Below are 72,089 nucleotides of genomic sequence, written 5' to 3'. Positions count from 1 at the left end.
GCTTTGTCAAATTTGCATACTCATTTCTATCCAAGTATGTCTTCTGCAATGCTGCTAGTTGCACCTTATATTTCTTGATATATTTCACTATTCTTTCTTTTTGTCTATACCTGTAAGGCCACTTTCATTCCATGATAATATGGACAGAATAGCCATTATGATAGAAACTTGTTACTCCCACTTGTACATGACAGTTGTTTTGCATGTATATTTCCATCTTTTAGTTTACATGTTTATTAATGTTTGGCAGGCTGAACTCATTGTCGCTTCTTATTATCTCTTTCCATCTGTGTCACATTTTCAAAACTTTTTACTCAATGAAAACACTTGAGCAAGAAAGTAAATAGTTTTTGAGGGTCCTCATCCCCCTTTAACTTACAACATACAGACAAAGCTATGTACACTTTCAAAAAATGAAGTCCACCCCTCCAGATAGGAGCATTGCCCCACATTGCCAACTGCACTCACAGGATTACCTGTTTTAAATGTAAGGTTACCCATGCTAAAGTGCATGCTAGAGCCTATGTTCCTAATTGCACTGAATGATGTCTTCTTTTCTAATCTATATTCCCCTCCCATATGTGAAAAATAGTTTATATGCTTTCAGTAAACATGAACTTTTAGCCCTAAGAAAAGGTGCACTGGCTGCTTTTAAATAAACTGTGTGATGTATTAATGCATTAAAGTGTTAAGGCTGTTGGGGAGGCAAATATTTGCTCATCTTACTCAGTTCCCACAATTTCAAACTTTCATTATTTTTCAATTAATTGTTTACCAATGTACTTTTAAATGTTAACTACACTGTGCTGAAGTTCAGAATTTTCAGAGGTCTAATGATGATACTTAGAGACAGCTCACCTTCAAATAAAAGCAGCTGGTAATGAGAAAAAAACAGCTAGTAATTCTGCAGATGTGTGAAAGTCATTGCAAATATTAATCAGAATATACACATTTGTCATGGTTAAATTCTGTGAACCCATAGATCTCTTGTCTCCAACTGAAAGCATTTGCTTATAATGCAAAATAACAAATTACTTGGCAAATACAAGAAAATTTACCATTTTCTTTGGTTTTCATCATTTTGTTTTAGTTTTCAAACTATTTACTTAAAAAAACTTGTGTAATGCTTATGCCAAGGATATTACTGTAGATATCCACAGCTGTAAAAACAGTGGAGATTATGATCTTATTTCTGTGTAATATGATCAGTGTACTTCCACATCCCCCACACCAGCAGCCCATCACATTTATATTAAATTTAACTTGCTTATCTCCATCCTATTTCACCCTACCAAAATACATTGCAACTAAGAAGAACTACTTTCTCGCTTTTATAAATTTAACATATATAGCAGTCACTGGTAAGACTTATCCAACCATATGCAAAACTGCTTTACAATATATGTATTTTATATCATAAGATTTGTTGAGTATAAGAACAAAAACTATTTTACGTACAGTTACTTCTGAACTCCTGTAAATGTCCTTCTAATGTTTTAGAAGATTAATGTTGATACTTTTCAGGTCCATTGATATTTTAATTGTACAGCCTCTTTTGTTGTTTTTGCCACTGTGTTCCTATAAATTATTTTACCTTTACAAATTGGGGCTGTGCGTTTTAAAGTACAAACACCTTCGACGTTTTAAAAATAAGAATATAGATAATGGTGTGGCATATCATTTTCATCAAGTTCAGCAAAATCTTCCTTCTAGATTTTTTCCTATGAGAAGTTTTATCTTCTCTAATATTTACCCAAGAACAAAAGTATTTTCTTTTTAAAAAGCTGAAAGATGCAGATATATTGAAATACAACACTTTCCCCCCTTTAGGGTTAAATAGAAAACATATTTGGCACCCTTTAATCTTATTGCTAGATTAGTTGATATTAAGCAACTTGAACTATACATGTATTACTCTCCAAAGCCTTTGTATGGAATAAAGAAATGTTCTGGCTTGGAATATCTGCCAGCTGTAGTGTTTTATAGTTTTTTTCATTTCTTTTTATCTTTGTGATTTAGTGGTTGATCTCTCAGTTAAAATATAACTGAAATTGTGTTCTGGTATTAGGAAATGTCTTGCTTTGATCTTTTTGCATCCTTGGATAATTCCAACTGCAGCAACTGCTTTGCTGCTGTTCCTGTTTTTGGAGAGCATCCTGGAGATGCTGTTATCCAGGAATGGCATCTGATTCTCAATTACATTTTCTTCCATCTTCCCTTATTTTGAGATTTCTGGAAAAATCCACAGTGCACAAGCATTTCTGCCCAAACGAGTATGGTTCTCCTGCTATGGGCATCATTTTATGGGCAGACATAACTGGCTGAGGGCATCTAGGAGACTCTTGGCATACCTGTTTGGCATGCCAAGAGTCTGCATGGCCTTAGCAAGGAGACTCTTGTCATACCTATTTGGTATGACACACCTGGACCTTCACTCCCTTCACCTAACCACATGATTTCATCAGTTCTGTTGATAGCTAGGGACAGGTCATCACCAGAAAATGTGGTCTAGATCCTTTCTTCAGTTCAGAGAGCCATGTAAGTGGATTCACATTTCCATTTGGTCAATGGACAGTGGTTTAGATCTTTTCACTTTACCAGTTCCACTGATTCTGAAATACTTATCCCACATTTTTTACTATGATCTAATTTCTGCCTCAGTTGAAGTGCATCGCTCACTTTAGATTTTCATCATGCAGCCAACTCCTTATTTCTAACTTCATTAAAGGTCTTCAGTACTTTCCACAGTAGCCCCTTAATTTTTCCTTCACCAGTTATGTAACTGTTTCCTCCTTGGGATCCATACTTCATGCAGGAAAACATTGCTACTGCTGATCTCGGATTTGTTTATTGGAAGGTCTTATTTCTGTTAGTTAATTCCTCTGCCAGGAGAATATCGGAACTACAGGGTTTATCTGTTCATCCTCCTTATCTAGTGTTTCATAAGACAGAATGTCCATGAGAACAAAGCCATGTTGTATACTTAAGCTAACATTAGAGACAATTTTAAATCAAGCAGTTAATATTCCAGTATTCTTTCCAAATTACATGAACAAATGAAAATATCTCTTGAACTGCATGGGAGTCCACATCCACAAGTAGCTCATATTTTATGTGGACAGAATTAAAGCATTAAAACATCTCTCAGCTATTTGTATCATATTCAGACAAGAATTTAAAATCTAAAGTATCAAGTCTAATTTTCAAATTTCTTTTGAATTGCATTAAATGTATTATGAAAAACAATGACTGAACCCATGTCCCACTCTGCAAGGTCCATGATTGCTTCTCAAGCTTGCATTAAGAATGCATTGTTGATTGATATTTGTTTGGAGGGCTATGTGAGCATCAATAAATATTTTTTCAAGTTATTATCTCTAGATCCAGATCTTCCTGGCATTCTTCTATGAGTGTCTACTGAAGTTTGCTTGGGACTCATCCCTACAAGTTATAGAGACAAAACTACAATAATTTATACAAAGTTTATGTATGTATGTGTGTATGTACTCTAGCAATAGGTCTGGATTGGTAATTCCATCCCATAGCATGAAGTTGGTGGGCATTACCAGACCATCTCTTTTTTTTTTTTTTTTTTGCCTTTGGTTGGTTATTTTAATAGTTAGGCTTCCAACTTCCATGGAATTACAACGTCTACAGAAGGATCCTTCTTCCAAAAAAATGGAGTAAATGGAAAGGGCCAGGGAAAATACAAATGGCTGTGTAAGTCCTGATGCTTTAAGTTGTAGTAATAACAAAGATGTAACTACCAGTCTATATATCCTTACAAGTACATAACCTTTTCCAGCTAACCATAGAAAGAGTTTGAAGGATATTTTAAGTGGATATTTGAAAGAGTTTAGTGCTGCATCATTGTGTGGTCTTATCCTTTCTGCTTCAGAAGAACTTAATCTGGCTATCCCAATGACTCACCATGTCTTAGATACTCCAGCAGTGCACCTTCTTCCAGATAAAAAACAAACTCACCAGAAGAGAAAGAAAAGTAATGTAGACTCATGGTAAATCTTCCAAATCTAGACAAATTTAGAAAAACAAAAAAGTTAAATATATTGACTGTGTAATCTTGTGTACCCCTATTTCTGCAAGATTCATAACTAGTGGCATTGGGATAGCAAAATGATTATGTACTCATTCCTGTCTGAAGCCACAGTTTTATCAGATTCTATTTCAAGAATTCCAATTTTCAGTTTACTGCCTTGCCTTTTGACCTTTGCCATTCCCAGAATATATTGCCAGGTTTTAGCATTTGCACATCTGAATTTGAAAGGAATTCATATTTAACCTTACCTGGATGATTGCCTGAATTAGGCTACTGGAACATGTTATCGGCTCTGCTTTGAAACAGACTTTTTTTTTTCTTTTTTTTTTTATACAGAGCTTAGCCATTTTTCACAGTCTCCATATATCAGATCTACAACCCTCTGAGGCAAACAGATTGGACATATCATGAATACCAAACCAACAATGATATCTGTCCCCGAGGACATGGTTCAAGTGACAATAGACTTTTTCAAACAAATAATAAAGCAAACTTGTGTCTTCCAGGATGCCCCATGAACACTAGGATTTAATCTGTACTGATAATTCACCAAAGTTTTCTCAGAATGTGTCATGCTTTCAAAAAAGGGTTATAAAGGACAACAGAACAAATGTCTTCCATATCTGTGTTCTCAGGATTTCATCTCTTATAAGAACTGCTAGTAAAGGAACATGCCTAACCATCCATGTTCCCCTGTAAAGATAATTGTAAATTATTTTCCATGTGTCCTGTAATATTACTACTGATGAACTGTCAGGCAGAATAGTTAGGAACACCTCAAAACTCTTTCAGCCTTATATATATGGATGGCCATTCTGGCATTTTCCAGAATATATGATTGAATCATGAAATTCTGCCACATTCAAGGGACGCTAGTTTATGATGGTGAGATATTTAAAAAAACACTTGATTGCTAAACACGGGTGAGTCATATATGGTTTATGTTGTTACTGGGTTCTATACACTGAGCAAACAATCTGACAAGTTTGTGGTTGAGTCCAAAAATTCATTCAGGACATTTTGAGTTGCCCAGGACCAAATCAGCATGTGTTCCATGTATTTGTTGCAACCTGTGACTGGGGATCTTTAATGCCAAACTAAATATGTTGATCCATGGAAATGACAGTATAACAGCCAGGGATGAAGTAGAGCAAAAAGTAAGACTCTTCATATAGAGAATCAGGGAATACTTTGTACATTATTTGCTATCTGACATTATACAGCAAAGCATACTTATAACTTACTAATCAAGATCACCAGTATAATGAAATCTGTGCACAGAAATGATGCATAGATGAACAGTGGAGACCAAAGGGAGAAGAGCAATAAGAAAACATTTACAGATGCAGGAAGAAAATGCAACGGACTTGTTTCATAACATACCTACCATGTTTATAAGAAATAAAAAAAAAATGCAATCACAACTCTTTATTCAACTTGTAATCCTACCAAATAAATAAGTGCAATGAAAGGAACAATGTCTATTGTTTCAAAAATACCTTTCAACGGTACCACATTCCACAGAAAATAACAGTTTGGGACTCAAAATTACAAGGTTCCATGAAATCTCTTGTGGTCCATTTAAATTTTTTTATTTTTGTTTACATATCGGTTGTCTATTGTAAAATGCATGTATTTTTCTCGTGATGATTGCACAGCACTGTATAAATTGTTATTATTAATCTGTTTTTATTGTTATCTTTTCTGTTATTTTCCTTTTCTTATTCCTTATTATGTTGTTGAACTAAAGCTGGAGCTTTTCTCCCCGGGCCTCCGCTGTAAATGGACCTGGTCCAGTTGGAATTTCCCGGTTAACAAACGTAAAATAAAATAAAAATAAATAAAATAAATAAATATCCTGTGTGCTTGCCAATATCATTAATCACTGCTGGCATGCTCTTTGGCAGCATTGATGTACGAAGATGGACATGATAACATCAGAACCAGATTCTGGATGATCTTGTGAGGAAGTAAACACTGTAATAATGTTAATTAACTTAAATAAGTGCAACAGTAAGTAACTATGCACAGTGGCCCAAAACCATCTGAAGGCTTCTGAAGGCAGGCATTGGACTAGGTCCAGGAGGAAAGCAAAGTGAAACTCTGACTCCCAAGACATGAATCAGACCAAGGCTAAGAATTAAGAAGAACAGAAGCAGGAATAACAACAGATTAAGAAGAGCCAGCCAGGCACAAGGAAAGGATTGGAATCATCCAATTTGTTAGTGAAATGACAGTAACCCCTGCACTTTACAGGTGACAAAAAACTTTATTAGGGATGTAAAGGGTGAGGTGTACAAGATAATGAAAAATGTTAGGGTGTGTATTTCATTTTAAATATGCTATCATTTCAGGATGGATTCCTGAGTGTTTTTCAGTATATTTCTGATGATTTACTTCCTAACAACTATGAGAAAAGGCTAGCAAGGTCAAGTGCAGAAAATTCTGTTCTATGTATTCTCTTTTATGGAATTCAAAATTCATGCCTAATATGGAAAGTTAGAAACAGAGAGTCAGGAGATCTTAGCAGAATTAATGCTGTAGTGTTCATATTTAATTGGTTAGTGGCTGCTCTAAGATTGTGGTAATAATGTTGCTTTTAATTAGAAATTATTCTGTTGTTTGGGAAACAGGACCTTGATCCTAGTTTCCCATGTATGTGCCTTTCTTTGCAATAATGATTATTCTTCTCTGCTAACTATCATGTGAATGTTATTAGTACCCTAATAGTTTGGTGCAGTGACTCAGATTTCTGGGGCTTTTGTGTGTTGTTACATTAGAAATTAGCACCGGGCCCAATGTGACAGGTTTTCTGTCAGGCAAACTTCTGGTGTACCAATACATAACTTCTCTTTTTTTAACTTTAAGCAGAGTTTAAAGTCTCTACTGGTATACTTTACAAATCTCTCCATTTAATTTAATGTTATGTTATGTGAGTGGGTAAATTGTATGCAGGTGTGATCAACCACTCTAACAACATAACATTTATCTTGTTGTATACTAGTGGGGTCCAATCAATAAAATACAAGGACAGAGTGCCCTTCTGAAGTGTGAGAGTGGGTTTTTACTCACATGCAAATAAAAGGAAGAGAATATACCTTCTTGGAGAATGAAAGTTATTTTGTAATTGTAACTGGATTTTCCCTTTGGTATGAGAGTGAGTTTTTATAATAGTACCCAGTATAAGTGGTTTAAAAGAGCTGGAGTATGGGACTCCAGGCAGGTTTATGTTAATAAATATGGAGGAGACAGCTGTAGTTATTCGGTAAAATGGTCTGAGCTCATTAAAAATGATAGTGCTTTACAGTTTCCTGAAAAGGGTACTTTTGATAACATTTAAAAATCTAAATCTAAAAAATAAACCGAAGCAAAAAAAGTTATAAGATACCATACCAGTTTCTTGTCGGTTGGCTTTTAATTACCGGCAAGAAGAAGCTAAAAATAAGGAAAAGGAATCTGTAGTTAGAAGTCTAAAATATAACACAGCTAGATTAAAGTCACAGCTGCAGGCAGCTAATAGAACAGTAAATTTATTTCAAAAATGTGCAGATTAGAAATCCCATTCCTGAGGTGTGTATCCATTAAGACAATTAGAGAAGTTATCAATTACACAGCCGGAGTCATCAGATGATGACTGGCTTCCATTGCCTTCAACCCCCCCCCCATATTATGACCCCCCCCCATATTATGACCCACCTGCTCCTCTAGAAGCTAAAAGTTCTCCCTCACTTAGAGGATGGGTGGAGGTAAATGTGGCAGAAATAAGTGCCACTTCCCCAGATATAGTCCAAGTTACTTCCAGCACTAATAATCATCCCTCTGGATTGGTTTAGAAACTGGATTCCATCAACAGTGACACTCAGTACCCACTACAACACCATCAGATCAAATGTTAATGCATGTAGCTAATAGAGAAAAACAAATATATGACAAACATGAACATGGAGCTAGTGTTAAGCATGTGGCTAAAATTAAAAAGGTTTCCTAAAAGTTCTTCACCAAAAGCTTGTTGTTTGTCTTTTCGGCTTTTCCCGGTTAGGGGTCGCCACAGCGGAACTCCGGTCCGCTAATGATTGGCAGTAGATTTTTATGGTGCCGAGTTGCCAGCCCAACCTTCAGCAAAGGTATGCCCATTCACGCATGTCTGTTGAATGCCACTCAACTGCAGGGAGGACATGCAGACTCCACACAGAAGGCACTCCAGCCGAGAATCGAACAGGAGAACCTCTTGATGTGAGGCAACAACACTACCGCTGCACCACCATGACTTAAAAGCTAACACTCTGAAAAAGATTAGGCAAATCATTACTCAGTTCCAATTTGTCATAGATGGGGCAGAATATCAGTGGACATCCCTCTACCAAACAAAATACAGAGGAAGAAACAGATTCTGACTCTTTCACTGCTTTTGATATGCCTCCTACACAAATGCACCCATTGTGAGAAGTACAAAATCCTGCAGTAGCTAGAGATAGTGAGGCTTAACCTACCATAAGGGTATTATGCTCATGGACTGCAATACATTTTCAAACCGTTGTAGATTTTCACCCTTCTATTAGAACAAATTCAGCTAAATATGCAGATTTTAGGAGGACATGTACAATTCCAGAATCAAACTATTGAAGCCTTGAGAGCAGTATTAAAAGCCTCTACATCCCCTGACATTTTCAGAAAAATATGAGAAAAATCAAATATAGGCGAAAACATTCCAAAATCTGTTGATGTGTATTTGCCATGTATGACAGATGCATTTCAAGCCTTCTCTGGACATCCAGAGCCTACAGAAGGTGCAATAACCAGTGTGTTGTCAGCAGCTTTTGTAGAGGGTTTATTACCAACCATACAAGAGCAAATTAAACCAGTTTGTTTAAACTGGCCAAGTTTGGACATCCATGAAATTGTGAAGCAAGCACAATATGTAGCAGACTGTATGCTTAGGGAAGAAAAACAACAAAAGAAGTTAGTTGGTATTCAGCCCCAGCAGTTTTGATACTGACACAACAGGAATGGGAAGAAGAAATTGTGGAGGAAGAGGTAGATTCTGTTTTTCCCAAACACAGTTCCCTAACAATATCTGCAAATTATTATCCCTTTCACCACCACAGTCACTTCAAGGTGTACCAAGTTTAAGTACTGGTTTTAATTGTGGTCAAACTGGACATTGGAGAAATGAGTGTCCATTGTCTGTACAGCAAACAAATTCACTGAATGTTCAAGCACCACATTAATCTGAAAGAAGTCCTGTATGGAACACTGCTTGGCAGCCACAAGTGTGGCAGCAAAACCACAAAGACAGCCATGAACAAGGAACCACAGTTATTTGCCTTGGTACCGATTGACCAAGACTGTCCTTCATCTGTCTCATTTCTCTCTGATACAGGAGCTACTAGATCTATGATTATTTCAACAAATGCTGAACACCTTCCACTTTCTGAACAAACAATTTTTGGGTGTGGGGGTGCCCAGTGTCCTTTTAGACTATCCAGAAATAAAACCTGTTCCCGGTCAAATTAGTTAAAACAAGAGCATGCTTTTATTGTAAGAAATTCTGCCCCTTTAAATCTGTTAGGTAGAAATGTATCATGTAAATTAAGATGTACCATTTACTGTACAACAGATTGTGTATTTCTAGATATCCCCAGTAGACCTTTAGGGTTATATTCAAATATCTTTACAGATGAAGATGCCCTTTTCACTATTTTAACATTTGAATGAGTTATAGAAAATGATGACCTGGAGTAATTAAAAGCTCAGGACAACCCATGAAGATGAGGTAGGGCTCATAAAAGATACAGAACCTGTGTATATAACACTGAAACATTCTGAGTGCTGCCTGTGGTAGATCAGTATCCTTTGTAAGTTGAAGCAGACAAAGGAATCAAACCTGTTACAACAAGCTATTATTGTCCCAACTCATAGTCCCTGTAATAGTCTTAAACTACCAGTTAAGAAAACAGGGAAAATACATATAGATTTGTACAAGATTTGTGAGCAATGATTACAGAAGTAGTAACAACATATCCAGTGGTCACTAATTCTGCAACAATACTCTTTTATATTCCATCAGACATTACAACCTTCTCAGTGATAGATATTTTGTCTACTTTCTTTTCTATCCCTATACATCCAGATAGCCAATATCTGTTTGTATTTATATATAGAGAGCAACAGTACACCAGGACCTGATTACCACAGGGATATGTGGAATCACATTTTTGCTCTAGAGAAATGAAAAACAAACAGCTGTACATAATTAAATGTCATTTTGGTTCTACTCTGACTTAATGTGCAGATGATTAGCTTCTGGCTTCAGAAACCCTAAGTGACTATAAACACTATACTATTTTCATTCTGACAAAGTAATACAGTTAGGATTTAAGGTTAACAAAGACAAATTGCAGTTATGGAAATCACATGTTCAGTATTTGGGACATATTATTTTAGAAGGTACTAGATAGATTTTGTCCTCACACATTGCTGCAATACAAATTGCACCATGTCCTGATATATTAAAACAGTTGTTAGCCTTAATGGGACTAACAGATTACAGTTGACAAGATTGCTATTATGCAAAAGATGTAAGACTTTTATTGGAATTACTAAAGAAAGATACCCCTGAACCATTACCCTTGCAGGACCATCATGAACAAGCTTGAGTACAATTGAAACATTACTCTTAAGCCTTCCTGCAATTGGCTTACTAGAGTATTCTAAAAGATTTTTCTTGTTCTGTAGTGAAAGGAATAAAGTAGCATTAGCATTATTAGCACAATGTAGAAATGATGATTATAGACCTGTCATTTATTTTACTATGAATCTTGATCCTGTAGCAGCAGCCATCCCTCACTGCCTTACAGCGGTGTGCTTAGTGAAAATGGTAGCTGCTCTAACTCCTGGGCAACAGACCTACGAGGTAGTTCCACATTCTGTCAAGACAATGTTATTAAATACTAAAACACAATATTATCTGCAGGACGATTGTCTAAATAGGAGATATCTTTACATAATAGCCCTTCTTTATAGATTTTTTTTTATGTCCACCACTTAAATCCCTACAGCGGACAATGAGAACCTCACAACTGTGACTGTGCTTCCTCCTAGGTTAGATTTAAAAGATGTTCCATTACTGAATCCAGATCTAATTCTTTTTGTGGATTGCTCATGTATTCATAGAGACACTTGTGAACATGTAGCAGCATTTTCTGTTTGTACACAAGACTGAATTTTTCAAGTAAGTAGAACAGTAGTCAGGATACACCACGAGAAGTCCAAGATAATCAATAAAATTCTTTTATTCCATAAAACTGCAGAAGATAAGCGCTTTCACGTGCTGGAACGCACGCTTCATCAGATCTACTAACACAAGTCACTGAGACCATTTTATACCATTTAGATAATTCTTAATCGTATCAATTAACAAGACTGAATTTTGTTAACTGGACAATTAAATGGAAATGCATCTGCTCAACTAGTCAAACTTGTAGCTATTAATGAAGCCTGCTAGTTTGGCAAAAATCAGTTAGTAACAATGTTCTAAAACTCATGTTATGCTTATGAGTAGCCCATGATTTTGGGGCACTTTTAAGAGACCTAGGTTATTGGACTTCAGCAGGAACTCTTTTTAAAAATGCTGTCTTTGGTAATGATTTATTAGATGTCTTACTATTACCAAGGAAAATTGCTGTGGTTAAATGTGCCTCACTTAGGAATGATAATTCCTTTATAAGAAAGGGAAATCGTTTTGCCGACATGGTAGCAAGGAAGCTGTTGTCTTATCTTGTTCAGGCTTTATTTTTGCAGCAGTTAAAATTAACAATATTTCTTTGCAGGCATTATCTTTTCAGAATCAGACAGAGGACTCTGAAAGAATGATGTGGTGCTGTCTGTCTCTAGACCTTTTGTGGCACCACCTGGATAGATGACTAGTAGCCCCACAAAATGTCTTAACTCATTTGGTCAAAGTCTACCATTTATTTTTCCATTTGGGTAAAAATGCTTTAAATAAAACAGATTTCCTATGACTGGTATGCCCCTCATGTTTCAGAAGTTGCTCTACATTTATTAAATACTTGTGCAGTTTGCTTAGAACACAATGTTTCCACATCTGTACCTGCACCTCTTCAAACAATGAACAAGCCTTGGGGGCTGTTTTGCTCTATACAATGGGACTTTATTGAACCTCTTCAAGTGTAGAAATGTAAATATATATCGGTAGTTGTTGACAGTTTTTCTGGATGGGTGGAGACATATCCCTGTGTAAAAAAAATGACACAAGGACAGAATGAGAAGTTCATGATTTACTGCCCATAGATTTTGTCTACATTGACACATTTCTTGAGAGACAAACAGCCATGGATGGAAGGGAACTTACTTTGTTTTGGTCACAACTGCTACTGCCATCTGTTGTAAAGGCCTCTCCACCTGGACCCATATGTCACATGTCAAGACCCTCCCTCATAAGATCATAGGAGATTACTAGGCTAATGGCCATGGAGCCCTTACAAGCCTAGCCAATCATTTTTCCCCAAAAAAGAAACCTCAGTCATCACCTGTCAATGAGGGACACAGGTGGAACCCCTGGGACAGATTTGTGGTTTCCTATCCACTCATCAAGGTTGCACTTGAAGGGGGTCAGCGAGATACTCTGTTTGACATGTATGGGAAGTTTATTCCAGAGATAGGGCAGCCTCTAGGAGACAAACCTGTCTCTCCAGCAGGTTTTGTTTATGTCACATATTAGATTCAGGCCTTTCTAGTGGGTAATGTGCGAGGAGTTATACTTACAGATATGGAGCATCTCTAGTAGGGCAGGATCCAAGATTGCCTTGTAGGTGAGACACAGATCACCTCTGAGCAATCTGTATGATACCAAGTAGAGTGATAGTGATTTGAGCCTGTCCACATAGGACAGGTGTTGGAGGCCATGGATTCTCCTTGTGAGGTATTTATGTGGCCTTTCCAGTTGGTACAGGTGTTTGGAGAGGTAAATACCAAACAGAGTGTTATATTCAATTATTGGTCTAATGAGGGAGGAGTATAGTTGGGTAATAACCTCCTTTTTTCTGGATGCAATCTCTTTACTTATGAGATGAACCAAGTAAAAGACTTTTCTGACCACTGCCACTACATGATGGTCGAATGTGAGCTTGTTAACCTGAGTACTCAGGTTTCTCTCCACAGGTTGTGTGCATAGAGGGGTGCTGTTAATGTAGTAATCAGTAGGGGCCGTGTTTTTGCTGAATGGTATGATAGTTTTTTTGCATTTAGCTTGAGGCCATGACTTTGGCACCAGTCATTAGTTACTGTGAGACCCTCTTATAGTATGTTAACATCATCTGGGGAGTCAGTGATAGCACCCAACTTACAGTCGTCCACAAACTTGGTAAGCCACAGGCCTTTTATCTTTGCCTGGACCTCTGAGAAGTAAATGCCAAACAATAGGGTTCCCAGGACAGATCCCTGGGGAACTCCACTAGTGACAGATCTGGTATGGTAGGGGGTGGCACCCATTTTGACCTTGAGGGTCCTGTCACTGAGCCAGTTGGCCACCCATCTGATGAGATAGGGATATACGCCAAGTTGTGTTAGCTTTTCAATGATGCACAAGTGGGGGAGTTTGTCAAAGGCCTTGGCCAAGTCAAGGTAACCTGTATGTACTGACTTTCCCTCACCCAGGGCCTTGGTGACAGTCTCAAGGAAGTCAACCAAATTCAACAGGCAAAATCTGCCCTTGACGAATCTGAACTGGGTGGGGTCAAGTGCTCAGAGATTGCCAATATCCTTGTTTATGAGATCCATAATAATACGCTCCATAGCTCCATAGATCAGACTTGTCAAGCTAATGTGGTGATAGTTTCCAGAGTCAGTAGTGGCATCACCTTTGTGCAAGGGGATGCCAGTGGCAGTTCTCCACTCTGCTGGAATGAAGCCTGTACTTAGGCTGTGGTGGAATAGGGTGCACAATGGCAAAGCCATTTAAGGAATGCACTCAAGAGTCCATTGAAGTCATTCCATGTAAACCACAGAACCTGTCATAAACAGAACCAGATGAAAAAAACAGGGATACAATTATATCTGGAAGTGACAGCCAATGACATTTTGCCATCCAGATCAAATTCAGAAGTGGATTTTAGCTGAGTTACCCTTTGTGCTAGTCCAGTTAGTGAAATCATATTACTTTATTACATCATCCCAGTCTAAAGTGAACTTTAGTGATTCTTCTTCGGCACAGACCGTGTTTTTTCTTGCTTCTGAATCCAACATCAGAGATTCATCATGAATTTTTGACAGTGAGATAGACAATGCATTATCTAAACAGAGTTCATTTATGAAGCCATCTGCAAGCAATGCTTTTTGTCAAAGATAATTTGGTAGTCAATTCTGTAGGCACTATGATCAAGCAACAGAACACACATGTTTGCAGTTTCTTCAAAACCCTCTCCAGCCACAGTATGCTTATTTTTCTTATGGCAAAAGCAAACTCAATTCCATGCACGTACTTGATACTTGATAGGTGCAAAGGCCAAAACAGCCAATAATCCAAGTATACAAAACAGCCAGCACTCAAAGTCAGCTTCCAAGCAACCTTTTAATATCAGGTCAAAACATAAGTGGTCCGTTATATTTTGACCTTATATTAAAAGGTCGGTTGGAAGCTGACTTTGAGTCCTGGCTGTTTTGTATATTTATTTTTCTTATGGACCTGTTATTGGGACAACTACTGTGATTCTCATTGTTATCTTTGCCGGGTTATTTTTACTGAACCATTTCTTGATAGACATATATGCATTGCTAAAAACAGAGACAAGCATTTGGTTAGAAGTGAATTGAAAACATCTGAACGGCAGCCTAGATTTAATTCTTTTTCTGCTGCTTTGCACACCTATGAACAGACTCTCAGTGACTGTTAGGTTTGTGTGCATATACCTACTGCACATTGGTTCATAGGTGTATACTAGGCTAATGGCCCTGGAACCTTTACAAGCCTAGCCCATAGACGTGCCCTGGCACTTGATGGGGATATTCCATTGAACTCTATACAAGTCATTGATGTAGAGCTTCATACTATTTTTCTCACTAAAAATCAAAAAGCTAAACATGATTCTACCCCCTTTAAATTAATGCAGCTTCAACTATCAATGACTACTAAAGGATGTGCTTGCTATGGTAAAAATGGAACACTTTTTGTTGACAATAGTGCTTGCAAGTTCTCTTAGAAAATGTATGATGGGGCTGGAGGGCAGAGTGTGGCAGCACTGCATAAGTATTATATTTGTGGAAATTAAGCTCATCTCTGATTACCCACAGACTAGTCTGATCATTGTTCTACAGGTCATCTTATACCAGCTACACAGCTTACAGTGGTTTTGCTTGAAAGAAAGATTCATAATGATCATCACAGGAGGGATACTAAAGACATTCCAAACCCAATTCAGAAAATAGATGCCTCTTGGGTTTATCATAATACTGTTAAAAAAAATTGTTTAAAGGACTTGTTCACATGGGTCTTGGTGATGATGAGGGGATCATCTCTGGAGCAGGAATTATACCTGCTTATGGGGCAGAAAAAATCAATCTGGGAGCTGAGTAATCTCTCAGTTTTTAATAATTTTAAGTAACTCCACCTTTGAGTCCATTAATTTGATTACTCAAGAAATGACTTCAATGAGCAGTAAGAAATACCTGTAATGCACAGTATGGTAATACAGAACTGAATGCCCTCATACCTCTCAATCTCTTAGTGCAAGAAATCTGGACAAAGCCTGACATAATGGGGGATAAAGGCCCAAAAAAGAGAGGCACGTTTCAAATATTACATAAACTTAGAAAGTTACTAGAATAACAGAATTTGTGTTAGCATGCATTTTCTGAAGGATATGAAGTCTGATACTCAAATGCATGTCATTATTTAGTTACTTTAATCCTTAGATCATCCCAGTGATTTGTCAAAAATGCAATTTTTATGAGAAACAGACCAAAAATATGTGGCAAAAATCTGGACATTATATGAAAATCAGTACAATTAAGAGGTATGCTGGATGGCACTTGATTTCACCCTCACTTCTATAGTGGTTACAAGTGTACTCATCAAAATGAAGTGTTGCTTGTTTGTTGTTGATAATACTGATGTTATTCACAGTCATGAAATAATTCAAAATGCTGCTCAACCTCCATAATATAAAAAAGCTAATGGTTCCCAGTGGGCATGGTTAACTAATCTTTTCTCCAGGTGGGTAGAAAGTGTTTTGAAGTTCGTAATACTTATAGCTATTAAAATCTTATTATTAGGCATTATTTTATGTCTCTTAAAAGCTTGTATTCTAAAGCTATTAGAATCCAGACGGACTATCAATTTAAATGAATCAGGTTAAATTACTGCCACTGACTACATTAAATAAAAATCATTGTACATTAGAGGATGAAAATAAGGTATTGCAATATTTTAATACAGTGTATGATAATATATGTAAGGGGGATGTGAAAACAAATACAAAATTAGAATATGTACACTTGAAAATTATTTACAGTATTCAGATTGTGTTTTTATTCCATCAAGATTTATACATGTTTTATTGTTAGCAAGACCATATTTTGGGGTCTATAACCACTAGTCGAACAGAAAAAAATCATCAAACAACATATCTCATCGAACATGCTGTTTATCAGGCCCTTTGAGTAACATAATATTATGATAGGGATAAGGAAATATTCCCTTTCCTTACTGTAGTGTGATCTTGGAGTCGGTATATATAATCAGAGGGTGGTGTTGGGAGCACTGCCCCCCACATGAGGAAGTTTCAGTGAACAGCATTTACGATCCAATGCCATTTGTTGATTTTTCTATTCAATAGCTGAACATAGACCAATATTTTTGAAATGACTGTATTACAATTTTTTTTGTCAGCCACAGAAGGAAATTGCATGTGAAGAGTGTCATCTGAAAACTTGTAGTCATTGCCCAGTCATAAATAAATATATGATTTGAGTGATGCTTTATAGCATCAGATAGGGGTATGTGAGGGGTGAGGTGTTAGAGAAGGAAAAATGTTAGTGTGTATATTTTATTTTAAATATGCTTTCATTTTAAGAGAGATTACTAGTTTTTTCAGTATGTTTCTGATGATTTACTTCCTGACAAATAAGAAACATGCTAGCATACAAAGCTTTGAATGTTCTGTTTTTTTGTAGAAAGTTCTTTCATGGTTTTCAGAACCCGTGCCTAATATGGGAAGTCATAAACAGAGTGTCAGGAGATCTTAGCAAAATAAATGCTGTAGTGTTCATTTTTAATTGGCCAGTAGTTGTTCTAAGAGTGTTGCAATAATTATTCTTTTAATCAGAAAAGGTATAAATAATGTGTGCATCTACTGTTCAGAGAGACATGACCCTGATTTCCTAGTCTCACATGTACATGCCTTTCTTTGCAATAAAGGAGAATGTTATTCTGTGCTGAGCTGTGTCCTGTGAAAGTTATTTTGTACCATAACAGTTTATGATACTAAACAAAGACAGGAGGCTAGATTAGCTTATAGTACTGTATATACACAGTCATCATGTCACTCACTTGGCCACAATGTTGCAGAATGTTCTCAATTTTTGTCCTGTTCAGGCTGGCCGTCATATTTTTTTTATTTTCTAGTAAATCAATGAGAGTTAGTCAATAATAACAAAAAATTAGACTTTCATATTTATTGTTCACAAAGCTCACATTGATGCAAAACCTGTTGTACTATAAACTTTTTAAATAAATTAGAGTAATAGCCATGGTGGTGCAGTGGTTAGCGTTGTCACCTCATAGCAAGAGGTTCTCTGGTTTGATTCTTGGCTGGGGTGTCCTCTGTGTGGAGTCTGTATGTCCTCCCCATGGTTGAGTGAATTTAAAGACATGCAGGTAGGTGAGTGTGTGGGTGTGCCTTTGTTGAAGGTTGGGAGCCAGGCTGGCAACTCAACACTATAAAATTTCACTACCAATCATTAGGAGATCAGAGTTCTGCTGTGGTGACCCCTAACTGGGAAAAGACAGTTTATAGTAACAGTTAAAAAATATCTCTGCTTAGCTTAACACTGTCACTCAACTGATTTTTCAGAAATATTCCTGATTTATGCCTCATATTTATACTTTTTGGTAAATCACTAGGAGTTACAGTCCATCAAACAGAGTTTCATGTAATACTATTCTGGTTATATTTTGTTTCATTTTGTCACTTTGTTTTTTAAACTTGTATTTCTGAGTAGTGGTTACATTTTGGATATGGAAATTTGATGTTAATTAGTGCTCAGATTTTTGATGTGTGCAGGCTGAGAGGTATGGTGACAAATGAAGACTACATTTTCAGCCGGTGCTGTTCTTTTCAGTGGTCATGACATGACAATGATGTCAATAATAGAAATACTTGAATGGGACTGTAACTTGCAGGCTCAGTCTCAGAAATAGTGAAATGTTGTCCATAAGACAAATCTATATACGTAGAGGCTCCCATAAAAGCTATGAACAGACCTTCACATTTAATAAATGCATTTCTTCATGTATCACCTGATACTTAATTCTAAAAATATTTCCCATGTTCATGGCACAGTTGTGAATAAGAAAGTATGTTTTCCCTTAAATTAATTTTCTTTACAGGTGTGACAGATTTAGCCTTTATAATCCAGAATGGCCAGTATTAATTTATTTACTATGGTAGTAATTGTTAATTTTGGTCATTTCAGAAAGTACAGTGGCAAACAAAGAAATTAACTGCTTGCTATAGCAATTCTAATTCAAAAGTGAATGTATTTCTGCATGTATCTTAAAAAGGGGTAGTGTGCTGTAATGCATCTTGGCAGTCTTTCTTTTTCCATAAAAGACAGGAACTTTTAATTGTGATGTAAATTTTTTTCTAATATGAGCTCATAGCCAAGAATGTATTTACAGTTGCAGAGCAAGAGTTGATGATCTGTAACTGTAGGAGATTACTTTCCCCCTTTGTGAAACCTAGGTGGTCTATGAATATTTGGAGAATAAATGTTACATTTCCACTGGGCCATGAAGAAGCTAATAGAAATTTGTAAAAGTAAAGCTTCATACATTGTGCGCAATCTAATTATTCAGCTGGTCTTCATTGGTACTTCTGTGATTATGTTATTTTCTATGAAATGTTGAGTTCTGTTTGAATGTAGTAGCCTAAAAAGTTCAGCTAGGCAGCGAGTTTTTGGATTTTTTCTATTTTATTCAATTTATTTTATTGTTACTATAACTTGGTTGTCTTTAACAAGAGTTTTGTGTGGTCTAGTCCACCTACCTGCTCAAAATCAAGGGATGTGTTTCTATGTACTGAGAAATTGCTCATCTATTAAAGCTGTGTTGAAATCTGTCCAAGTCTTATACCAGTCTATGCAGTGGTGGCTGGTGACTTCAAATCAAAGGGGGGGGGCTGCAGGACACAGTTGAATGGGTGGCATCAATGGGAATGGGTGTGGCCAGCTGGAAAGGAGAGGAGTCATGCTCAAAACCACAAAAACTGTAACTTTAATTAAATACTCTGCTGCTCTGGGTGCTAAACCATCATTATGAGAGTCCAGTCAAGACAAAATGAAGTGTACAAGAAAAAATATATCTGATGTTGTAAATCTTTGTTTATTCATTACCATTAGGACCTCAGTTTCTCTTAAAAATTATTTAATTTTTAGTCAAGTGAGCCCTTTCTCACTTTGCCAATAACCTAGGCCTATTTTCTACCCTTTTCCTTGGTAATTTAATTTTTTACCTTTATTGGTACTGTCCCTCTCTCCTGTCTTTGACAGGCCTTTCCTTTTTACTAGTGGTATTTTTTTTAAATAATGTTGTATGGCGGTAGTGTTGTTACCTCACAGCAAGATGTTCTCCCATTCGATTTTCAGCTTGGCTTGGGAGTGCCTTCTGTGTGGAGTCTGCATGTCCTCCCCGTGGTTGGGTAGCATTCAAAAGACATGCGTGCGTAAATGGGTGTGCCTTCATTGAAGGTTGGGTGTCGAGCTGGCACCTCGGCATTTCGTAAAAATCTATTGCCAATCATTAACGGACCGGAGTTCCGCTGTGGCGACCTCTTACCGGGAAAAAGCAAAAAGACAAACAACAACAACATCATTGGTATTTTCTCCCTTAATTTTTCTGTAGGATAGCCTTGTTGACTTACTATGTCAGACAAAGCTAAGTTGGGATTTAAACAGTGTGACAAGTGTGGACGTAAGATGCCTAACTCAGATACACATGTTCGTTGTGTCTACTGTTTGGGCGTGGATCATATTAAAGTTGACTTACACTAGCAGAACGTAAAAATAAACTTATCTTAAAAGGATTACTCAAGACACCTTTTTCAGAGGCTCTATCTTGGTTGGAGGTCTCACCACCTCCAAAGACCAAAAAACATAAGGAAAAATGGATTACTCAAGACACCTTTTTCAAAGGCTCTATCTGGGTCGGAGGTCTCACCTCCTCCAAAGACCAAAAAAATAAGGAAAAATGGATTACTGAAGACACCTTTTTCAGAGGCTCTATCTGGGTCGGAGGTCTCACCCCCTCCAAAGACCAAAAAAAATAAGGAAAAATGGATTACTCGAGACACCTTTTTCAGAGGCTCTATCTAGGTCAGAGGTCTCACCCCCTCCAAAAACCAAAAAACATAAGGACAAACGGAGTCACTCGGTTCCTGCATCTCCGTTAGTTATGGAACTGAGTCGGCTCCATGCTTCACCGGGGCCGTTGGCACAGACCTCATCGGCACCAGGCTCTGTGTCTTCTGCCTCGGTGCCATCCATGATATTCACCCGTATTTCGGTACTGATCTCGGCACCACTGACTTTGGTGCCATCCTTGGATCTGACATCAGCTCCGATTGTGCCTGCTTTGGCACCATCCCCAGCAATGGTGCCAACAGTTTCTTTGGCTCCATTGGCTCCAAAACTCGAATACCTAACAAGGACTAGATACTTCCACTCCAGTGCATACTGTCTCAGTTCTGACAGCAGTGTTTTCCCTGTCGGCACCATCCACCCTTGCTGCATCTGCTCCGGTGGAACTGATGCTCTCGAAGCAGTGCTTAGACCATCCGTACCTTGGTACCTAGCCCAGCGCCTATTTTCTTGCTGGCGCCATCTATGTCCACAGCTCCGACGGCTTCCAATTCTCTCAGAGCTCCTCACCTGGAGGTGGGCTCCTCACGGCGAGGTGTGACCCCAGATCCGAGGTTGTCCCTCCCAGTTCTGGACTCCCATCCCTCCTCAGGTGGGCCTACTGTACAGGTAGTGGACTCGCAGTCAGCAGCAATGACATCAGTATCAGAACCTTCCCCTAGCATGCACCTTTCCCAATCCTCTATTTCAGAACCCCGGGCACAGGAGTCACAAGAACCCTCTTTGAAGGGAACTCCTTCTCCCGGAGTCCTCCTCAGAAGATCCCACTGGGGAGCCACCCCGGAAAAAACTGTGCAAGGAGAAACACCTTGATTCACCGAAGGAATCCATCACCGAAGACACTGATTGTGATGAGGGCGAAAGGTCCCATGGTCTTCCCCAGATGACATCTCATTCAGAGATATTCTCGAAATCCTCAAGCAGCGGGGAGACTCTAACTCCTATAACCCTGCTTCTGAGGAATCGGTGTTCCTGTAGGCCTTCCATGCTCAGACATCTACTTCCAGGGTGACTCCACTGGCAGATGACCTTGTTAAAATCTTTGTGCAGCATGCCTGGAAGGCCTTGGACAATGTAGAACCTGTCCATTAGAGGCCAGACAAAAAATTTTATCTACACCTGAAGACCAGCTCCACTGGTCCTAGCAGTTGACAGTTGATTCTATGGTCATGGCGGCAGCCACCAAGAGGGAACTGGCAGAAGATAGTTCCACCATCCATCCTCCAAACAGAGAGTCCCAGACCATGGACAGACTAGAGAAACAGACCTATGCTTCAGCAACATATGACATTTGGTCACTGTACTATCTGGCACACTTTACTCACCTCCAAAGAGACCTAAATTCCGAAATGTCTCCCTCTTTGGTGAGGTACTGCCTGATGAGGTGTGTGATACTGTCGCCTCGGTGCTAGCTACCCTTGACTCCATCTCAAACTGCTCGAGCTGCTACATCAGGCGTTGTCATGAGATGTAATGCTTGGATGCAGTTGTGTGACTTCACAGACCCCTTTAAATCTTCCTTCATCAATGCACCTGTTGATGAATCTGCACTTTTTGGACCCAAAGTACGGGACACACTTACATGTAGTGAGAAAGATGGAAAGACCTTTTCTGCTGTGGGCATATGGATTTCCAACCCCAGAAGTCCTACTCCAGGAACTAGAAGGGAGGAAATATGTGGTTCAAGAAATCCCAAGGACCTTTTTGTGACACTCTTGGTGAACAATCCCCCTGGGGCAGAGGGGGCAACTCATATGGAAGACATCCCTTTCAGGGTAGAGGGGGTCCGTGTAACCAGGGCGCTAGAGAGTCTTTCTCTGCAGACCCTACCAGCGCTCCTGAGCAGCGGCCCGATTGCTTTCCTCTGGAAGCAGTTGGGGGTCGTCTTTCTCTGCATCTACCAGTCTGGCATCTTATTACTACTGATGTTTGGATGCAGAGAATAATATCCAGAGGGTACCAAATGCCATTCGATTTAACTCCCATCCCCGATGTACCACCCAATCAGAGGGAATTAGCAGCCTTAGAAATAGAAAAGCTGCTAATGAAAAGAGTCATCCAACCAGTACCACCAGACCAGACAGGATCCAGGTTTTACTCGAGGTTCCTTTTAATGCCAAAAAAGACAGGGGATTGGAGACCAATCCTGGATCTCAGCCTATTGAACAAATTTATCAAACTTCAAAATTTCCGGATGGTCACAATGCAGTCCATTCTTCCCTTCCTAGGGAGCAATAACTGGATGTGCTCTATAGACCTCCAGGATGTGTACTACCACATAAAGATGGACCACTGCTCCCGGAGGTTTCTCCGCTCCCAGCTGGGAGCCAGTCACTACCAGTTCAGGGCACTGCCATTCGGTCTCTCGATAGCCCCTCGAGTGTTCACCAAATGTATGGCAGTTGTGGTAGCTCCTCTTCAACTACAAGGATTTCGGTTGTTTCCCTATCTAGATAATTGGCTCCTTACCGCTCTGTCCAGGAATCTTCTTACACTCAAGGTCTCGCTCTCAGCTTGGGGATTACAATCAACAAGGAAAAATCTCAATGTCTCCAATGAAGACACTGGTATTTGTTGGAGTGGTCTTTGACACAACATCCTGTCAAGCTTCTCTCCCACCTCATAGGTTTTTGAACATAACACACCAAATCCAAGACCTTCTTCCTCAGACCTATGTACCAGCACATCTTGTACTGCAACTCTTAGGCTCCATGGTGGCTGCCATTACATTGGTACCACTGGCGAGACTGCACATGAGAATCCTACAGTGGCTCCTTTCCGCACAATGGTCATTGCTAATTTATCCACTTAACCACATGATACTTCTTTCAAACCATTGCAAGGAAGAAATGTTATGGTGGATGAACCCACAAACGAATCTTTGGTGTCAACCGTCCTGTCTTCCCCACCCCACAGTGACCACAGATGTTTCCCTGTTAGGGTGGGAGGGGCATTTCCAGGGAAAGACTGTCCAAGGCACCTGGTCCCCCATGGAGGCCAATTTGCACATAAATGTCCAGGAACTGAGGGCAGTTTTCCTAGCATTGCAAACGTTCCATGCATCCCTACCCTCTGGGACCATTGCAATTCAGTCAGACAACATGTCAGTCATCTAGTATATCAACAAGCAAGGCAGAACCAGGTCTTACCCCCTGTGTTGGAAAGTCATGAGGATTTGGCACTGGGTGATAGCTTCCAACCGCTTCCTTATAGCAACACACATTCCCGGGAGTTCCAACCTTATTGCGGACAATCTTTGCAGGAACATCCTGATGCCTCATGAGTGGTCCCTCAACCCTGCAACAGCGGATCTGATCTTCCAGCACTGGGGCAAGCCTTGCTGTGACCTGTTTGCTTCCCCCCTAAACTACAAATGCAGAAGCTACTTTGCCCTGATCCCCCCTCAGAGGGAACCACCGAGGGACGCTCTAATGCACAACTGGCCACCGGGTCTTCCCTCTGGCCTCATCTGATTCACAGTCCGTGGATCCTGGATCATTCCCAAGACCTGTTATCTCATCCTTAGGGACAGATTCATCCAAACCTGCACAGTCTCACTCTCACAATTTGGTTCCTTCACTTCCAATGATTGCCAGGCTGCCTGACATCCCATCTCCTGTTTCGTGAAATTCTTCTGGCTTCACACAAACCTTCCACTAGGAAAGTTTATTCTAGTAAATGGACTAGGTTCTCTATTTGGGCCATAGATCAGAACTTAGACCCTTTCTCTATGCCTATTCAAAAGATCCTACAATACCTGACTACTGTTTTTTGCATGCAGGAGCCTCAGCTTTGACGATCACTGTACATTTAGCAGCTATCGCCAATTTTCATAATGATCTTGATAATTCTTTAATTATGTCACACCACCTATGCAAGAACTTTTTAAAAGGAGTATTACATGTTAAACCTCCGGTCAAGCCTCCCTTAGAACCCTGGGACTGGACTTTGGTACTTCAGTCTCTCACAGGTTCTCCTTTTGAGCCTTTTGATTCATGTGATTTGCAATTTTTGTCATGGAAAACCTTATTTCTAGTAGCACTTACCTCAGTGGGAAGAGTATCTGAGCTGCAGGCATTGAGTGCCAAGAGTCCTTACCTGATCTTCCACATGGATAGGGTGTCACTTCATACTGACCCTTCTTTCTTGCCCAAGGTCATTTGTGGCTTTTCCATTAATCAATCTATTGACCTGCCAGTTTTCTTCCCTCAGCATTCTAACAGAGGGGAGTACCTTTTGCACACCCTTGATGTGCATCGGCAGCTTCGTTGTTATTTGGACAGGACTAAACCTTTCAGGAAAACAGATCAGTTGTTTGTGGCCTTTGCAGGACCTAGATTGGGTAAAACTGCTTCCAAAGTGACTTTATCCTCCTGGCTTAGTAACATCATTACCTTTATCTACCAACAGAATAAGCTATCCTTACCTTCCAGAATAAAGGCTCATTCTACCAGATCTATGGCTACTTCTATAGCATTTCATTCCAGAGCCTCTATGGATGATATCTGCACAGCAGCCACTTGGGCAAGACCTCATACCTTTATATCTCATTACAAATTGGATTTCACCTCCAGAGGATGGGCATCTTTTGGTTCTATGGTGCTCAGGAATATCCTTCCTTATGGCCACCCAAGACTCAAGTAGCTGGGGACTCAGTCCTAATGGTAATGAATAAACAAAGATTTACAACATCAGATAAAGAAGTTATGTCTTACCATAACATTCCATATGTGTTGTAGATCTTTGTTCATTCATTACTTCCTGCCCTCCTTCCCCCTGCCTGGACTCCTGGTGGAATTTAGGAACTCCTAGTTAGGGTATTTGCTCAGACAGAGCCTCCTACTATTGTTTTCTATTACTACATCTATTATCTAAGGGAGGGCAAACTCGATCTGAAGTAACTAGGAGAGGGGCATTATGGGTAGGTCTTAGCTGAGAGTTTTTGCCTGGCATGAGCTTGGAAATGGCTGTATCGGTTCCATGGACAGAACTGAGGTCCTAATGGTAATGAATGAACAAAGATCTACAACATATGGAATGTTATGGTAAGACATAACTTCTTTTTCAATGCATTGGCTGCATGACAGCTTACTTAATATCTAGATGGAAACAAAAAGGTTGTGAGGCATGAAAAAATAATTTACTTTTTAAATACATTACTGGAATGCCAGTCAAAATCAAGTATAAGAAAAACAAGCAGCACTCAACTCAAACAACTTCTTCTTGCACTGCAGTTCTAATCATAATTTATATTCAGCTTTATTAAAGTACCAAGTAACATGCTGAAAGTAGCAATCTCTGTGATACCTCCACTTGTAAAAATGTTTCTTATCCAAACAAAGATCTGCTGCCTGACAGCAACTATCTACTTGTTTCATGGGGAAAACATGATCAAAGTAAAAAATGAAAAGCAAACAAGAAACAAGCTCAACATATATTGCTTAAAGGATTACTGGACAGGCTATGGACCACACACGATAGATTGGCATTCTGTTTAGTTTGCAGGTAAAGCCTGCAAAGATGACTGCAAGTCTCCAACAAATGTAATGAGCTTCTTAAAATAATGTAATCCTGTCCTTTATTACAAATACTGTCATATGCATTTCAATACCCAAGGCTTATACGTTATCTAGTTATGTAAGCATTCTCTGCATGGCAATAACAGAAAGGGAATTTTTTCAACAAACTAAAGGAGTGGCAGTGGGTGGACGATGTGCACCCACATATGCCAACATTGTTTTGTCCATGTGGGAAAGAAAATACATTTTTCAATCAGAATATGTGGGATGCTGGAATTTTTACAAATGTTAACTTGACGACATTTGTCTTTTTTTGGATTGATTCTAAAGAAAAGTTTTTTCAATTTTTCACATATATTTTCAGGGTCTATGTTAAAACAATGAACGGAAGAATTTGTGAATGCTCCGTTGAGCGAAAACGCATATACTCAAAATCGTTATTGTGACATCAGTGATGATCGGAAAATTTGCCCTTTCCTCACTGTAGTGCGATCTCAGAGTTGGAATATATTTTTAAAGGGGGTGCATCCCCCACAATAGCAATTTTGAGTATGAGTTTTTGTTCAATGGAGTGTTCGCAATTTCTTCTGTTCATCGTTTTAACATAGACCCTATTTCCAGTACCACTGATTTTTTTGTGATTTACTTACACTATACAAGATAGCAGTATGAATTACCTAAACCTCACCATACACAAGGTTCAAGGAAGGATTAAGTCAACTGTGTTTAGGAAGGAGACCTACTCCAACTGTTTTTTTTTTCACCAGTGCCTATCCTTTCAGTCAGAAGAAGGGCCTGGTCAAAGGACAACTAGTGAGGGGTAGTAGGATGTCATCGGAGGATGAAGAATTCATTATAGAATGTCATTTGTTGGAAAGGATGTTTCTCCAAAGAGGGTATCCATCCCAACTTCTTAGAGATATTCAGGAGGTGGTTGGAAGGGGCAGACTTGACAGGTTTGCTCCTATATTGGGTAAGGATGATGTTGCTATAGTTAGATCAGTAACAACTAACATAAAAGAAGGGGATTTTGAACAGGCTTTTGTGACCAACTACAATGGGGACGCTGGAGTCATTAGGAACATCATTGAAAAGAAATGGGACAGGTTTGCTGCTATATCTGATTTAAATATATTTGGGGAAACCTTTAAAATGTATTTTCAGGAAAGGTTTGAACATTAAAAACCTCATAGAAAAAAGAAATGGGGCCATTCATCTATATGGCTGGGAGAAGAAAGGTACATATAGATGTGGCCATTGTTCCCAGTGCCCATTTGTGGGTGTTGGAGAGAATGTAACAGTTATTGCAAGAAACAGAATACTTACATGCAGGGGATATGCCACCTGTGATACTAGTGGGGTAATATATTTAGTGGGTTGTAAAACCTGTAGTGGTTTCTACATGGGCAAAATGGAAAGAAAGCTCCATAGAAGAATATATGAGCACTTATATGAGATTAGGAACAAGAATTCTAACAATGCCTTATACAGACATAGTTTAATGTGTTGTAATACTTCCTTTGCTTTTTTTGTTTTAGAGGTAATATCCAAAGATAAGACAGGTGGGCCATGGGAGCTTAATATTGAGTACAGGGAATTATTTTGGCAGATTGTATTAGAAGCCAACAAATTCCCAGGTATGAATGAAACACTGTCTATAGCTCCTGTATTAAAACTGAGAGCTGCAAGACTTTAACATGTTATTTTAGGTATTGGCCACCAGATGGAGCACTCATTTTTGTACTTTTAAGCAATTTCATTAAGTAATATTTTGAATTAAGTTTTTATAATATTTATTATTATACATTTTTTTATAATGCAAGGCAAGGATTATAAATGTGTTTATATACACACACACACACACACACACACACATATATATGTATATATATATATATATATATATATATATATATATATATTTTTTTTTTTTTTTTTAGAAAAACTTTTCTACATGATGGTTTTATACAAGTCTATTGTATTTGTGGGTTTATACTTTACTAACTGTTTTATTAAGTGGTGATTTTGATTGGTGTTTGTTTTAATTGTGTAGCATATTTAAACACCATGTTTTATTTTATTTGAGTATTGCATCTGATGAAGTCTGTTATATGACAAAAACGTATTAACAGGAGAACGTTTATATGCTTTTACTGAATGGCTCATGTTTTTGGAACATTTTTAGAACATTAAACTTTGCTGTTTTCAATCGGTAGTGGTTGTCCTTCCAAAGTTGCTTTTTGCTTTGTTACAGTTGAATTTTTGCACCTTTTCTACAATTAACTTAATACTAACACATAAAACTATGTACACCTTCAAATATTGATGTTTTACCCTCCTAATAGGAACAAAATTCCCAAACTGACAGCCACACTTACAGACTTGAGTTAACCTAAAAGAAAGGTCATCCATGCTAAGATGCATGGTGCAATCTGCGCTTCTATTACTGCTGATTGGATTTGTCTTATCTTTATAGCTCTCCCAGCTGGGAAAACCTCTGTTTTCTGAGAACATTAACTATTTTGGGAAAGCCCCTGAATGCTTTCAGAGAACATTTTCTACTTTGGGAAACCCCCTGAATGCTTTCAGAAAACATTATCTCCTAGCCAATTTCTCTTTTCTTTTTGTTTTTTTTTCCTTAGACAATCACTCTCCACCAGACTGTAGCCATTTTCTGTTTATCAGATTGTCTCCATGGAATCTTGAGAAACAAGCAGCCAATTTCTCTTTATGAGACTGTTTCCATAGAAACATGAAGACCAGCTGCAGAATTGTAAATGAGCATACATGTATCTGCTAGAAAAGACTCATAATATTCAATGTTCTTTTTCATTTACTTGCTCTCTCTTAAAATTTGTTACTACATCAATCTAGAGTCTTTAATCTAGTCACTTCTCCATGGAAGAACAAAAAAGGACATTAATTTTTCTTTTGTCATGCTTGGTAACCAGGTTTTTTTTAATACATTGCAGTGCCTTCATTTCTTAAAACTAAACAAGAAGAGAGAATGAGAAGGGAGAAAGAAAGAAAAAACAACAGCACCTGTTTATAATCTCCATTACACTTAAAAATAACTGAAAAAATTACTTTATAGCATGTAAAGAAAGCCACATGCCAAAAAATTGATAGTTTAAGAAAAAAAAACTTTACTTACAGCTAACGTTCTTCCTCATCTTCCCCTCCTCAAAGCACTTTTCCAAACATTAATGGCATGAAGTAGGACATATGCTTTAGAGTCCCCCACAAATCCAATGAATTCTGAAAAAGTCCAATATTTCCAGATTTTCTTGTTCTGTTGTACTTCACAAATATAATTCTTGCATTCTGATCCCATATTAAGTTACTGGTTTTATTACTGTTCATCTCAGAAATTCTGTCTCTGCTTCATTTCCAATGTACTCTTGATTCATCTGGTCAGCTCTCATTTTCTGTTGGAAATTTTGAAAAGGTTTCACAGGTACAGTCCCTCTGCGGTCTTTATTACCAGAAGAGCAATAAGCATAATCTCCTTCTGTTTCACGGTTACTTTTTGTTGGGCAAATTTTTGTATTTCCTCCTTAACATGTACTTCGTCAAAAAATGATTTTGTCCCTCCGGGGAAAAATATCTTGAAGACAGCTGGGTACAGCAGTTTGAATTTCATATGTGCATCTCGACATTCCTTGAATAGTGGAATAAATTTGCTCCTCTTCTGTCTGGTGTACAATGAGTATACATTCTCCACAAACACTCTGCAGTCTCCTACTTTTAGTACTTTGCCCTTCTGCCATAGTTTTGTCAGAATCAACTCCTTCTGCTGGTAGGATTGCATCTTTACTATTAAAGGTCTAGGTGGCTTTCTTATAGCCAAGTTTGGAACATACACATGATCTGCCCTTTCAACTAACAACTCCTGCTGTGAAATATCAGTCCAGTTGCTTATTTGTGTTTTCATAAAATTAATGTAGTCTGCTCCTTCCAGTTTCTCTGGTATAACTGAAAATCTCAGGTTTATCCTACGTTTTCCATCCTCTAATTCTATTATTTTATAGGTTCATAAGTAGGTACTAGGCTATCTGCATTTATAAGCCTAGCCAGAATGTGTTGGCTTTTGCTGCCCCCTTAGATTAGTTCCCTGTGCCTCTGTCCAGCAGAACCACTGAAGTGATCCCCAGGGTAAACTTTCTGTTTCCCATCCACTTGTCAAGGTTTCTCCTGAAGAGTGTTAGCAAGGAGCTCTGCCTAATGTCGATTGGAATCTTGTTCCAAAGCATGGAAAGTCTCTGGGACAGGAATCTATCCCTCCAGCACGTCCTATTTATTGTTGTGGTGAGGTTTAGATCCCTAGAGCATGTGGTTCGAGGGGATAAGGTTTTCTTTATGTGGAGCATGTCCATCAATTCTGGGTTGGACATGGCCTTGTATGTCAGGCAGAGATCACCTCTGAGTAGGCGGTATGCAACTGCATAGGGCATCTGTTTGAGGCCAGTGATCCTCTTGGTGAGGTACTTCTGTGGTCTTTCCAGCTGTTGCAGGTGTCTTGTAAGGTACATCCCAAATGGGGCGTTGTACTCTATGATGGGTCTGATGAGTGATGAGTAGAGGGGCACAATTACCTCTTTTGATCTGGATGCAAACCCTTTTGTGATTAGGTGGGCCACATAGAAGGATTTTCTAACCACTTTGGCAATGTGATTATCAAAGGAGAGATTACTATCTACTTGGGTCCTCAGATCCCTTATTACGTTTTCCGTATTTATGGATCTACCACCTATGTGGTAATTTGTGTGTACTTTGTTTTTTTCCAAAGGGGATGACTATGCACTTTTTAGCATTTAGCTTGAGGCCATGATTTTGACACCAGGTATCCGTCTCAGTGAAACACTTTTGAAGGATGTCTGTGTCAGCCGGAGAGTCAATTATAGCCCCTAGTTTGCAGTCATCTGCAAACATGGTCAGCCATAGTCCTCCTGTGCTTGCCTGTACCTCTGAGAAGTATATGCTGAACAGGAAGGGTCCTTGGACTGAGCCCTGGGGAACGTCACTTGTAACCGGTTTAGAGTCAGACCTAGCTCTTGCAACTCTCACCATGTGGGTTCTGTCCATGAGCCAACTGGCAACCCATCTTGTGACATAGGGGTTTATGTTCAGGCTCATGAGCTTGTCTATAATACCAGAATGGGGAATGGTGTTGAAGGCCTTTGTGAGGTCTAGGTATGCTGTGTGTACCACCTTTCCTTCAGATTTTTGTTACTTGTGCTATTTACGGCAGTGGGTTTGTCTTTTGAGCCTTGCCTAAAAAAATACACTATGGGGGTGGCAAGAGCCTTGGCCAGTATTCAAAAGCCTAAAGGTGACTGGTACAAGCCATCTCTAACAAAGCAGCATGGCTTGTCGAGCATGTCATCCCAAGAGGACAGACACTGGATCCCCTTTGAATGACACCAGAAACTTAGCCAATTGTTGAAATTGGTAATTTTTTTCTTTATACCATTGCATCATTCTTGGTGAGGGCAGGATGCTACTCAGGATCAGGGTCATACCAGCCTGGGCTACGTAATCAGAGAGCTCTTCCATGTCTCTTTTCATGTAGTCCAGGGAGGTACGGCTCAGGTCATTCACACCAACATGAACAATGACAGTGTCGTATTTGTACTTGTTCTGGAGTGACCTGAGTGCTTGTGTTATGTGGCGGATCCTGGCACCCAACAGACAGCTAACAGTAACCTTCTCCTTATTCGGCCTAGTGAGTGGGATGTCAGTGTGCCTGACTATAGAGTCACCTATTATTAGTATGTTGGGTATGTTATTTTGCCTTAAGGGCTGTGATTGTGTGCCATGCTGGTTTTGTGAAGTATGTGTTTCATGGTTTGTGTTGGGGGGTGGATGTTGCTTGGATGTCTGCTTTCAATGTCTCTGTTGCTTTTGCAGATTTTTATTTAGAGCATCCGAGTATGTTTTTGTGTATTTATGTGTGCTTTTTGCCAGTGCTGGTTTAATGAGTCTATGTGAGACTTGTGGTGTGATGCCAGTATTTCCCTTCTCCTCTTGACTGTCTGATCCAGTCTTGGGTTGAGAGAGCTTAGCCTCCAGTTTGGCTGTATAATTACATCTCTCGCATGTATTAGTGTTTGGTGGTAGGAGGAGAGGGTTGTCTGCGTACATGAGGCAATTGTAACATTGCCTCAAAATGCCCAGAATCACCAGTTGGACTGGAGAGTACACCTGAAACTGCCCTTTGGACAAGCCTGGATAGGTACAGTGAACTGTTTTACTGAATAGCTGGTAAGATCAAATAGAGAGCCTTGTCCTTCTGTACAGTATAGCGGGGGTCTAGTGCTAGGGTTTATAAGTACTTGCTATGAGTTTTGAGCAAGTGCCGGGCTGAGAAATGAATGGCTTGAATGCTTAAGTTGAAGTTTGTCTAGTTCCAAGGGGAAAAATTAAAGTTTGTGGAGCCAGGAATAGTTATACCCTAGCTAACCAGCGCTGCCCGGTGCTCAAAACAGGGCAAATGTGTTTTTTATAGCAGGGAAATGAAAGAGATGGAAATTAGCCCAAAATGGCCAATAAACTACTATTTTTTGAGGTACAATGGTCCCCCGTAATGCTGTTCTTCTGATTGAAAATCCAGCTCAGAAACAGAGGGAACTATTTTTTTCTTTCTTTTCTTTTCTTGCCTGAAGAAACACAAGACAAGTTAAAAACACTAATGAGCTCTTTAGTAAATCCAAATAAACCTTCCCTGTCCATTGAAGTAGAAACAAGAGACTGGAAGGTTTTCTCACTATGTTCACTTGTCATGAGACTCTCTGTGGAAAAAATATCAACTCTGAGAAGGTATACTAATTATGGTCCCTGGAACAGGTAGCTCTAGACCCATTTGATTTACAGATATGCAGTAACTTCATTAGGTTTGAGTCTTGGGTTGCTTTGTAGGCCAGGCATAAGTCTCCTCTAAGAAGTCTATACAATATGGAGTATAGTGACAGGGATTTTAGTCGGTCCATGTAAGTCACATGCTGGAGGCCTTTGATCTTCCTTGTTATAAACCTCTGAGGTCTCCCTGTTTGTTGTAGATACTTAGTACGGTAGACACCAAATGTGGGATTATATTCAATTATGGGCTGGATAAGTGCTGAGTATAGCAGGGTTATAACTTCTTTTGCTCTTGAGACCATGCCTTTACTAATCAAGTTAGCTATGTGGAAAACTCTCTTTACAATGGTAGACACATGGTGGTCGAAGTTAAGATCTTGGTCAACCAGTAATCCCAGGTCTGTTACCACTTCATGGGTAGGTACTTAGGGTATTGTTATGGATTTGATAGTGTGTATGGACATTATTTGTGCCAAAGGGAATGATGATGCATTTCTTTGCATTCAGTTTGAGACCATGACTAGTACACCAGTTTTTGGTCTGTGTGAGACCATCCTGGAGTATACTGACATCATTTGGGGATTCAGTGACTGCACCTAGTTTTCAGCCATCTGCAAACTTGGTCAGCCACAATCCTTTAGTTTTGACCTGCACTTCTGAGAAGAATATTCCAAACAGTAGGGGGCCCAGCATTGACCTCTGTGGCACTCCACTGGTAACAGGTCTGCTAGTTAATGTGGAGTCACCCACTTTGATAGTGTGTGTCCAGTTTGTGAGCCAGTTGGCAATCCATCTTACAATGAAGAGATTTACATTGTTTGCTAAGTGTATTCCAGATGCAGGATGTTCTTCCTGTTTCATTGTTGCAGTATGAGTGTTATTCTTGTTGTAGTAGCCCTTGTCAACCTGAAAAAGACTTTAAACCTTACTCCTGGATTAGTGGACACATTGCTCTTGACATCAGGATGTCAGGGTGCAAAGGTCTTTAGCCAGCACCATTTTAATTTCTTGCCATCCGATCCGAAAGCATCCAGTTCTGTAGACTTAGTTGGTTCAAACTAGAGTTATCATCAAAGCTAAGTGCCCCAATGGGGAAGCTTTCACTGTCTTCTTATTTTTGCTGTTAGAGTAGTACTAGGACTAATACAGATTCCACCATGAAACTTCCATTCACTTTGTTTTGGATAGGCCCAAAGCACAATGAACTTAACTGTCCCCATTGGGCTCACTTTAATAAGTGTACTGACATCATGATGAATCCTAAGCTCATTTTTTTAGAAAAAAACTGGCATCAGGTGTTCTTACTCACTATGGCATTGAGTGATTCCTATGAATTTGTCTCCTCTCGCAAGCTTACAGAGAAGCATTGAGGGTGGCAGACAACATAGCTTTGCCATCAGCCAGTCAATGCAGATTTGTGATTTTCAAAGGACAGTAGACACTTTTGCAGTCCCTTTTGATGATGGGGACTATGCCAGAGACCTCTGCTGAGTACATACTTCTGCCACCATGACCATGAGAGCTCTCAATTGCCAGTTTTATAAGATTAGGTTCCAAGAAACTCTGCTGGACCAGATGAAGGAAAAACTGGAGGGAATGGAAGTCATGGCTCTCTCCAAAGAATTGCTGGACATCTGTAACTCTTGTTCCCGAGTTGCAAAGCATTCTTTGCACTGTGGCTTTGATGTTTTGGATGTTATCAAGCAAGGTAGCTTCCTCAGGGTCTGTTATCTGCTGACATGGTTGGTTAAGGGAACAACCTCTTCCACAGCATGTTAAGTCTGAGATTCTAGCTGCACCTCTTGACAATGACTTTTTGTTTGGACCCAAGGCTGAAGCTATTTTCAAAAAATTGGAGGAGAAGGCTAAATCTATGCAGACTGTTAAGAACCTTCTGCAGGTTCAGCCATCCAGGTTTACTAGAAATGATCACAAGGACTGCTCCTCTCTATCCTCTCAAAACAGACAAAAGGGAAGGAGGGTCAGAAGGAAAGACTAAAGAGACAACAAAAAAGATCTCAGTCAGAGCAAACCTCTGCCTAATGGATCCTAAACACAGGGTTTCAGCAGGGAGCAACCATGGCTCAGCTGGTTGCCTTCCTGTTCCCTTCCCCACAACATCCCTCCTTACCACTTTTGCATATCTAACAGCGGAAACAAAGCAAAGCGTGTCTGCCATAGAGAGGTTTAAAACTATTTAATACTAAAATTCAGCAGGTATAAGAAAAATAAAGATACAGTGAAATCTGGTCAGCTTAAAGTAACTGGATAAGTGCTTTCTGCAGGAATCCCTTCATCAAGTCCTGTTGTACTAAACTTTGCTCATCAAATGTAAACAGAGGTTTAGCCAATCAAAGTCTACTTCCTCAGCTTTTGCCCTTTCAATAAATTTTTTAAAGGGAACATTCCATTTAGTCCAGGCAGCTTATCAGCCTGCAAAGCAGCAATCCACCGAGTTTCCACAATCTCAGTCAAATTCCAGAGTTCCCCATTCTCATATCTTCAGTCAATACTTCAAGCACCATAAAATTAAAACTATGAGCAGGATAATTTATAATATGTTGTGACAAGGCATTGGTTTTGCTTTTTTGCCTAATGTCACTTAAATGGTGCAATACCCTCTCTTTAAAGGGACAGTTGGTCTTACCAGCATAAAAAAACAGTGCACACATTACAGATAGCGACATAAATAACATTCTTGGTATTGCAGTTGGCATTAGTCTTATGTTTGTATTCCTACCTAGTAATAGGATGTTCAAAACAGTTCTTGAAATTTAGAAGACCACATACTTTATATTTTCTTCATGAGAACATACCCATTCTCTTAGTGATTGAGTCCATCTTGTTAGTAGGTCTATCTTGACATAGCAGTTGTTTTAAATGATTTCTGTTCTTAAAACAGAATCGTGGTGCATCAACCACTATACTTTGAATGTTTTCATCTACCGTCAAGATCTTCCAGTTGTTTCTTATTATATCACATATTTGTTGCACATCATTGCTATATGTAAGCAGACATCTCATTCTTCCTGTTGGTTGTCTATTGCTCCTCATGGGTTTATCTTCCTTCTCAATAGTGCCATGAAGGAAATATGGTCTATCTTTGGTTCTTCTCACCTCCTTGGTCTCAGCAGTCCCTTTATATATCTTATTTACCTTATAGCCTCTCTTACATAGGTGCTGTACTACCTGTTCAGTTTCTTCATTATAGTTTGTCTCATTAGTGCATAACCTGGATGTTCTGAGAAACTGTCCCCTGATGACTTGGGGGAATATATGTCCCAGTGCATGCTAATTCTGTATAAGTGATGATTTTTCCAGCAATCCTTCTTGACTATGTATGTATTGAGTATACCATCTTCTCCTCTTTGAAGTGTATCATCAAGGAAGTCTACCTTCTTTTTTGAACTGTTGAAGTCAAAGTCCAAGAATTATGTTGTTTTCCTGAGATAATCAACAAAGGCCAACAGCTGTTCTTCATTGTAGTTGCAAAGGAAAAATATATCATCCACAAATGTCTTATAAAACAATATATAGGTCTTCCATTCATTTATATCATTGACCACATATTCCATTTCCCACTGAGCCATTGCAATATTCGAGTAGCTATTAGCACATGATTGACAGACCTCAATGCTTTGCCAGAGATGGCCTGCATCTGTCACCCCTGGTTTTTCAGATACTGGCTAAGGCTCTTGCCACCCATATAGTGCCTTTTTTAGGATGTGTTCCAAAGACCAAAGTAGCACCATAACAGCTATACATAAATGCAATCTGAGGGTCATGCTGCTCAATGCTAGGAGTCTAAATCTCAAGATGCACTCGATCGAAGCCCTCCTCAAACTGGAGAACAGCAACATCTGTGCTGTAATGGAGACCTGGTTTAAAGCAGCAGAAAGCACCCCTGCACTACCAGACTATAACTCTTTCCACACTTTTAGGCCCCAGAATGTGGACCAAAGCTCCAAAGGCAGTGGTGTCTCCATATTCATTAAGGATGTGCACACCTCCAGACTAGTAGCACAGTATAATGCATCAGAGATACTTCAGGTATAACTAACATTGGGCAAGACAGCGATTCAGGTCATAGCCTACTATAGGTCCCCAATCATGTCACAAGACTCTCATTCCAAGTTCTTAAGCACCCTGCAAAATATTAGGGACCAACCCAACACTCTCATTCTGGGTGACTTTAACTATCCCTCTATTAACTGGGAAAACTATTCATGCACCAATATACTTGCCCAAGTTTCCTGGAATTCATTAATTCCAATGCCCTGGACCAGCTCATTCTTACCCCCACTAGAGGGCGCAACATCCTTGACCTGGTTATTACCAACATGGGGGATCATTGCTCTACACCAATAGTCAATTCCTCCCTGGTTAGATCCGACCACAAAATAATCACCATGGAAATCCATATATACCCAAACCCCCCGCAAAAGAAACCACCAAGAAAAACTTCTCCAAAGCTAACTTTGGGCTCCTAAAAACAGAGGTGGCTAACTTCACTGCACCCATGCAAATGGAAAATAGTTGCATGACTGCAGAATCATACACCAATGCACTGTATGAACACAAACATAAATGCATGGAACTAGCTATACTCAACAGAACCAAGATGCTCTCCTTCAAAAAAGGAAGCCAATCTGGTGGTCCCTTGCCATTAACAAACTCCACAACAGAAGGAATAAACTGTTGCAGAAAAGGGTGAAGTCCCAAGACTGGAAAAACTCCCTCATTAGCCTCAACAAAAAGTTGAGATCCCTCATAATATCCTCTAAAGCTAGCCATGAAGGCAAAATTGCAGCAGATACTAAATACAACCACAAGGCCTTCTATAGTTATATCTTGAATCTCCACAGCAATAACCAGATTTGCTCTGAGTTACTGCACAATGGTACCTCCTGTACTGAGTCAAAAGATATTGCCAACATACTGGCTGACAGATTCAGTGCCAACTTTACCACCCTCTTCCCCCAAGGACCTATCACAATACCAGAAGAATGCCAGGGACCCAACATTACTGCTGCACAGGTTAAGTCTGCATTGTCCAAGGCCAAGAATACAGCTTCCATGGGACCAAACAATATCCCTGGCTGTGTTCTACATGAACTACAAAGTGAACTGGCACCACACCTGTGTGCCCTGTTCAATCACAGCCTCACCTCAGGCTTTGTCCCTTACAAATGGCACACTGTACAGTCATCCCTCTCCATAAAAGGGGAGCGACTACAGACCCTGGGAACTATCGCCTCATCAGCCTGACGAGTCTGATATGCAAAGCTATGGAATGCATCATCATGAGCTTAATTAATAAGGATATAGGGAATCTCCAAAATCTGGACTCAGTGCAGTTTGGTTTTGTGAAGGGCAGATCATGCCTGCTCAACCTGGTGGACTTCTTTGAGTCAGTCACCAGAGCTGTGGATTAGAGCAAGGTGTTCCATACGACCTACCTTGATCTGGCTAAGGCCTTTGATACCATTCCCCACTCAGGAATTATAGACAGACTCACCAAATAAGGGATCAACCCCTATATCACTAGATGGGTTGCAAATTGGCTCACAGATGGATCCCACAGTCTGAAAGTAGCAGACTCCAAGTCAGACTGCCAACCAGTCATAAGTGGAGTCCCACAAGGATTGGTCCCGAGTCCTCTACTGTTTGGCAGCTACTTCTCAGAAGTCCAGGCCAACATGGGGAGACTCTGGCTGACCAAGTTTGCAGACAATTGCAAGCTGGGACCCATTATGAACTCCCCAAGTGATGCAGACATTCTTCAGAAAGGCCTCACTGAGATAAACAACTAGTGTCAAAGTCATGGTCTTAAGCTCAATCCCAAAAAATGCGTTGTCATCCCCTTTGGGAAAAACTCAGTTCCCACAAATTACCACATTGATGGTAGTCCACTAAACACTGAAGGCATTATAAGAGATCTGGGGACACAGGTTGACAGTAACCTCCCCTTCGACCACCACATTGGCACTATGGTTAGAAAGTCCTTCTATGCGGCACATCTCATTACCAATGGTTTTGCATGAAGGAAGAAAGAGGTTATCATCTCTCTCTACTCTTCCAATCATCAAGTATAATGCCCCATTTGGCATGTACCTCACTAGACACCTGCAAGAGCTGGAGTGGCCACAGAAGTACCTTACAAAGAGGATCCTAGGCCTTAAACATGTCCTACATAGACAGATTAAAAAAACTCCAGCTTTTCTATGTTAATATCACCTACTTAGAGGCAGTCTCTGTTTGACTTACAAAGCCATGTCCGACCCAGCACTGTTAGAAATGCTACATCTAAAGAAATCCCAGTCCCTCACATCACATGCTCCAGAGACCTCAACCTCATTACCACAATCAACAGAACATGCTGGAGAGACAGTTTCATAACCCAGAGACTACTCATGCTATGGAATAGACTTCCCAAACATGTCAAGCAGAGCACCTCACTTCAAGAGAAATCTTGATGAGTGGATGGAAAGTTCACCCCAGGGATCTGTCCAGTGGCTCTACTCGATAGAAGTACTGGGAACTAACATCGGATGGCACAAAGCCAGGGCAATTCTATGGGATAGGCTTGTAAAGGCTGCAGGGCCATTAGCCTAGGACACACCTATAAACCTATGAGGTGCCTGTTGTGGCACCCTATTTCTGTAAATAGCATTCTTCTCTGAAGAGCAAAACATTATTCTCCAGCACCAATTCCAGTAGAAAGCATATCTGCAGGATAAAGTTCTTATCAAAGATTTTCTTTTCAGTTAGAAATTCTCATATGGCTCCAATCCCATAATCATTTGAGATGACCGTGAAAAGACTTCTCACATTCATTGTTACCATAACAAATTCTGTTGTTCCATCCAAGGCATGAAGATAGAGTTTCTAAAAATGCTGGGTGTCTTTCAATACCGTCAATGCCTTTGGGAGTGCTTTTTTCAGTTTATGCTCAATAAAGGTGGAGGCGGGCCCTGTGATCTGTCCACTACCCGAGACTATGGGGCACATTGGTGGATCCTTTATGTCTTTATGAATTTTTGGAAGACACTTGATGATTGGTATAGTGGGATGGGTTTCTACAAGATACTCATACAGATCTTGTGTAATGATGTGTCATCAATAAATCATACAAAGTCTCTTCACTTCTTTTAATGATCTTGTTAAGTTCACATTTCAATATTTTATTATAGGTCTTACTATCATTCAATAGATTAAGAATTTTCTTTTATAGTGGGATTTATCAAGGAGCACTATTGGTCCACCTTTGTCGGCTGGTTTTATTCCAATATTATTTTTTTTTTTTGCAAGCTCCTGCAAAGCATGCCTTTCATTCACACTCAAATTATAAAATCCTATCCTATCCTATCCCCACATTCAATAATGCAGAACTAGTAACAGGCCTGCTAAAAGTAAATAACCACAAAAGCATTTGTATCATTGCTCTCTATATCCCCCTAGTAACAACACCACTACTCTGGAGGACATACTCCTCTGGACCTCAACCAATATTAAGCAGGAGACCTATATACTTGGAGACATAAACACTGATTGGAATAAAATCAATAACCCCAATCCCACCATATCCATCAATCTATTTAACTATACATAACTCCATCACCAGACCCAATAAAACAAACCCCCCAGGTACCACACTAGACTGGATCCTAGCTTCCCATCCCAATAAAATCTTAAACTCTGGCATCACACCCAACCCTATAGGAGACCACTTGCCAGCATTTATCTACTGAGCTACCCACTCCTCTCCTCACCGACACCAAGTCATCCATACACAAAACCTCACAAACCTTGACCCAACTACCTTCTCTGACTCCCTGAAACAAACAAATTGGAACCCACTAAAAACCCTTCCACTAGATAATTCCGTAGAATTTTTCAACTCCTCCTTCTTAAACATCCTCAACTCCCTAGCGCCACCAAGAACAAAAAGAGTAAAAACCAAATCCGCCCCTTGGCTAGCCAAAGATACCAAAAAAATTATGCTACAAAGAGACAACTCCTGGAAAACATAGCATCAAAACAAGCAGCCTGCAACTTTTCTTAAATATAAACAACTCCGCAACCTTGCTAAAAAACAAATCATCAGAGACAAAACGTCCTACTATATTAAACTACAATCTAACCAATCTAAAAGCCCAAAACAATTCTGGAACTTCATTAATTCTCTTCTCAACCCAGGTACCAAAAGCAACCCCTGCCTTGACACCACCAAATCTGACCCTGAAATAGCCTCTCTATTCAACTCCTTCTTCACTAACTCCATAGCTGAACTGACCAAAACCTTCCCTAACAATAACCCCTCCCCTCCCCTCAATCCACCCTTTTGTCACCACCACTTACAACACCCTCCGCCCCCAACCCTCCACCTATATTCAACCTTAAATCCATCTCAACATCCTATATAAAAAAATTACTCTCCAAATTAAAACCTTGCTCCAATGCCCCTGACAATATCCCATCCTCCTTCCTAAAAATAGCCGCAGATGGTATTGCTCCTCCCATTAGCATCCTGATCAATAGATCCATGATAGAATCTTATATTCCCAAACTATGGGGCACTGCCTTCATTCTACCTCTCCATAAAGGAGGCAAAAAAAAATAACATCTCCAACTTCCGCCCCATAGCTATCCTCTCCCCAATTTCCAAACTACTAGAAAAATGCATTCACATTCAGCTCATGCCATTCTTAGCCAATAACCAACTAATCACTCCAACCTAAAATGGCTTCTGTCCAGGCCATAGTACAACCATTGCACTTCTCTCCTTCCTAGAGACAATAAATCTTGCCCGGGACTCTGGAAAAATAGTTTCTACTGTTCTTCTAGATCTGTCCAAGGCATTCGATACCATCTCCCACACCCATCTCCTAAACCATGTCTCTGACCTTAATCTCTCCCAGAATACCTTATACTGGTTCTCTAGCTACCTCTCCAATAGATCTCAAGCTGTAAAATGGGGGACAGGTAGCTCGACCTTCCTTCCAACCCCCACTAGGGTTCCCCAGGGATCCATACTAGATCCTATGCTGTTTAACATCTTTATTAACAATTTCCACAAAGCCATACCCAATACCAAAATTGTACAATATGCAGATGATTCTGCATTAATCTGTAGTGTCACCAACCTCCCAGAGCTTTAGACACTGACCCAAGCTGCTTTCTCCACCACTAAATATTGAATGCTTTAGAATCACCTCTCACTAAATGCCAATAAATCCAAAATACTATTATTCACTCCCTCAAAAGCTTCCCCTCTTGATAAAAACTCATTCTAAATCATTAGCCAAAACAACTCTACTATAGAGGTCGTTCCCTTTGCCAAACTACTTGGGGTCACTATTGATGAACACCTGAAATTCGGCACTCACATCCAGCAAAACATTAAGAAAACCCATATAAAACTTTGTATGCTATACAGGAACATCCAATTTCTCTCTCCTTCCACCAGACAAATGCTTGCCACAACCTATCTACTCCCCTCACTAATGTATGGTGCTCCTCTATTAACTAACTTATCTGCCACACTCACTTCAAAATTGGATGTCTGTTATAATAAGATTTCTAAATTTGTCACCAAAGCCAAATACTCCTCCCATCACTGTATTACCCTTAATTTGTTACACTGGCTTGAACTCTCCAACCATATAGACTATCTTCAGATTACCACAGCCCACAAATTAATCTTTCAACCCTCTAAGTGCCGTGCTCTATGCAACATCCTTCTCCCCTACACCCCTCAGAGAACTCTCAGATCTACTCACCAAAACCTAATTTGTGTCCGAAAACCCAATCGCCCTGCTGGTCAACTCCTGCTATCCTTTTCCTTAGCAAAAAATGGAATTCTCTTTCTTCCTCTCTAAGGACCTATGCAAACTTTGAAAACTTTAAATCTCAGTTACATTCCTACCTCTACTCTAACAGAAAATGCAACTGCATTCTCCCCACCTAGTCCTATAATTTTCTCTTCGCCTCTAAACCCCTCTCCAGCTATGATTACTAGCCTCTCTAGCTATGATCTATAGGCTACCACACACATGTACATATTGTAAATATCAAATTTGTACCATGTACCTAAGAATTTACACCTGCTCTCTAACATGAAATGTAACTGTAAATTGTTCATTAATAATATTGTGTCTGTATCTAAAGGTAACATGTACCTAAGAAATTACACCTGCTCTCTAGCATGAAACATAACTGTAAATTGTTCTTCTTTTTTATATTTTATCTGTATCTAAACTTTGTAACGTGGAGCTTTTCTCCCCGGGGCTCCACTGAAAACGGGCTCCATGAGCCCAGTGGACATCCCCAGTCATCAAACTGGAAATAAATAAATAAAAAACATGGCCATTACTATTGTTTCATATTTCAGCTACTTCCATCTCACAGACTTTAACAAAGGTCCCCACTATAGGATGTGGTAGGGGAACAAATGTAGTTGGTTTAGTAAAAATATTAACAGAGCCTTCATCAGCATTATTGCTTGTGCTATTAAATATATTCATTAGCACTACGTTCCTTGCAAAATGTTTAATGTGTTTCAGAAATTCATTCAGTCATGATGGCAGGGCCAGAATAAAAGAGAGCCCCTTATTAAGAACTGTTTTCTGAGCCTCGTTAAGTACACGCTGTGATAAGTACACCACCAAAGAATCCCTCTCTTTGTCTGCTTGTGTTAAGTTGACAGTTTCCTTCGTTTTCTGTCCCTGCTTATAGAGCTATTTTTTTTGTAAGGAAAACGTTGTTTCATCATTATTGGAAGTCCGGAAAAAAATGGAATATATGCGGCTGAATCTTTGGGTCTAGCTCCTGTCCATTTTATCAACGGTTGTATGTGCAGCATTTTCAGAGCCAGAGCTCCGGTTTTCATTCTCTAATCTTCCTTTGCCAGATGACCCTGCCATAGATGGTATCACATTAACAACTTTCAGTTGTTCATTACTAATTTCATTACTACTCAGAGAATTATCAGTCTTACAACCTGTAGTTTTAACTATATCATAATCACGACTATTTTCAGTTCGCTTAGTGGCTCTGTAATAGTAGTTTTCTTCTGATCATGCTTTACAATTTGTTTAGGCCATTCAAAAATATTACCCTCTTTAAAATCTCTTGCTAGATTTTTGCTTTTGACATTCTTTAACTTGTTGTTGAATGCATATCTAGGGAGAAAGCTTTCCCACTTTTAACCATAACTGGACAAAAGTCAACCAAGACAAGTGGGTGCTGGACATTGTTAAAACAGGTTAAAAACTAAACTTTTTCTTCTCAGCCAAAGTTTGCAGGCATTCCCCCAGTTTTAGTAAATAAAATATATAAATAAAACAGGAAGCTGTTGCCCAAGTAGGGCTGCTGCTTCTGCAGCAGCAGCAGGGTCCTTAAAAATCGTCCCTCCCTCAGAAATGGAAAAGGCTAGTATTCCTGATTCCCATAAAAAAGGACAATGGAGACCCATTTTTGGATCTTTCAAGATTAAACAAATTCCTACTACTTCAAAGTTCAAAATACTAACTCTGCAAAATCTCCTGCCTTTGCTAGCACCACAGGCGTTCATGGTTCCCCCCTAGGGGATGCCAACACTCACAGAAAGCATCTTTGTTTCAGAGCAATTGGCAAGCACTCTTAATTCTCTGCTTTGTCCTTTTGCTTGTCTACTATATCCAGAGTATTCATCAAGTGTTTGGCTTTAGTAATTGCCTACTGCAGAACATAGGGCATTCAGATCTATCCCTGCTTAGATGACTGCCTGACCCAGACAGATTCTGGAGAGGAGCTTCTTTCCTTCCTTCACCATAACATGGACATTTTTCCAACCTAGGGTTCATCCTAAATTTGAAAAAAGTCAAATCTCACTCCATCACAAAAACTAGCCTTTGTGGGAGCTTTACTGGTCACAGACCTACAGAGGCCTTTCCTCCCAGAGGAAAGAATTACCTTTCTGGCTCAGTAAAATCTCCTTTGTCTATCAGTATCCCTACGATGGAATTCTTGACAGCATTGTGTTGCATGGCCTCATATATCATAATGATTTCTCAAGCCAGATTGCACATGAAGAAAATTCAGTGGTATGCCAAGAATGTGTGGAACCAATACAGTCACTCAGCCAGAAAATCCAGCTCCTACCTTGCCTCAAAGTAACTGGAATTGTGGAATTCAGTTTGCTGACAAAACATAGCGGTCCTTTTCATGATTCCTTCAAAGCAAACCCTGATTATAGATATTTCAGACCTAGCCTGGGAGACTCATGTAGATGGACTTCAAGTACAGGGGAAAATGAAACTCAGAGTTAATAAAATGTCACTGGTGGCTGGGAATTTATTGGAGAAAAATGGCAAAAGAACCAAGGTATTGGGAGCAAAAAAAATCAGGGGATCCTAAGTGAAAGACCAGCATTGGTAGAGTTTTTAGTAAAATCTAGAATGGAAGCTGCTGTTAAAAAGGGAGTAATTAGTACAGCGTATAAAATATTGCATGATAACTATAAGAATCAATCAAAGGAGGTTAGAAAGGATTGAGAAGAGAGATTGGATAAGAATTTCACAAAGAAACAATGGGGGATTATGTAGGTCTCCCAAATATGCAATAAAATCTAGAAGATTTAGGATCTTTGCTTGGAAGTATTTACATATGTATTTTTATACCCCAAGTAGAGTCCAAAGAATTTTTCCTCAGGTAGATAGCAAATTTTGGAGGTGTGATGGGGAAAAAAGAGGTAATAAGGAACATATTTTCTGAGAGCGCAATGAGTTGGCAGACTTTAAAAATTAAAAACGAGAGGGACAGCGATGGGGGTGGCTTTTGCCCCCTCATATGCTGTGGTTTATATGGAAGACTTTGAAAATCAATATGTATATACTAATCAATTTTTTAAGAAAAATGTGGTATATTTTGTAAGATTCATCAATGATTTGATTTTTGTATGCAAAGGAAAGCAAGAATTCTTTGAATTTATGAGGGACTTGAGTCAGACAGAACATGTTTTTAAGTTTTCATATCAAGTTGGCACCACCAGTATTGTATATTTTGGTGTTGAATTATATGTGAGTGATGAAAATTCCATACAGTTTAGGCCCCTAGAAAGTAAACAGCAGTGAATAACTTTTTGCATGCAACAAGTATGCACCCTCCACATTTGATTAAGGCTTTACCCTTAGGGGAGTTTAAGCATGTATATTATAATACATCAGAAGAGGGGGCTAAACAAACATTTATAATGGAAGCTTTCAGAAGATTGGAATAAAGGGGCTCTCCAATAACTTTACTACAAAATGCTAAAGATGTTGTTTTAGGAATTCAAAAGAATGTTAAACAAAATGCTAAGACAAAACTGTGGAAGAAAGGGAAAGGGGATGATCAAAAGATATTTGAAAAAGAAGAAAACCTATTTTTTGTGATGAAATATTCTCCCTTTTCCCATATTGTTGAGAAAGTTGTTAGAAAATGTTGGTACATGGTTAAAGAAGATATTAATGTTGGACATCTTTTTCCTGACCACATATCTTTTTCTTATGGTAGATATGGTAATCATAAAAGAGATTTTAGGTTGGTAATGGTTGGGAGACAAAAATTAAAACAGACAGGAATGGTACGTGTCCTTGTGGGAATTGTATGGTGTGTAGTAAAGTTAAAAACTTGGATGGGTGGAATATTAATGGTAGATGATATATTGCAAGAGAGGTGTTTCACTGTAACTCACAGGGTGTTATGTATATCATAGGTTGTGGCTGTACGAAGGTGAAATGGTATATAGGGCAAACAAAGAGAAAGGTAAAAGTTAGAATTTTGGAACACCTGGAGGACATCAGGAAAGGGAATAGTCTAAATCCAGTTGCAGAACATTTTTTATCTGTACATATGGGGTGTAGTAAGGATTTGTCCATTAGTATGCTGGCACGTCCCTTTATGGCCAATGGGGGGAATTTTAAAACTGAATTAAACGTGAATGCAAAATGATAATACATTTTAAAATACTTCAACCAAGGGGCATGAATATTGATGATAATTTAACTTTGTAAAATAAATTATATAGAATATGTGATAATATCTTTTATAACAAAGTATGTGAAAAATATGCTCATATTACTTTAAGAATATCCTGTGCCTTTGGGTTTAATGATGTACTAATTAAGCTAAATTGCTGATGGATGTGCATAAAATGGGTGCATTTACAGAATGAAAGTATTCCTTGAAGGTGAAAAGCCGAGGGACCAGAATAAATTATTTTGAGAAATTTTCACCCTGGTGTTGTGCTTCGTGTTAATCTAGCTAGATACTGTGTATTTTGCAGACTTTAAACATTCCCTGAAAACTAATCTATCAGAAATACTGGGTGAGTAAATTGGTATGAGTAAAAAATGATTTTCTATGCTATGATACAGAATCGGAATAGCCTAAACATAGTAAGGCCATGCTGAGTCTAATTATGGTGGCTGCTAAAAAAACAATTACTTGGAAATGGAAATCAAAGTATAAACCAACTGCACTAGAAGTAGTGAATATAGTAACATAGAAAAAATAACGGGAAATGGGATCTTCAGAAAAGGGTAGGAGCAGATTACATAGAAAACAACTGGAAATTATGGGAAAAATACATGCAAATGAGGAATGAAGTTTAAAAGAAGGCAGTATTTAAATGTGCTATGTACATACATACATACATATATACATACAAATGTTTCAAACAGTTTACTATCACATGTTCATTTGTCTTTTAGATGAATGAACTATGTGCGAAAACCACTTGGCGGAACCGGTAGGGCGATCACCACAATGCCGAAGCTGACATGAGCAAATGGCCGCGGTTGTCAGTTCCAACACTGTGGTGCAGATTGCACTATAGTGGGGATGGGGAAATGTACCCTTACCCTCACTGTAGTGCGATCTCGAAGTTTGTATATATAAGTAGGGGGGTGTGCAGGGGGGCTTGCCACACTGCAAAAACCTATTGTAGTATGTTGTGTAGGTAGAAGCATTTCAGTGCAGTTGACATTCGACTGCACTGAAATTCTCGGTTTGACATTTACACTGTTCGGTGCTCAGATTTCCGAACATTTGGTTTGGATATCTGTACAGTCGAACAATGTCATGTTGAACATCTGATAGTAAACTGTTTCAAACATGGGCATTAAAGCCCTTCTACCTTGCCAATATGCCAAAACACTTGTTCCCACAATAAATGTCCAGGCTGCTCTTAAAAATATCTAAACTAGTACTTGCTTTAATGTAATTAGGTAGTCTTTTCCATGCATCAGCTACTCTGTCAGAGAACCAATTAGTACACTTCTCATTTCTAAACTATGTGATGTCTGACTGGCAGTGTTCGAATAGATTATAAGTGATGTATATTTGCAACTAAAATTATATCAATATGGATTCTTTTCATTTATATATATAAAAAAAAAGGAAATGACTGCACTGAAAGGCATTCTAGCATTCAAAGACCAATGGAAAACAGGGACCTTACTAGTAAAAATGGACACCACTACATTGATGTCATACATGAAAAGTGGGCATGGGGCTCATTCATACCCAATGTGTCCTTTAGGAATGTCTCTGTGGAGCATAGCTCAGACCATGGGTCTATACCTTCTGATCCAGTACCTGCCAGGGGAAAACAGTCACATAGCAAGCCACCTCAGCAGGTCAGAGGTAAACCCTCATGACTGGACCCTAAACAAGGGTATATTCAGACTCATCAGCCTATCATGGGGTGTGCCAGAAACAGGCATTTTTGCTCCAAATCAAAACAAATAACTGGAAAAATTCTGGTCAGTGGCTAGAGATCCCAAGGCCTGGAGGATGGATGCCTTCTTCCCATGGACAGGTCTAATTCTTTATGTACTCCCTCGCATTATTCTTATCCCCAGAGAACTAATAAAAATCACGGAAGAAGGGCCAAGGGTGAGATCCTCATTGCACCCATTTGGGTGGGGCAACATTGATTTCCTCTGCTGAACTGCCAGAGCAAGGCGAAATCATGGTTGCTACCTCAAAAAGTGAACCTGTTGACTCAGAACAGGGGAACCATCATACACCCGAAACTAACCACCTTAAGGCTGAAAACATGGCTAATATATTAACTGCCTCTCAAGGAATTTCTTTACACAGTCTATAAAATCAAGCACTAGAAAATCTTATATATCAAAATAGAAAAGGTTTTCTGTCTACTATTAACAAAACTGCACCATCCCTAGGTCTGTAAAGATCCCGAGGTACTTATCTATCTTACTCAATTATTTAAGTCTGGTTTATCTTATTCTTCCATGAAGGTATACACTTCATCCTTTACTGGGTGCATCCCTATGTAGCCTCCTCTCTTTTCCCAATCTGTTGTGAAACATTTTTTTTAAATATTATTCACCTTAGACCATTAAGAAGTGCTCCCTCACCCTCCTGGAACCTCAACTTTGTTTTAGGAAAACTTAATTTGCCCTATTTTGGGCCTGCAACAAAAGCTGACGTAACATTTCTGTCATGCAAAACTTTTAGTTATGTACTCACCATAACTTCAGATGTTTGGGATCCATCTCGCCTACATTCTGAACTGATGGGTTCGGAGCCGATCCCTCGGCTCCGACTCGGCACGCTAATGGTATAGAGCGAGGCCTCTTATTGGCTGAGCTATCTTTATCCCAGGATGCACCACCACTAATCCCCCAGATCTTGTTTGTCCGCATACATGCACACATGCACAACTTGATTATATAACATTGTTAGATGTTTCAAGATGAAACAACAGGATTCGGACCTTCTGACATCCTCTGATCTCCAAGGAAGGGGGAAGGAGGGTGGATTATTAGAAATGTAGGCGAGATGGATCCCAAACATCTGAAGTTATGGTGAGTACATAACTAAAAGATGTTATGAGATCCTATCTCGCCTACATTCTGAACTGATGGGACAGCGTCCCTAGCACCTAAATCCCGGGTGGCTCATTGGAAAACACTCCTGAGCACTGTGGAACCAAATGAAGCTTGTCCTCTAGATGCCACATCTAATTTGTAGTGGGAAATGAAGGTGTGCGGTGAAGACCATGTAGCCGCAGCACAAATGTCACTAATAGCAAGCTTAGAATGAAATGCTATTGAAGTAGCCATAGCCCTTGTAGAATGAGCCTTGACAGAGGTGGTAAGCTCTTTGTTAGAATAAAAATAAGCTTGAGTAATACAATCCCTGATCCATTTGGCAATAGTGACCTTTGTGACGGCGTTGCCCAATTTGTTATCTGCAAAGGATACAAACAACTGATCTGTTTTTCTTGTTTGTTTGGTCCTGTCTAAATAAAAACGTAACTGTCTGTGGACATCTAGTGTGTGGAATATGAACTCCGCTTTGTTAGAGTATTTTGGGAAAAAAACTGGAAGCTCTAATGATTGTTGTAAGCAGAAAGTAGAACAAACTTTAGGGACAAAGGAAGGATTTGGTCTGAGGGATACTCTGTCTTTGTGAAAAACCAAGTACGGGGGTTTTACTGACAAAGCTTGAAGCTCTGAAACTCTTCTGGCAGAAGTAATCGCCACCAGAAAAGCTGTCTTCCATGATAGAAACTTTAGATCACAAGTAGCTGCCGGTTCAAAGGGGAAAGAAGTCAAGGCACGTAACACTATATCGAGATCCCATGGAGGTGCAGGATGAGAAATCGGAGGTCTTAATAGAGCAGCACCTTTCAAGAAGGTCTTACACAATCTGTTGCTCATTAAAGGTGGGTTTATGGATTCGTGAAAATTAGAAATTGCTGCCAATTGTACCTTGATGGTAGAAACTGAAGAGCCTTGATTGAAAAGAGAAGTCAGAAATTTTAGTACTTCTGCCACAGGAATAGAAATGGGGTCCAGGCCCCGGAGTTGAGCCCAAATAGCAAATCTTTTCCATTTGCTAGAATACAGTTTCTTTGTAGCAGACTAATGGGCCGAAGATAATATGTGTACAACATCTGGATCCAATGTATGACTCCTGACTAAAGTCGGAAGAGGAGGAGCCAAGCCATCAATTTTAAGGTGTGTAGGGACTGGTGGAATAGTCCCGACTGATGAACCAGTAGGTCTGGGATCTGATTCAGAAACCAAGGACCTTCCAAGGCATGTTTCCGAAGATAGGGGAACCACACTTGACGAGGCCAGTAAGGAGCAATTAAGATCATTTTGCTCCCCAAGAGAGATGCCTTTTGAATCACTCTGGGAAGGAGAGGAACTGGAGGGAAGGCATAAAGCAAGCCGGTGGGCCAAGGATGGACTAACGCGTCCATGAGGCTCTTCCCCGGAGCCGGGGTTAGGGAGAAGAATTCTTTGCACTTCGCATTCAGAGGAGTCGCGAAGAGATCGCAACACGGAACTCCCCATTCGCTGAAAATCTGACTTGCCACTGTCATATTCAGAGACCATTCGTGAGGGGAGAGGATGGTCTTGCTCAATCTGTCAGCTATCACATTGGACTTGCCCGGTATGTGAGTAGCCACTAGGAAGCGTTTGGTCGAGACTGCCATTCCCAAACTCTCATGGCTTCTCTGCAAAGAGGATAGGATCTGGTCCCTCCCTGTTTGTTCAGGTACCAAACAACTGACATGTTGTCTGAGTGAACAGCAATTACACCCTGAGGGAGATAATCGTGAAGGGCTTGAAGGGACAGAAGTACTGCCCTCATTTCCAAGATGTTGATATGAAGCAAAGTCTCTTCCGGATGCCATTTGCCTTGGACTGACCTGCCCAGGGAATGCCCCCCACCCCGTCTGGGAGGCATCCGTGGTCAAAGTGGCCGGAGGAGGTAGAACAAAGGGTCGTCCCTGATCCAAGTTGGAGGGCACTAGCCACCAGCGAAGGTCCCGTCTGCAAGATTCCGTGATCCATACAAGGTGACTGAGGGGAAGTTCCTGAAAGGACCACTGAGCTGAGAGAAGCCACTGGAGAATTCTCATGTGCAACCTTGCCAAGGGGACTAGAAGAACCGTGGCGGACATGGATCCCAATAGCTGCAGGACCATTCTGGCTGGGGCTTTGGATCTGGGAAGTAAGGCTCGAACTTGAGCCTGTATGGTTTGTATCCTGTCTGTAGGTAGATAGACTCGCATTTGGTTTGAGTCTATCTCTATCCCTATGAATCTTATTCGTTGAGATGGCCGCAACACAGACTTTGGCCAATTGAAGGTGATTCCAAGGGAATTGCCCAGTGATATAGTGGCTTGTAGGCTCTGCAGAAGTAGATGCTTGGAGGTGGCAGTTAGGAGCCAGTCATCTAGATACGGAAACACCTGGAATCCTAGACTTCTCAGGTGAGCAGTCACGACTGCCAAACACTTGGTGAACACCCTGGGGGCTGTGGTGAGACCAAAGGGCAGCACACGGAACTGAAAATGACTGCCTCCTAGGCTGAAGCGCAGATGTCTTCTGGACGCTTGATGTACCATGATATGATAATAAGCGTCCTTGAGATCTATGGAGCACATCCAAACACCTTTCTCCAGCAATGGGAGAATGGTTTGTAGGGTGACCATTCGGAACTTGGACTTTCTGACTGAGCGGTTTAGGATGCTGAGATCCAAAATGGGCCTCAAGTCCCCGGTCTTTTTTGGCACCAAAAAGAATCTTGAGTAAGTCCCTAATCCGATCTGGTCTGCGGGGACCGGTTGGATGACTCCTTTTTGCAGCAGCTTTGAAACTTCTGAGGCTGCGGTATCCCGTTGACTGGGTGGCGGGTCCGGGATTTTTTTGGACTGAGGGGGGGGGGTGAGAGAATGGGATGGAGTAACCTCCGGCAATAATCCGAAGCACCCATCGGTCCTGAGTGATCCCTTCCCAGGCCTTTAGGTGCTTCGAGAAACGACCCCCGACTGGCTCCGGAGCAGCACAGCCGGGCAATCCCTCAGGGACTATGAAAGGCTGAAGAGCCATGAAAGGACTCGCAGTCTCCAGTGTTGCGAGGGCCTCTGCTGCCTCTGGGATGGCGTCTTCCGGAAGAATTTCCCCCTCCTCTGCCTCTGGAAGGGGAACCCTCCTGCTGAGAGGGGTAAGGCTTCTGAGATCTACGGAACCACATTTTCCCTCCTCTTTTAGCCTTGGGATAAGGCCGAAAGGGAGTGGAAAATCGTGCCCCTACGGCAGTCAGAGTCTTACCCTCCTGTTCACAGCGGGTTAGTGTGTCTTTTACCTTGGGTCCAAACAGGGAGGACCCATCAAAGGGGGCGTCGGCAAAAGAAGACTTAAAGGCCTCCGCGAAATGACACAGACGGAGCCAGGCTTGTCTCCGTAGAGCAATGCCTGTACTGCCGCTCTACTCGCCTTCGCCGCATAAGAAATGAGCCTCATGGACGAGTTCGAAATGGACGACATTGTAGCCAGCTAAGAGCCAACCGTCTGGGCCAGCTCCTCAGGCAGGTTACCCAAGAGGGTATCGGAAAGCTCCTTAATCAGATCCTTCTGAAATCTGGTAAAGTGTGTAAGGTAGTTCAAGGACCTCAGTGTAAAGGCCGCTGAACTGAGGGTGCGCTTTCTGTACTGATCCATTCTCCTAGACTCCTTATTAGGAGGATGGACGGACGTAGAAGCCTCTGCTACATCTTGCTGGGTAGCAGATGCCACCACCAAAGCATCTACAGCCACACCTTTAGTGAGGAACTCTCTATCAGGGGGCACCGAGAGAAATTTGTTCGGACGAGCAGGCACCGGTTCCACAGAGTCTGGGTGTTCCCATGCCCTTCGACAGATCAAATCCAAGAGCTCGTCGAAGGGCGGAGACACCTAGGAGGCGGAGGGCTGAACCCCGAAGGCCTTCAGGAACACCGACTCATCAGCAGAGGGAGGTTTGGACTGCCAGCTGCCTCGTTGTTTTAGGGCTTCCAGGATGTCTGCAAAAGAGACATCATCCGAGGACGACTTGGGGGACCCCTCTGCATCATCGAGATCAGTGTCGGATGTCAGAGACTCATCAGGGGAGTCAACGTGCTTCCTCTTGCACGATCTCTTCCTGGGGGGTTCTTCCGAAGAGGCTTCAGAAGGACCTCCAGGAGGGGGAGAAACCCCAGCGGGGGTAACCTGAGGCCCGGGGGCTCCGCTGTCTAAGGACAGGGGGACTGCCAACGACCCAGTCTCCGTATGCAGGGAAGGAGCTGGGGAAACCGTGGAGGTAGCCAAGGAAGATTTGGCTAAAGCACTCCTCATAGCCCTGAAGGCGGGACCACCAGTATCCTGGGAGGGTCCCACCTCCGTGGCCACGACAGTGGACGGCACTCCCGCCGCCGACGCACCAAGAGGGAGACTTGGAACCGAAAGCATCAATCCCGAAGCCTCCCCCCCATGGCCGAAGGAAGAAGTCCGTGTACTGAACTCCGACCCAAGAGCCGGAGTTGGAGCAAGGGTCGGGCCCGACCCTAACACCTCCACAGGTTCCACCAGCACCGGCTCCAACGGTGCCGAAGCTGTTGGAGGAGGAACCACAGTAGGGGAGTGAACCATCGGCTCCGAAGCCAAATGGGCTGGAGCCGAAACTAGCTTTTGGAACACCGGAGACTGGAAGAGTCGAAGGAGCACCCTGTCGATGTCCGAATCAGACATCTTGGATGATCTGGAGGATACCGATCGGGCCCGAACCGATTTCTCCATCGGCTCCGAAGGGCTCGGGGACCGGCTCCGAATGGACTCAACAACTATCAGCTCCAAGGAAGGTTTCAAGGAAATTTCCCTCGGTGCCGATAAGGACTTCGGCTCCAAGGGGGAAGAGTCTGAGCCGGTAACCCTTATCGGCTCCAATATCAGTGGAGCCGATGAAGGTGACCCGCCTCTCGATGCCCCAGACCTCGGCTTCGAAACCAGAGGGGTCGAGGCTGGAGGCATCGAGGCAGACCATTCCGACCTCGGCTCCGAAGTCCGTGGAGCCGATGGAGAAGTCTGCTAAGCTTTTTTTGCGGTCGGTTCCGACTGACTGGTCGGAGCCGACGCTTTCTTCTTTTTAGAAGGAGACGGAGAGGAAGATAAAGCCTCCTCGAAGGAAGGCTTGATTAATCCCTTGAGGATTAATTTGTTCTTCCTCTCCTGGAGTACTCTAGAAGAGAACGTGTGGCAGACACTACACGACTCTTGTAGGTGCTTGGCACCTAATCAATAGACGCACGAGGAGTGGACATTTTAAAACCACACCTCGTGCATTTCTTAAACCCGGAGGGTTTGTGTTCTTTAGACATAACTGTTTACCACAGAACCTATCTAAGTGACAAAAACACTAAACTAGACAAGGTAAAGTTAAATCCAACGAGTTTAACAAAAATTTCTTTTTTTTTTTTTTTTTTTTTTTTTAAACACTAAACAATTTAACAGACAGAAAAAAGAGAAAGAGAGTCAAGACCCTCTAACTTAAACGGGTACTTGACCCAAGAAAAAGACACAAGCAGCAAAGCAACAGGGGAAGGCCCCTCTAACTAAAACGGGAAACCTTCCCTGACTAAAAAAAATCACGAATTTTCACAAGAAATTCACCAATCACACAAATATAACAACAACAGCTGTTAAAACAGCTTTTGGGTTTAAAGAAAGGAAATTTGTGACAGGAAAAAGCCTAAATAAATAGTACTTAGCCCAGCCAAGTTGAGACCACGTCTAAGCTTGTTAGCGGCAAACGAGATCTGGGGGATTAGTGGTGGTGCATCCTGGGATAAAGATAGCTCAGCCAATAAGAGGCCTCGCTCTATAGCATTAGCGTGCCGAGTCGGAGCCGAGGGATCCCATCAGTTCAGAATGTAGGCGAGATAGGATCACATAACATCAGCTTTTCAAATTCATCTTAGAAGTAAAGCCTCCATGAGGTGTGGCTGTATGTGTTGTGGGTGTTGTTTTGAAGGAGTGCATTTGGGGTTCCTGAGGGCATTTGTTATGTGTGCTTTATCTAGGAGGTCTTTGGTGTTTAGAAAGGTTTCATTTAAGTGCCTTAGCATATATGGGTCTATGTGCCTGGTTCATGCTGTGTGTGATGAGTGTAGCGTGTGTACTACTGGCAACCTGATTGATATTAGGAGTGCTTTTATTTGAGAGCTTTGCCTCCAGTGACATTGTGTATATTTCTCTCTCACATGCGTTATCAGTTTGTTTCAGAACTAGCTGGTTGTCATGAACATGAGGCAATTTCGACATAGGTTCATAGGTTGGTACTAGGCTATCAGCCCTAGGGCCTATACAAGCCTAGCCATAACAATTCCCTGGCTATTTCTTCCCACACTATTTACTTCCCTGGATCCCTGTCTAGCAGGGCAACTGATGTGAGCCCCGGGGTGAATTTCTTATCTCCCATCCAATCGTCAAGGTTCCTTTTGAAGAGGACCAAAGAGGCACTCTGCTTGACATGTATGGGCAATCTATTCCAGAGTCTGGGGAGTCTCTGGGTCAGGAACCTATCCCTCCAGCATGTTTTGTTTATTGTGATGACAAGGTTTAGATCCCTGGAGCGTGTGGCTCTGAGGGATTGGGATTTCTTTAAGTGTAGCATGTCCAGCAGCTCTGGGTTTGACATGGCCTTGTATGTTAAGCAGAGATTGCCTCTGAGTAGACGATATGCGACAGAGTATAGCTGGAGTTTTTTAAGTCAGTCAGCATAGGGCATCTGCTTTAGGCCTGTGATTCTTTTAGTGAGGTATTTCTGCGGCCTTTCCAGTTGTTGTAGATGTCTTGAGAGGTACATACCAAACAGGGAGTTGTATTCTATAATGGGTCTAATGAGCGATGAGTACAGTGGGACAATGACCTCCTTTTCTCTGGATGAAAAGCCCTTAGTGATGAGGTGTGCCACATAGAAGGATTTCCTGACTGTTGTGGCGATGTGGTTATCGAAGGTGAGACCACTGCCCACCTGTGTCCCTAAGTCTCTTATCACACTTTCGGTGTTTAGTGTACTGCCACCTATATGGTAATTCATGGATACATGTTTTTTCCCAAAGGGAATAACTATACATTTCTTGGCATTGAGCTTGAGCCCATGGCTCTGGCACCAAGCATCTGTTTCTGTAAGGCCATTTTGTAGAGTATTCACATCATTTGGGGATTCAATAATGGCTCCCAGTTTGCAGTCATCTGCGAATTTTGTTAGCCAGAGTCTCTTAGTGCTGGCCTGTACTTCAGAGAAGTAGATGCCAAACAAGAGCGGTCCCAGGACTGAACCCTGAGGTACTCCACTTGTCACTTGTCTGGAGCTGGATTTGGAGTCGGCTGCTTTTACAGTATGGGTTCTATCAGTAAGCCAGTTAGCAACCCATTGGGTGACATAGGGATTAATGCCCAGCTTAGTAAATTTATCTATGATTCCAGAGTGGGGATGGTGTCAAAGGCCTTGGCAAGGTCTAGATAGGCTGTGTGGACCACCTTACCCTTGTCCATGGCTCTGGAGACTGATTCAAAGTCAATCAGGTTCAGGAGACAAGATCGGCCCTTCACAAACCCAAACTGGGTGGGGTCCTGTGTTTGAAGGTTGCCAATGTCTTTGTTTATAAGTTCCATGATAATACGCTCCATGGCCTTGCAGATAAGGCTCATCAGACTGATGGGATGGTAGTTTCCAGGATCCACGGTGGATCCCCCCTTGTGGAGTGGGATAACTGTAGCTCTGCGCCACTCAGTGGGCATGAAACCTGAGGTGAGGCTATGATTAAACATGACACTTAGGTGAGGTGCCAGTTCATATTGTAGTTCATTTAGTACACAGCCCGGGATGTCATCTGGTCCCATAGATGCTGTATTCTTAGCTTTGGCGAGTGTGTTTTTTACCTGTGTGGCCGTTATTACCATGATTTGGCAATCTTCCGGTATTGAGATGGGCCATTTAGGGGGTGAGAGGGGGGTGAAGTTGGCACTGAATCAATCTGCCAAGATATTGGCAATATCCTTGGGATCAGTATATTTAATGCCATTCTGTTTTTGCTCAGATCTGAGCATTGCCATTTAGATTCTTGACATAGTTATAGAATGCCTTGTGGTTGTCTTTGGAATCTTTGGCAATTTTATTTTCGTACATTACATCAGCATGCACCTATCTACTACGCTAGCAATGTTGATAGTAGAAAAATTCATATCCATAACAGCTGGCCCCTTTTAATGATTAGACAGTTACTTTGAGAGTATAGAGTAAAGTCATGAGTATCTAGTTTGCAACTCTGGGGGCAGTGCTTGTCAGTCCACAAACTAGTTGCCATGTGCTCAACTAGGTAATGACAAAATTTCAAGTGTGCTTTTACAGGAAAATGTCAACTCAAGGTGGCTGTCTAAATACAGGGCATTGCCAAACACTTGAGGGAAATTACTACAGCAGATGCTGATGATTTATGGAAGAAGCATTTAAGGAGATACTCTAAAGTTAGGTTAGACAGTAGCTAATCAAGCAGTACTTACTGAAAATAATTAGTTTTGTCAAGAATGATGAATAGTGGGGATTCATGTAATCAGCTACAACTAGTGCTGGTTTCACAGTGCTGAGATTCAATATCCCTTTGCTTCTTCTATTACCACAAGGAAAACAGTAACACTAATCCCAAAATGAGAAGTAGGCCACAGCTGTTTGGTGATCAACAGTTCCATACCAGATGATGCAGAGGTATAGGTTCATAGATTGGTACTAGGCTATTGGCCCTAGGGCATATACAAGCCTAGCCATAACAATTCCCTGGCTATTTCTTCCCACAATATTCACTTCCCTGGACCCCTGTCTAGCAGGGCAACTGATGTGCTCCCCGGGGTGAATTTCTTATCTCCCATCCAATCATCAAGGTTCTTTTTGAAGAGGGACAAAGAGGTGCTCTGCTTGACATGTATGGGCAGTCTATTCCAGAGTCTGGGGAGTCTCTGGGTCAGGAACCTATCCCTCCAGCATTTGTTCATTGTGATGACAAGGTTTAGATCCCTGGAGCATGTGGCTCTGAGTGATTGGGATTTCTTTAAGTGTAGCATGTCTAACAGCTCTGGGTTTGACATGGCCTTGTATGTTAAGCAGAGATCACCTCTGAGTAGACGATATGCGACAGAGTATAGCTGGAGTTTTATTAGATGGTCAGCATAGGGCATCTGCTTTAGGCCTGTGATTCTTTTAGTGAGGTATCTCTGAGGCCTTTCCAGTTGTTGCAGATGTCTTGAGAGGTAAATATACTTGCTGCAGCCTTTTCCTGGTAGATGCCTTGAATAGTAACCAAATCAATCAGGAGGGTCCCACAAAGACACTAACTGTGTGATCAGATACAGGTATCAATAACCCTCTGCTTCTTCCCTCAGCAAAAGAGAAACAGTAGCATAAATTCCAAGTTGGCTCCTATGAAGCAGTTATCAGGATTTTTGGCGATCCTTGGTCTCCAGGAAATAATGTTTCTGTGTTCATTCTCTCACCAGGAGCCAAACAGAAGGACTAATCCCAAGATGACTACTGGGAGGGATAATATGGGTTCCTCAATGATTGGTGGTTGGACCAGATGCTGCAGATTTTAAAACTAAGATGGAAAAAAAATGGGTTAATACTCTAAGTGTTGTAGTGTGCACTAAGCAGTGAGATGTCCTTCTGTTCTCATGTTGCAGTATTCATAAGAGTAGGGAGGTTACTGCCTACAGCACTGGACATCCGGCCAGTATACTTAGGAGCAGAGTACGTGCTACATTGCCTGTCAAGGCCATAAACTGATGTCGGCTATAAAAGTGATGTTTGCACGTACCCCATTCAGAACTTTTCTGCCACAGTAATCTATGGATTTACGAACACCAGCTCCGGGAATCAGTTGTTTTGGCTGTCCGATACAGATAAGTACACCTTTGAGTTTTTTCTTACCTTCTTTTGCTTTTCAAACATACATGTCAGCTAGGAAGGGAAAGTGTGCTTGTGGAAGATAAATTCCACAAGGACATGCACGATAAGTGCTTATTCTGCTTAGGTGAAGGCCACAACCATACATCTTGTGATACCTCAAGTCATTTGTACCCAAAATGCTTTGCAGCTGTCTGGCTGCCTTAAAGCTTTATTTAGAAAATCAGAGACACTGACGTTTAGTGCTAGGCATGGAAGGTGAGGTAGGCACCTCTGATGAACCGCTTCGATAGAAGGCCAAAAAAGTTAGGCCAGATGCCCATGCTGTATCTCACGAGTCCGGTGATACTCTTGAGGTGGATGTTAGCCCAGGGTCTCATTGGCCACCTATTTCACAGCTAGAACCGGGAACCTTGGCAGAAGTCGGTTCAGTGGAAATGCAGATTATGTCCTCTGAGGCAGAACAGCCATCAGTCCCTGATGGTGAATGGGAACCATGGCTCGGAACGTCAGCGGGGCCTACTCTACTCCCTCCATCCTCTCAGGCATTGGCCTCTAAGTCAGCACATCCCTCTATTCCTCTGAAGAGAAAACAGAAATTGAAACATACGGAGAACAAAGAAGCTGAGCAAGCTCCTGGATGGGAAGTTTTTTTCCCAAAATCTTTTTAGGGCCTTCCAAGCCCTCCAGTCTCAGGTACCTCTTCCAGCCCCTACTGGCCTTAGAGGATTCTGAAGAGTAACTCTCTTCCTCTGATGACTCTCTTACCTATTGCTCCCAGATAGAATCCCCCTAGGACTTCATTACCCCTGAGGAGGAGGATTCCATTAGTCCTGAGTCTCCAGGAGAGGGATTCTCCTTTGGGAATACCATTTCCCTGATGAGAGAACACTTTAAATGGCAAGCCTCAAATGTCTCTAACGCCAAAAAAGGATACTTTGAATTACTGCCGATGGACCAGCATTCTCCATCTGCAGACCCTTCCCTGCTTCCAGCCTTTCATGATGGTTTTCTAATGGCATCCCAGACCCCTAACCTCAGCCCCCAGCCTCAAAGCATCTAGATAGATTCTATAATGTTCCTCAAGGTACACAGTTCCTATTCAAGAACCCCTCTGCAGACCCTGCTGTCATTGCAGTGTCAACAGATAAATCATCCAGACAGCTGTCCTCTACCTCACTGTTCCCCACTGACAAGGACAGCAAATTTATGGATAGATTAGGGAAAAGGTGTATTTATCTTCTGCTCTAGCCATCACAGCCCTAAACTATCAAACTCACATGGCTAGGTTTGGTTTAGATACCCTATTTAAAGCCTCTTCACTCATTCCCGATTTGCCAGACTCTCTGGCTAAGTCACAACTCTCTGCCTTGCTCTCTACTGCCTCTTAGGTGATCAGGCACTCCATAAAGTGCAGTTATGATGCAGTAGAGGCTTCCTCCAAATCTGCAGCTTCAGGTTCTGTCCTGAGAAGATATTCTTGAGTGTCGCTACACCCCCCTTCATATGGATGTCCAGACCAATTTGCTAAATGCACCTCTTGATAATAAGGCTCTTTTTGGTGCAGCTTCTACAGAGCTCCTTAAATCCCTACAGGATAAGGGCAAGGAGCTACAAAATCTTAAACATTTGCTAGTCTCTCCTATTCCTAGATATCATAGGAACTACCCTCAAGGGACCTCCTTTGTTAGGAGGCAATCATCTCATTCCAACACCCAACAGGACAAGGGACGGAGGCATCCTAGGAGACATTCCACTCCTAAACAAACTTCTTCCTCCACCTCAACTCCCTTATAGAGGCAGCCTGACCAGGACAGGGCTCCTCCACTGTGACTTAAACCCATTACCCAACTGCACTCCCTTATCCCTCCGCCTCACCCTTTCAATACCCTCCTGGTGGAAAATAACCTAGAGGCTTGGGTCCTTTCCATCATCCAGAAAGGATACTTTATGACTTGGTGGACACTTCCTCCCTTTCATGGGATACCCCAACCACCCACAAATCAGCTTCATCTCTTCCCCCCAGATGTAGAACAGCTTCAAGCTCAGGGCACTATAGAAAGAGTACCTCCAGAACAGACAAACAAGGGATTTTACTCCAGGATGTTTTTGGTTCCAAGGAAAGATGGCCCTTGGAGGCCAATCCTGGATTTGTCTGTACTCAGTCTGTTCCTCAAGGTGTCTACCTTCAAAATACTCACCTTGCATCACATTCTACCCCTTATCCCTTGCCAAGCCTTCATGGTATCCCTGGATCTGAAGGATGCTTACCTCCATATCCCTATTCACCCCAGCTACAGGAAGTTTCTATGCTTTTCAATGGGTTCCTTGCATTTTCAATTTTCTGCATTGCCATTTGGGCTCTCCACAACCCCCAGAGTATTCACAAAGTGTCTAATCCCAGTCATTGCTGACTGCAGAGTGCAGGGCATTCAAATATATCCATACTTAGATGACCTCTTGATACTTCACCAGGATTGCTATACCCTCCACCACCACCTAAGCATGGTGTCCAATACCCTGGCAAGCCTAGGGTTCACTGTAAACCATGAAAAGTCTCACCTGGCACCCGCTCAAGACCTGGTTTTCTTGGGATGCAGGGTAAATACAGATCAGATTGTAGCCTTCATTCCTTGCCAGAAGGTGGAAGCCATCACACATTACCTCCAAACACTCCTCTCTCTCCAAACCTTACCAGCCAGGGAATTCTTGAGGGTCCTAGGCCACATGGCATCCCTGATACCCATGATCCCCTTACCAAGGCTGCATATGAGAAAATTTCAGTGGGTACTGCGGAGTCGATGGAATCAACATTCTCACCCCCTGGATACTCCGCTTCCTCTCCTCCCATGCCTGGAAAAAGAGATGCAATGGTGGATTACAGCCATATGCCTCAACCAGGGTATATCTTTGTAGACTCCCACACCCTTGGGACTACTTACTAGAATGTGAATTATTGAAGAACAGGTTTCTAAAGAGAGGCTATCCAGAATCTTTCCTTGTCCATATTTTTGAACAGCTCAATGTTAAGAAGACCTCTGGTCATTTTAGACCCATAGTACAAAAAGGCTATGGGATAACTTATGAAGCAACTCATGAGCAGACTATTGTCGAAACTAGCCAGAGGAACACACATGAATAATAATATAGGGAATAGTTTTTTGATCACTTATTCTATGGATGCTAAGAATATAAAGGCATTCTAGTTAGGAATTTGGCTATTATTTTAGAGGACAATGGTCTAAACAAAATATTAGAGGCAGGCCCATATTTTACTTACAGAAGAGGGCCTAATCTGAAAAGCCTATTATAGGTTCATAGGTTCATAGGTTTATACTAGGCTATCTGCCCTAAGGCATTTATAAGCCTAGCCTAACGTTTTGTGGCTTACGCCACCCCTTATATGAAAAAATACTGTACCCATTAGTTTGTTGTGCCTCTGTCCAGCAGTGACACAGAGATGATTCCCGGGGTAAACCTACGATCTCCCATCCACAGGTCAAGATTTCTCTTGAACAGAGCCAGCGAGGTGCTCTGCCTCACATGGACCGGGATTTTATTCCACAGCATAGGGAGTCTCTGAGTGATAAATCTATCCCTCCAGCACGTCCTATTTATATCCGTGCTAAGGTTTAAGTCGCTTGCTCTAGTGGTTTTGGTGGATTTGGATTTTTTGAGGTGGAGCATGTCCATTAATTCTGGGTTGGACATGGCCTTGTATGTCAGGCACATGTCACCTCTGAGCAGACTGTATGCGACTGAATAGAGCTGGAGTTTCTTCAATCTGGCAGCATAGGACAGATTTTGGAGTCCCTTTATCCTTTTGGTGAGGAACTTTTGGGGTCTCTCCAATTGCTGCAGATGTCGGGTGAGATACATCCCGAATGGGGCATTGTACTCGATCATTGGTCTGATAAGTGAAGAGTACAGGGAACAATGACCTCACTAGATCTGGATGTGAATCCCTTCATGATCAGGTGGGCAATGTAGAAGGTCTTTCTAACCACTTTAGCAACGTGAGTGTCAAAAGAAAGGCCACTGTCAACTTGGGTCCCCAGGTCCCTGATAACCTCTTCTGTGCTTAGTGGATTGCCACCTATATGGTAGCTTGGGGTTACCTTGTTTTTCCCGAAGGGTATGACTATACATTTTTTGGCGTTTAACTTCAGGCCATGTCTCTGGCACCAGCTATCTGTTTCCGTGAGTCCCTTCTGAAGGATATCCGTGTCCGATGCACTTTCCACTATGGCGCCCAGTTTGCAGTCGTCTGCAAACTTTGTCAGCCAAAGTCCTCCCATGTTGGCCTGTACTTCTGAGAAGTAGATGCCGAACAATAGGGGGCCAAGGGCCGAGCCCTGTGGGACACCACTTGTGACCGGCTTGGAGTCTTGGAGGAATTAAACCCGCACATAAGGCAGCTGTTTAATCTCGGCCTTACCACAGGATATGTGCCCAAGGAGTGGCGTACGGCAACTGTGGTCCCACTCCACAAAGGTGGTGCCTCTACAGATCCTGGTAATTACCGCCCCATAAGCTTTCCTCATTTAGCTCGTGTAGCACACAGCCGGGGACACCATCTGGTCCCATTGATGCTGTGTTTATAGCATTAGAGAGAGCAGCTTTCACCTGCACATTTGAGATGTCTGGGAGGCTACACTCCGCTGGGATAGTTATCTCTCCTTTAGGGGGGAGAGGGGGGTGAAGTTTGCACTGAACCTGTCTGCCAGTATGTTGGCAATGTCTGTGGGTTCAGTGATTTTTGTATGATTTTGGACTAATTCTGAGCATATCTGGGAGTTTCCACCCAGGTTCCTAACATAGCTGAAAAAGGCCTTATGATTGTCCTTTGAATCCATGGCAATGTTTCTCTCAAAATTGGCCTTAGTTGATTTTATGAGTGCTCGTATTTTTTTACTAATAATGATCAGGGGTGACTTCCCTTTTATGGATTTTGTTCTATCATGTAATAGCTTTCTCATCTTATTGTAAAGTTTGTTAATGGCTGGGGTCCACCAGACTGGGCGTTTGCCCTTTGTGGAAAGAGTCTTTTTTTTATTTGGGATTGCCTGATCCATGCAGTCCTGGAGGTGTTCATAGAAGGCATTTGTAAGGGCTTCCGCAGCTTGGGTTGTGGTTTCCACTGGCTCAGGGGCCTTGAAGGATACTACACCAGTCTTGAGTAGTGTGAAGTTTGCTTTAGAGAAGCTCTTCACTGTGGTCTTTTTTGTTTGGGGGGGGGGCGGGATGTGGATTTCCAGTGAGATTAGTTTATGATCAGATCTCACCAATGAGGGATATACTTCCGGTGTGGAGCATTTTGTCCCCATGTTTGTGATAATGAGATCTAGTATATTTTCTCCTCTCATGGGAACAGTGACTAGCTGTTCCATGGCATTTGAATTTATGAACTCCAGGAACCGTTGGGCTAGAAAGTTAGGGCTTGAGTAATGTTCCCAGTCTATATTGGGGTAGTTGAAGTCACCCAATATGATGGTGTTTGGAGATACATTTATACCCTCCAGTGTCTTCAGGAAGGCTGTGTGGGGTTCCTGAGTTTGAGAGGGTGGCCTGTAGCATGCTACAATTTGTAGAGCAGTTTTGCCTATGGTTAGTTGCACCTGGATGGTTTCCGAAGCTTCGTGTTGCCACCAACCTGATTAGAGAGACAAAGAGATGAATACAAAGGGACTAATAGCATGAGAAAATGTGGATGCTGCTAGCAGTGTAAATTTATCAAAACAGGTAACAAGTACACCATTCGGGATAGAACTTGTGTAGTAAAAGAAAAATTTAACTGTGACTTTAAAGGAGTGATCTATGTGGCATTATGTGAACAATGTTCAGCATATTATATTGGAAAAACAGAAAGAAAACTCAAACAGAGGATATACAAACACCAATATAGTATGCATAAGAAAATAACCACAAATGCTCTAGCTAAACATATTTTAGATAATCATACACATAAGTTTCTTTTTACCATCATACCGCAAGTTAAATTTAGTATGAGAAGAGGCCCATGGGAAGAATGTGAGCTCATGTGGCAAATTTGTACTTTTACCCACATACCACCTGGGGTAAATGAATATGCCTCAATAAAATGTATTTTAAAGCTTAAGGCACTTTCTAGGTGAACAAAGAACGTAACATTCAAGGTGATTTATACCATTCCCTGGTTTTTATAGTTTTTATGGTTTTATAAACTGAAACTTTTAGGATGTGTCCACTTATATGTTATAGGATATATCACATATTATATGTTTTGTGTATTCTATTTTATTTATTAAGTTATCTGTTTATTGAATATTTATTATGAGCATATACCCATTTACATTTACTATGAGTATATACTAACTGTTTAGGGGTTACATAAAGATGAGGTGACATGACATATTGTATGTCATGACAAACCATAGTGACCAGTCAAAATGTTTTTATATGCAATATTCTAAAGTTTGTCATATTATGTATTTTTAGGTCTTGTACCTTTAAATTTATACTGTTTTAATTGATTTTTTAACTTAATTGGTCTTAATTAATTGATTGATATATATATATATATATATATATATATATATATATATATATATTAAATGTATTATGTTGTGTTGAGTTGTCTAAAGAAGTTGAGGTATGTGCCTCAACGAAAACGCTTACAATTAAAGTGTGGAGTGTCAACAGCCAGCTTGCCTAAATGCATTTTCAGAAATCTCTTCAGTTTATCAGGCTCTGTTGCTCAAATGTCACTGAAAAGCAACACGACATAGACATCATGTAATGACTTAGTTTTGAAAATTGCTGAAATTGAGGGGGCATATTTAGGAAAGTACAGTTTTGTACCTGCCATAAATGTAGATGTCCGATAGGTATGCATCTGCAGTCATAACATATGGGTTGTCCTGCCTCAGGCAGCCCTTCAGTCGGCCGGATTCCAAAGTCTGGGTCTGGCCTCGGCTGATGTCACACCTTCCCCGACGTCAGAGTGTCTGGGGTATAAAAGCATCAGCCGATGCCATTTTCTTCAGTTTTTCTTGCCCCAGATGCCAGGTGCCCTCTAGGAAGGCTACATTTGGAGAAATGCAGTAGAATTCCAAACATTTGCAAAATTATATATATATATATATATATATATATATATATATATATATATATATATATGTATATATACAAGTATATACAAACAAATGCACCATAATAGATTCCCCCAGCTAGCTAAAAGAGGGGTAAACATCCTAGGAATACCACAGAGGGGTAGGAGGGAGGGTAAACCTGACTGCAGATGCATACCTATCGGACATCTACATTTATGGTAGGTACAAAACTGTACTATGTCCTTCAAGGATGCATCTGCAGTCATAATATATGGGTAGAATACCATAGCTAATCTGGGGGAGGAGGCACTAAGAAAAGGATGGTGTAGTTAAGATCCCCTGCAGGACTGCAGTGGCAAAGCCTGCTCTGGATCTGGAGTATAAAGGTAGATTGTAATGTTTGGTAAATGTATGCACGGAGCTCCAAGTAGCAGCTTCTAAAATGTCCTTGGTAGCCACCCCTCGTAGGAAGGCTGTAGTGGTGGCCGTGGCCCTTGTGGAATGAGGCCTGATGTTTGCAGGAACTGACTTTCCATGAAAGGAGTAACAAAATCGAATGCAATTTCCTATCCATTTTGAAATTGTCTGTTTGGAAATTGCTTTTCCTTGCACCCCAGCAGCATATGCTACCAATAGTTGGTCAGTTTTTCTGCTACTTTTAGTCCTGTCCAAGTAGTAGCGTAGTTGTCTGTGTATATCCAGGGTGTACAGACGTTTTTCCCCTCTATTCTGTGGATTTGGGAAGAATGTAGGCAAGTGAATAGCTTGGTTCAAGGATACCCTAGATACCACCTTTGGCATAAAAGTAGGATTAGTTCTTATTGTAACTCTGTCCTGATGGGAGATAAGAAATGGCTGTACTGCCATTAATGCTTGTAACTCAGATACTCTTCTTGCTGAAGTTATTGCCAGAAGGAATGCAGTTTTCCAAGACAGAAACTGGAGATCCGCTGATGCTGCTGGTTCAAAGGGAGGAAGTGTTAGTTTCTCCAAGACAAAGTTGAGATCCCAAGCAGGTAAAGGGGGTTTTCTTGGGGGTTTGATATTTTTGATCCCTCTCAGAAATTGCTTGAGTAGAGGGTGTGAGAAGATAGGTGGATCCAAATTGTATTCAGCTGAAATTGCTGAGGCATGAATCTTAATGGAAGAATAGGAAAGGCCATTGTGGAACAGTTCTGCTAAGTATTCCAGAATATGTGTCATGTCTGCCACTGTCACATCTAAGCCTTTTGATGTGTTCCAGATGAAAAATCTTTTCCATTTAGCTGAGTATGTCTTCCTTGTGGAAGGCCGGCAAGCTTCCATGATAATGTCCTTCACTGTCTGTGATAAAACATTTTGTTTTGGTTTTAAGGGATTTTCCAGGCAGTTAGCTGCAATGTTTTTAAGTTGGGATGCATGATCTTGAAATTGTTCTGCGTCAGAAGAAGAGGCCATAGGGGGAGAGGCCATGGTTTTGCTTGTGACATGCTCCTCAATAGTGGATACCAGTGTTGCCTTGGCCAGTCTGGAGCTATCAGAATCACTCTTGGCTGTTCCTCCCTGATCTTCAGTAGAACCTTGTACATTAAAGGGAGAGGTGGGAAGGCATATACTTTTAGAGCTTTCCAGCTGAAAGAGAGAGAGTCCACCCTCCATGCTTGTGGGAGGTATGTCCTTGAGCAGAATGTCTTCAGTTGATGGTTGAGGGGGGATGCGAATAGATCTATCTCCGGTGTTCCCCATGCCTTTGTTATGAGTTGGAAGATGTCTGGGTGCAGCATCCACTCGTGTGCATCCATGGTAGTTCTGCTTAAGCTGTCTGCCAGTGTATTTTCCTTTCCTGGCACGAACTGGGACTGCAGTTGGATATTGAGCTTCAGGCATAGCTCCCATAGATTCATAGCCAGCCGGCATAGAGGGTAGGAGTGTGTGCCTCCCTGCTTGTTTATGTACCACATGACCATGGTGTTGTCTGTCCTTATTAACAGGTGGCCTTGATGGAGGAAGGGTTTGAAAGCCTCGATTGCATGCATCACTGCCAGCATTTCCTTTTGCTTTATGTGCATGTGTAGCTGTCTTTGTGACCATAGGCCTTGGATACATTTGTCCTCCATGTGTGCTCCCCATCCTCGGTCTGAAGCATCCGTGGTGATGGTTTGTTTTGTTTTTGGTTTGTTGAAAGGCAATCCTCTGTTGGACTGGCAGGCCTGAGCCCACCACAGGAATTCCTTTTGAAGGCAAGGAATGATTGGTATCAAAGTTTCCAAACTGTGACTGTGTTGAGACCATACACTCCTTAGATACCATTGTAATTTTCTCATATGCAGCCCAGCCTGTGGTATCAGTATTATGCAGGATGCCATGTAACCCAGGGCCTGCAGGATTTTCCTTGCAGTAAGCTGAGCCTGTCTTGTCAGATTCATGAAGTAATCTGGAAGTTGTTTTTGTTTTTCTTCTGTGAGAAAGGCCATTTGGGTGGTTGTGTCTGGATCTGCACCCAGAAAGGTTATCCTTTGGGATGGAACCAGTCTTGATTTTTGGATGTTGACTGTGTATCCCAATGCCTGTAGTAGGTGGATGGCATAGGCCAAGTCTTTTATCAAATTTACCTTGTTGTCCACTTGTATAAGGCAGTCGTCCAGATAAGGGTAGATTTGAATCCCCTGAAGTCTGCAGTGTGCAATTACTGATGCCAGGCATTTCGTGAATACTCTGGGTGCAGTAGATAAGCCAAAGGGCAATGCTGAGAATTGATAATGCTCTGATCCTGCAAGAAATCTGAGGTGGCTTCTGCAGTTTGGTCGGATAGGGACGTGCAGGTATGCCTCCTTGAGATCTAGAGTCACCAGCCAAGACTCCTTGCCCAACATGGGAAGAAGTTGCTGTAGGGTCAGCATCTTGAATTTTGGCACAATGAGGAAAGTATTCAGTGCAGACAGGTCGAGAATAGGCCTCCATTGATTTTCTTTTCTTGGTACAAGGAACAGTCTGGAGTAAAATCCTTGGCCTTGTTCTGAAAGTGGTACTTTTTCTATGGCTTTCATTTGAAGCAAGTTGTTGATCTGCTTTAAAGCCTCTGCCCTCTGATTTGGTGGTAGGTTCGGGATTCTGTTTCTTCTTGGCAAACTGTGGAAGTGGAACCTGTATCCTTTGTCTATTATTTGCAGTGTCCATGTGTCCCTTGTAATATAATGCCAATTTTTTGAGAATAAAGCAAGCTTTCCGCCCAAGGGTGCTTCCAGTTGAGCCCTGGTGGGCGGAATCAGAATAAAGTCATTGAGCCTGTCCTGGTGTAGTAGTTGTTGTTGCTGCTGTTGCACTACCTCTCTGGTTGGCAGGTTGCCACTGACGGCCTCTGTAAGAGCCCCTAGATTGGCCTCTGCCTCTGGGGCGTCTGTTCCTGCCTCTCTGGGCTCTGTCCGAGTCTGGAAAGGACCAATTCTTAGTAGGCCAGTTTCTGCTAAATCTCGGTGGTTGTACTTGTAGGAAATCCTTAACTGTTTGCACAGATTTTGCCTTTTCTTCATACTTTTTTAAGACCTCCTAAGCAGAGGAGCCAAATAAATTTTGTTTCTCCATTGGAGCATCCAGGAGTTTAGCTTTAACATGGTCTGGCAAAGATTGTTCCTTCAGCCAGGCATGCCTACGAATAACTGCCCCAGTCATAGCTGACCTAAATGAAGCCTCCAATGCATCATAACCACACTTTAAGAAATGATTACTAACCTGCTGTGAGTTGTGTACCAAATCCTGAAGGGATTTACGGTCAAGTGGCTCAGGAGAAGAAAGCTTCTTGTTCAGATCATCTAACAAATACTCTTGGTACTGTATCATATGAAATTGACAATTTAGTGCCCTGACGGAAAGAGTTGCAGAAGTATATACCTTCTTTCCCCATCTCTCTAAAGCTCTAGACTCTCTTTCAGAAGGTAGAGGATTTTTGGCAGTGGCAGCCGCAACCCCTTTAGGGCCCAGAGTAATAGTTTCTGGGTCTGCAGAATGGACTTTATACAAATGGAAATGAGAATCCGGGACCCTGTAGTATCTATCAGGTTTGGCAGGGGCCGGGGGGAGAGTATCAGGGGCTGTACTGACATCATTGTACACATCATCAATTACATTCAAAACAGGAGGTATCGCTAAAGGCCTATGCTGAGGCAAATGTAAAAAGGTCCTTAATCTTTTTCTAGAATCAGAGGATTCCTGACCTTGCCATTGAAAATGCTCTCTCATGGAGTGTAAAGTCTCACCAAAGGAAAACTCTTCAGGAGGGGAGGCCGAAGGGATAGATTCTTCACCATCAGAATCCTCATAGGGCGAATAAGCCTCCTCCTGGTGGTCTGACAACTCAGAACCATCCGTGGACTCATCTGAAGAGTGTGGGTCAGAAGGCTCAGTCCTGGGCCTTTTGTCTGGTGGAGGGTGAGAGGCCCTGTCCGGGTGAGGTTGTGAACCTCTAATTAAAGAAATAAGGTCCTCTGCAAGGCTGAGGATCTGAGTACTAGAGGAAGGCCTCTGGGAGGTAGTCTTGGGAGGCAAAGCCTTAGAAAGTTTAGCAGCTTTAGCCCTGGAGAAGGCCTTAATGGACATGGAAGCAAAGGGCCTAGCTGCCCCACGTGTAGGAGTAGATATGTCCAAAGGAATGGTGTTGGACATATCCTGGACACTGGTTTCGGTAGGTAGCTCGGTAGCCGACTCAGCCGGGGCCTCCCGGGCCGCTGTGGTTGGTTGAGTGGATTCGGATGAAGGAATCTCCGAGGACTCGGTTTCGGCCGAAACCGAGACACTCGCGGTAGGCTTTACCGTGGTTTCAGCCGAAACCGCGGGCCGCGAGTGTCGGTCCTTGTCCTTCCGTTTTTTTCACCAAATGTGATGTCGGAGTCTCCGACGGCATTTTATAGGCAAAACTAGCCCCAAAAAATTCCTCTGCAAACTCCGACCGATGTCTAAGAGTTCGTCTATTGAAGGAAGCACAGGCTGAACAGGATGATACGTCGTGGTCTGGGCCTAAGCAAGGAAGGTAGTAGGAATGGAAATCCTTATCAGGTATTTGTTTCCCACAAGTTAAACAATTATTTACTTTATCTGACATTGGCTGAGGCAAGAAAGAGTCCCCAACGGGGTACTTAGCTTTTTTGAAGTCTTCGGTAGCTGAAATCACTG

Source organism: Protopterus annectens, chromosome 5.part0, assembly GCF_019279795.1.
Source record: "Protopterus annectens isolate FY-2018-M chromosome 5.part0, PAN1.0, whole genome shotgun sequence".
Classification (NCBI taxonomy): Eukaryota; Metazoa; Chordata; order Ceratodontiformes; family Protopteridae; genus Protopterus; species Protopterus annectens.
Note: the sequence above shows the minus strand (reverse complement) of the source record.